At 44.6% G+C, this 70,920-nt stretch overlaps 3 protein-coding genes across 4 annotated transcripts; 2 read left to right on the top strand and 1 right to left on the bottom strand.

Annotated features, from left to right (window-relative positions):
- Positions 1-16,434: 16,434 nt before the first annotated feature.
- Positions 16,435-31,306, bottom strand: ZNF12 (zinc finger protein 12). The gene is made up of 5 exons (XM_047779477.1): positions 30,809-31,306; positions 29,784-29,848; positions 24,577-24,703; positions 24,231-24,326; positions 16,435-21,389 (listed from the first exon to the last, which is right to left on the bottom strand). Exons 2-5 carry the CDS (start codon positions 29,820-29,822, stop codon positions 19,543-19,545), a joined length of 2,109 nt encoding a protein of 702 aa, XP_047635433.1. The 5' UTR covers positions 29,823-29,848; positions 30,809-31,306; the 3' UTR covers positions 16,435-19,542.
- A 6,467-nt stretch (positions 31,307-37,773) lies between these two features.
- On the top strand, positions 37,774-43,912 carry LOC125126918 (speedy protein E4-like). Its single transcript, XM_047779255.1, has 7 exons — positions 37,774-37,882; positions 38,374-38,586; positions 39,188-39,246; positions 39,729-39,814; positions 42,027-42,195; positions 42,342-42,446; positions 43,747-43,912. The coding sequence occupies exons 1-6, from the start codon at positions 37,774-37,776 to the stop codon at positions 42,399-42,401; spliced, it is 696 nt and encodes a 231-aa protein (XP_047635211.1). The 3' UTR covers positions 42,402-42,446; positions 43,747-43,912.
- A 2,679-nt stretch (positions 43,913-46,591) lies between these two features.
- On the top strand, positions 46,592-64,904 carry RBAK (RB associated KRAB zinc finger). 2 transcript variants are annotated; one of them, XM_047779475.1, is made up of 5 exons: positions 46,592-46,729; positions 48,081-48,136; positions 57,339-57,465; positions 57,733-57,828; positions 60,598-64,904. In XM_047779475.1, exons 2-5 carry the CDS (start codon positions 48,098-48,100, stop codon positions 62,502-62,504), a joined length of 2,169 nt encoding a protein of 722 aa, XP_047635431.1. In that variant the 5' UTR covers positions 46,592-46,729; positions 48,081-48,097; the 3' UTR covers positions 62,505-64,904. The 2 variants fall into 2 exon arrangements, with proteins under 2 accessions (XP_047635431.1, XP_047635432.1); XM_047779476.1 differs by lacking the exons at positions 46,592-46,729; positions 48,081-48,136; positions 57,339-57,465; positions 57,733-57,828 and adding an exon at positions 60,268-60,326.
- Positions 64,905-70,920: the final 6,016 nt, after the last annotated feature.

Here is a 70,920-nt window from a genome sequence, read left to right as displayed (position 1 = left end):
TGAAAACAAATGTACCAGTCCACATTCAGCTCTTTTGTTGCTGTTGCTCAAAGACTCCTGATAAGTTCCATTTGACTGTGCCTTCTAAACACTGCTCACACACCCTCCCACATCTGTACCTCTTCTCGAGGTCCCCCGTCCAGATCCGAAGAAAGGGTGTAGGACTGTGCCTGCCATGTGATTAATGCTCGTTGTGCTTCTTTTATACTTAGTTTGAATTTGAGCTAAATTTCTCACCTCTCTTTTTGAAGGGCTTCTTAATTAATCTCTCCCCTCTTAGATTCCCATTTCACTCAGTGGCTGAGCCAGAAGGAACTCAGACTTCATTGTGGTGCCTGAGAGCATCTGGTTATCGCTTGAGGCTTTTGTCCCCATCTGACGGGTCTCTTTTTTATTCTTCCTTAATTTGATGTGTAATGTGTAATAGTATGCTTCTCTCTTAATACAGATAGATATGTTTATTCAGAAAGCATTTCTTAAGTATATAGGCCTACATCACTTACCTGTACATTCTGATTCAAGGGGGTCTATAGATTGACATGACAGGCTGTACTTCACGTTTTGAATAAAAATTTCCAAGTAATTCTGGTTCTTCTGTTTGAGGGCCGCCACTGTACATCTCATCAGAGGGACTCAAAGGCAACTGGCGATGCATTAAAACCTGCCAGGAGTATAGGCTGTAGTTGGAAGAGATAAACAAATTGTATGATACGTTTTTAACTTGTGTTTTTGAGTGCTAGTAGATAAAATCAGTCCTTTCCATAGTGTGTAAATAAAAAGTATAGGTAGTGACTATTTCACTGTTGGAGAAAATTGAGTTTAAGAGGTATTATTTGCGAGTTTCCGTCGTGGCGCAGTGGTTAACGAATCCGACTGGGAACCATGAGGTTGTGGGTTCGGTCCCTGCCCTTGCTCAGTGGGTTAACGATCCGGCGTTGCCGTGAGCTGTGGTGTAGGTTGCAGACGCGGCTCGGATCTCGCGTTGCTGTGGCTCTGGTGTAGGCCGGCAGCTACAGCTCCGATTAGACCCCTAGCCTGGGAACCTCCATATGCCACGGGAGCGGCCCAAAGAAAGCAAAAAAAGACCAAAAAAAAAAAAAGAGGTATTATTTGAAAAAAGTGTGTGAGGAAGGGAAGGAGAGAGAAGATAAGGGGGAGGAAAGGGGAGAGATACATTTTCTGGAGGCGAACTAAGTCTTTAGTAGAACCAAAGCTGATAAGCAGATTTGTGGCTTGTGAATGGGAATTAATATTTTTTAAAGTATTTATTGTATATTTTTGTAAGGATGTCTTAAACAACTAATATGGATCTTATTTTGTCCATTGCTTTAATAGATAATGTGTTATATCTGTATACATAAAATCTTTTTAAATCCCACACTCAAGACTTTTTCTGATGTATTTCCTGAAATCCATGTATACTAATATTTCTCACTCTACTTCCTGTTCATAGTTTTCATTGGGATAATAACCCAATTTTCTGTGAGTTTCTCTGTCACACTGTTTCTCTTTCCTCCTTCTTTCCTTCCTGTCTTTTTAGTGCTGCACCCGTGGAATATGGAGGTTCCCAGGCTAGGGGTCCAATTGGAGCTGTAGCCATTGGCCTACTCCAGAACCACAGCAATGCAGCCTACACCACAGCTCACGGCAACGCCAGATCCTTAACCCACTGAGTGAGGCCAGGCATCGAACCTGTATCTTCATGGATGCTAGTCAGGTTTGTTAACCACTGAGCCATGGCAGGAACTCCTCTACCATACTTTTTCCTCAATTGTACTGTTCCTTCTATTTAGTTCTCTTTTTAATTCTGAAGTTCTTATTTTTCAAACAGTAAATATATTTGTTCATTCTCTGTTTTCTTTTTTTCTTTTCTTTTTTTGCTTTTTAGGGCTGCACTCGTGGCATACGGAGGTTCCCAGGCTAGGGGTCAAATTGGAGCTACAGCTGCCGGCCTATGCCACAGCCAGCAGGATCCAACCTGCGTCTGTGACCTACACCATAGCTTACAGCAACACTGGATCCTTAACTCACTGAGCTAGGCCAGGGATAGAACCCATAACCTCATGGTTCCTAGTTGGATTTGTTTCTGCTGCGCCATGATGGGAATTCCTCCTTTTTCCACTATAGCAGGTATTTTCTCTTATTCTTTTTCCTGGCCTAAGGAGAAATACATGCCTCGGATTTCATCACAGAAGCTTAGGACTAAAAAATGAGAATTACTGATATACTAAATTGTATTTACATAGGAAACTGTTAGCATTTTAAAAGCACACTAATTTTTCTTATTTATGACCTTATAGACAGAAGAAAGGAAAACCAAGATAAACATTTGTGGCAAGTTTCACTTATCAGCAAAAAAAATACTAAGAAGAGAGATATTTTCAGAAAAATACCTTGTCAATATGACTTAGGTGGAATGAGTTTGAAAAAATGTTTCAGAATCAGTTATTAGCGATAAAAATCACCCAAGTAAAAATTCTCATGAAGTTAATCCATGTGGGAAGTTGCTTCCTGATAATAATCAAGGCAGTACTCATACTGGAAAGAAATATGATGAACATAACCAAGATGGGAAAAAAAGACCTTATTGGACAACAGGAAATTCAGCCTTCAGGGCCACCTCTTGAAGATCATGAATGCAGAGCAGCTGTCAGTGAGGCAGCCACCATCCCACCTCAGAGGGCCCCAAAAGAGGGCAAATTCCAGGATCCTAAGGAATAGGGGGGAAATATCAGCAACCAGTCAGCCCTCAAAGTCCGGCACAAAGCTCCCACAAGGAAGAATCACTTTGAAGTTCATGAGTGTGAGAAGTCAACTCTGTTTAAACATGAGAAAATTAACATGGAGGAAAAAAACCCATGAATCTAATGAAAATGGGAATAATTTCAGGCCGAAGACCCACCTCGCTCAACTTCATAAAACTCCCACGGGAAAGAAAACGTTTGAATGCCATCATTGCAGTAATTCTTTTTACCAGGAATCACACCTCACTCAACATGAGAAGACACACGCAAAAGAGGAACTATATGACAGTAACAAATGTGGAAAAAACTTCCACAAATCATAGGCTACTGACCCTCAAAGAACTCAAACAGGAGAGAAACCCAGTGAATGTGATAGTGCCTCTGGGAAGCCAGCCATCACTGATCAGCAGAGAACATAGGAAAACTTGAGGTATGTAGTGAATGTAAGAAAACTTTTTGTCATAGCTCAGCCCTAAAAGTCCATCAGAGAATTCACACAGGAGAGAAGCCCTATCAATGTAAGGCTTGTGGGAAATTCTTCTATGCAAAATCCAAATTCAGTCATCATCAGAGAACTCACACAGGGGAGAAACCGTATGAATGTAAGGACTGTGGGAAATCATTTGTGTGAAATCAAACTTAACATCAGAAAATGCATTCAGGGGAGAAACCTTTCAAATGCAATGACTGTGGAAAATCCTACTGCAAGTCAGCCCTACATGTACATCAAGGGAAGCATACAGAAGAGAAATCCTATAAATGTACTGAGTGTGGGAAATCCTTTTGCTACAAGTCAGCCCTAATTATACAAGTATCTCACACACAGAAGAAACCCTGTGACTGTAATGAATGTGGGAAAACCTTGTGTGTGAAGTAAAATCTCACTAAACACCAGGAAATTCACAGAGGCTTAAACCCCTATGAATGTAATGAATGTTGCAAATCATCCGCCATGAATTCTATCCTCACTGCATCAAAGAATTTATACAGGGGAGAAAACCCTATGGGTGAGAAGTCCTTCTGCAAAAAATCATCCCTCACTAAACATCAGAAAATTCACACAGGGGAGAAACCACATAAATGTGGGAATGCCTTCCATGTGAAGTCAACTCTGATTATATACCAAAGAACTCACACAGGAGAGAAACCCTTTAAATGCAATGAATGTGAAAAGTCATTCTATATAAAATCGCTTCTTAATATTCATCAGAGAAATCACACAGGGAAGAAGCCCCACGTATATAAAGAATGTGGGAAAGGCTTTTCTATGAAGTCAAGCCTCACTGATCATCAGAGGACACATTCAGAAGAGAAACCCTATGAATGTAATGACCATCAGAAGACCTTTCACCCTAAGTCAACCTTAATTGTACACGAGAGAGCTCACACAGGGGACAGACCTTACAAATGTAATGACTATGGGAAAACCTTCTATATGAAGTCAGCCTTCAGTCAGCACCAGAGGATACACACAGGTGAGAAACCTTATGAATGTAAAGAATGGGAAACCTTTTTTCCAGAAGTCACGCCTCACTAAACATCAGTGAACACACACACGGGAGAAACTTTATGAATGTAAAGAATGTGGGAAAAACTTCTTTCAGATATCACCTCATTGAACATCAGAGAATACACACTGGGGAGAAGCCCCAGGAGTGTAATAAACGTGTGAAATCTTTCTGTTACCATCAGCCCTAATCATCCATCAGAGAACTCACACGGACGAGAAACTATAAATGCAATGAATGTGATAAATCTTTCTGTATGAAATCACCCCTCACTGTACCCCAGCGAACCCATGGAGGAAGGAACCCCTTTGAATGTACAGAATGTGAGAAAACTATGTGAAATCACCTCAGTAATCATCAGAGAACCCACACAGGGGAGAAGTGATGGGGAAAATCCTTCTGTATGAAGTCAACCCTCACAGTGCATCCGCACACACACACCTGGGAGAAGCCCTGTGAGTGTCATGAATGTGGGAGATCCTTCAAGAAGTCAGCTCTCACCAAACATGAGGTGATTCACACCAGGGAGACACCCCAAGTGGCAACAGTGTGGAAAATCCTCCCGTGTGACATCACATTTTGTCACATCTTAGCAAACGCACTGGAGAAACTGAGTTTTCTTCTATCAGAGAACTTGACAGGAGAGAGATCCTTGAGAACATTGCTAGTCTCCACCTATGAATCCGTTGTATGCTTCAGAGAAGGCTCAAGGAAAGGTATCAAGGTCCTGAAGCATTTACAAAATCACAACTTACTGCACATCAGGTAATGGACAGTGGAGTATAATTATATAAATGCTCTACATACAAAAGTGTGAAGAAAAAAAATCGAATTTCATTATATAAGAAAGGAATTAATACTGAGGGGAAATGTATCCATTTAGGAAACATGGATACAATTTTTCCTCCAGAAATAATGTAATACTGGAGGTCGTGATTCCAGTGTGGTACCACCTTTTGAAAATGTGACCCAAGCTGAATCTAATGCTAATGCTGCTCACTGTTGTAATATGAAGCCTTTGAAAACACAGTCTGTAGCAGCAAACTGATAGCATTAGCCACCTGACATGTACCTGGCGTAAGAAGGCTTAGGTGTGTTGGTAAACAACAGAACCTGTGCTATGTATGTTTGACTCACACAGTGGATGCCAGCATAGTTGTTGCTGGGGAATGTCTCCCCATAGCTTAAAAATTATTATGACAGATTTCTTACCCTAAACACTACCAGTGTTTGTATTTTGATAGTACAGTATACAAGTGGTATACGTGCACCACAGCATATTATTGAGAAAAAAGTACAGTACTGTACTATAAACAGCCTGCTACTTTTTGTGTAAGAACTGAGAGTTTTCTCACATGTATACACAATTTCTTATTTTGCAAAGAGAAACTAAGAAGATAAAGCTACAAACTAGTAAAAATGAATGTTTATGGAGGCAGGAATGCACAGGCGGTAGAGGCAGGGGTGGGAGCAAGGTTTCTTTGATTTTTACTTTTTTATGAGATTTTTGATTTTTGAACAAATGTAAATTATTCATATATTCGAAAATAAAAATAAGATTCTGAAACTGAAAACAAACAGATAAACTTAATATCAAATTGGCAACTTAACCATGCCAAAAAATAATTCTTGCAACAAACTTCTGAACTCCATCCTATGACTTTATCTACATCCCTAATGGGATTTGTCTGAGGACAAAGAGACCTGCAAAAAATTATAAAATTATCAGTTTTCTTGTCAGTAGTAGTGGTGTTTTGAGTCTATTTTGTGTATATTGTAGTATAGGACAAAAATAGATCATTAAAGTTACTAGAAATCAAAACAGCTAGTTTGAAACAACCATCAAAAGCAAAGAATTTATGTAAAGCCCACTATAAAGATAAATACAAATTGAAAATACTGTTTTTTAAAATTGTGTGTTTCATAGCTCCATCCACTGAATGGCAACCCCAGGACGGTGAGAAAATTCAGTTCCCAGCTTAGCCTGCACAAGGAAAGGGACTCCCTGGAGAAAGAGCTGAGTCTAGGTCTGGGCCCCGACTGTTCCAGGATAAGACTGGAACCTTTTTTTTTTTTTTTTTTTGTCTTTTTAGGGCTGCACCAGCGGCATACGGAGGTTCCCAGGCTATGGGTCTAATCAGAGCTACAGCTGCTGGCCTACACCACAGCCACAGCAATGCCAGACCCAAGCCACATCTGCAACCTACACCGCAGCTCATAGCAACGCCAGATCCTTAACCCACTAAGCAAGGCTAGGGATGGAACCTGCAACCTCATGGTTCCTAGTCGGATTCGTTAACCACTGAGCCATGACAGGAACTCTGAGCCTGGGACATCTTGGTCAAAAACCAAGGAAGCATGTGAGGTCAAATGTGAGGTAAAGGGGATGTGTCAGAGGTCACATGTGAGGTAACTTGATGGTCAGACAGGATGACTCACCTCTGAATATGAAACAAAAACCTGAGTCTGTAGCCATACACAAAACGAAGGAGCTCAGCTCATTTCCGCCATTGGAGGCGAATCTTAAAACTCCTTATTCTGGAATTAGAAGGCAAGAAACTAGGTTTTCACCCTGTTCTTTTAGTAGGAACAGCTCTTCATCTCTAGGTGTGGGGAGGCTTCTGTTATAGAGAAGTGTCAGCTGACGAAAGTAGAAGGAATGATGGATTTGAAAAACTGCTCATTTGCAATCTCTGGTGCGTCTAGATGGATGCTGAGATCATTAGACACAAAGGAAGCAGGGTATTGTGTAGAGCCGGATAGCACCCACATAACACACACAGTGAAACTGGAGAAAGGCAACCTGTGCTATGGAATGACAGCTCCACTTTAACCAAGTGATTCAGTGAGCATTGTTAGTAGCAATGGCATGTCTTTTGATGAAATGTAATATGAAGTACTTATATTGCACTGTGGAGTGTTCGTACCGCAACATTTAATGTGAATCTAATCAAGTCTTTATTAGCCTTTGGGTTTACAGGAGACGTAGGAGATAGAGGAACAGCTTCAGTGGAGAAAACAGACAAATCTGAAATGTGGAACCCAAGACAACTGGTCTGGTCTCTTCCCAAAGTCAGTGTCATCTTTAAAAAAGAAATGCAGAGAAGACTGTTTTTGGTTCACAGAAACAGAATTAAATACCATGCATGAACCTTGATTGGATCCAAAAGACATCTGGTTCAAAAAGACATCCACAAAGATATTTCGGAGGTAACTGGAGGAAATTGAATGAGAGATGGGAATTACATGATACTAGGGAATTAGAGTTAATTTTTTCTTTTGGTCTTTTTATGGCCACACCCGCGCGCGCGGCATATGGAGGTTCCCAGGCTAGGGGTCCAGTCAGAGCTGCAGCTGCCGGCCATGCACAGCCACAGCCACAGCCACTCAGGATCCAAACCGCGTCTGTGTCCTACACCACAGCTCACAGCAATGCTGGATCCTTAACCCCCTGAGTGAGGCCAGGGATCGACTGTGCATCCTCATGGATACTACCCAGACTTGTTTCTGTTGAGCCAGCACAGGAACTCCTAGAGTTCATTTTCTTCCGTGTGGTAACTGTGGTTATGAAAGTTAGTGTGTGTTTCTAAGGACACACGTGCTGACTGTGAAGACGTGAACTGTCATGTCTGCAGCACTGAAGTGGCACAGAGGAAACATGCGTAGAGAAGTAGATGAAGCAAAAACAGCACTTTTTTGTGTGTGTCTTTATAGGGCCACACCCACAGCGTACAGGGATTCCCAGGCTAGGGGTCTAATCGGAGCTGTAGCCGCCGGCCTACACCACAGCCACAGGATCCGAGCCACATCTGCAACCTACACCACAGCTTATGGCAACGCCAGATCCTTAACCCACTGAGTGAGGCCAGGGATCAAACCTGAAACCTCATGCTTCCTAGTTGGATTGGTTCCCGCTGTGCCACAATGGTAACTCCAAAAAACAGCAGATTTTAGCAAGTGTTGAACTTGGTGGTAGGTACATGGGTATTCAATATATTTTTCTTAAAAGAGCTTTGAAAATTTTTGTAAAAGGTTTTGGAAAACTATCAAATCATTTATTCTCACTGTTTTTTTTGTTTTTTTTTTTTGCTATACGAATACAAATAAAAGTGCCCATTGTTACTGATCTGTTCTTCAATAAAAAAGCTGAGCAATGCCTTCTAAAAAAAAAGTGTCATGAGGCGTTCCCGTGGTGGCTCAGTGGTTAACGAATCCGACTAAGAACCATGAGGTTGTGGGTTCGATCCCTGGCCTTGCTCAGTGGGTTAAGGATCCGGCGTTGCCATGAGCTGTGGTGTGGGTCGCAGATGTGGCTCGGATCCCGCGTTGCTGTGGCTGTGGTGTAGGCCAGTGGCTACAGCTCTGATTTGACCCCTAGCCTGGGAACCTCCATATGCCTCAGGAGCAGCTCAAGAAAAGGCAAAAAGACAAAACACAACAACACTGGGTTTAGCTGATTTAATGAAGACAATTCATGAAATATGCATAGGCAGGTACAGCAGTTCGCAGCACAGTGTCAAACAGCAGTGCTTGTTATGTCAAGGATTGTGCTGGGCATAGAAAATTCCCTTATTTTTTCTGTGCCTGATGGGTTAACAAGGTGCTACCGAGATAGAGTGCATGCAGCCCAAGTGTTAGGCACCGAGGAGCCAACTGCCTGACACAGTGGCAGGTACAGTGCCCTGATTCTTGCTCCTGTTTCACCTGTTTCCTGGCAGCAGTCATCAAGCTGCTTTCTACTTTGTCCTTGTGGGAGAGCCTCGCTGTAGCCTGTTTTTCTCCCTCAGGGATTGTTTTGGGTGATAGTTCATAGCATGTCTTGGGAAAATTTTCTGCGTGATTTGGGGTTAAGATTTTGTCACTGGTGAGTCATAAGCAGTATGGCATTTGCTGGGAGTTCCCGTTGTGGAACAGGAAGTTAAGAACCAGGCTAGTATCCATGAGGATGTGGGTTTGATCCCTGGCCTTGCTTGGTGGATTAAGGATCTGGCACTGCTGTGAGCTGTGGTGTAGGTTGCAGCTGCAGCTCGGATTCAGCCCCTAGGCTGGGAACCTCCCTATGCTGTGGGTGCAGCCCTAAGAAGGTTGCATCTTGTGACTCTTGGAGGTGGCTAGGTGGGTGGGGAACAGGGAGAAGGAAGGCAGGTGTGCAGCGATGATGCAGTGGTGACAGTCAGCTTCGGGGATGCCCTGCATCAGGAAGCCCTCCGGTCATTAGTTTTCCTTCTGTGTGAGCCTCTTGGAGTTGAGATTTCTTGGTCACTTGGGGCTGTGCGGCATCCTGACATTGCAGAGGTACACATTTTAAAAATTCACAAGTACTCAATACAAAAATTGAGGGCAAGAGTGATTTCTTTTAAGAAAATGATTCCATGGCTACTTTCTGCTCTGCAAATTTCCATGTAATGAGGAAATGACGTTATTCCTTGTGTGAGAGAAATAGAGTGCAAGCAGTTTCCTCTTGGAACTGATTAACATATTAAGTATTTTTCCTCTGTATGACATGTTTTAAAAATTAAAGGGATCATTCATTGATCTTTAACCACTTTTTCCTGGACAAGATGTGGCTTGATTTTTATCTAATGAGTTGCTAGTTGTCCTTATACCATTGAATGTATCTTTGTCCCTGATTTGAAATACTATCTTTATCATGGATTAAATTATCATCCATAGTGGCTTTGCTTCTTGTCTGCTCAGTACACTTCTCCGTATCCTCCCAGAAGAAAGCTGAGAGCCAAGAGCTGGCACGTTCCCTGGTGAGCCAGTAATAGCACCATCCTTTGGGCCCAGTTTAGTTGTGGAAGGGATGGATACTTAAGCTGAGAGGGCAAGGGAGTCCATGGGCATTGTTGGTTTTTGTTTTTGTTTGCTTTTTAGGGCTGCACCCCCAGCATATGGAGATTCCCAGGCTAGGGGTAGAATCTGAGCTACAGCTGCCAGCCTACGTCACAGCTACAGCAATGCAGGATCCAAGCCTCGTCTGTGACGTACACCACAGCTCACAGCAATGCCAGATCCTCAACCCACTGAGCGAGATCCGTCGAACCCGAAACCTCGTGGTTCCTAGTCGGATTCGCCTCCACTGTGCCACGACGGGAATTCCTGTTGTTGGGGGCTTTTTAACAGCAGGTGATCTCAGACCAGTGTTTGGTTGATTTCGAGCGTGGGGCTGCCAGCTGCTGGGTTGTATTAAGTTTTCTGTTATTTGCGGTCTCAGTCCTGACTCATAGCTTGTAAGTTCTCCAGTTCTTTCTGGATTTTATTAATATTGCACACATTTTGTAATTGTGCTAAGATGGTGTTTTAATTGCTTTTGCTTTGCAACACTTTTCCAAGTCCCTCTTCTTTTCTGTCTTTCAAAACTTTCTTGGTTTTACCATCATTAGTTCTTAGAAGTGACCTTTAGATTGACTCAAAAGCCTTTTAGGATTCTGATTGAATTTGTTTAAATTTAGTCTCAGGAGTTCCCGTTGTGGCGCAGTGGTTAACGAATCCGACTAGGAACCATGAGGTTGCGGGTTCGGTCCCTGCCCTTGCTCAGTGGGTTAACAGTCCGGCGTTGCCGTGAGCTGTGGTGTAGGTTGCAGACGCGGCTCGGATCCCACGTTGCTGTGGCTCTGGCGTAGGCCGGTGGCTACAGCTCCGATTCAACCCCTAGCCTGGGAACCTCCATATGCGGCGGGAGCGGCCCAAGAAATAGCAACAGCAACAACAAAAGACAAAAAAAAAACCTTTAGTCTCCAGTAACTGATTGGGAATGTTGGTAATCCCACTGGCTGGACCACTCCCCACCCCCACCCCCTCAGAGGCAGGGTTTGTGGATAGGACTCGAGTTAGTCTTCTTCCTGTGAGTGGCCATACTGTATTTCTTTGCATGTTTTGTAATTTTCTGCCAAAACTGGACATTTAAATAAAAATTATTTTTGGCCACATCCGCAGCACATGGAAGTTTCCAGGCCAGGAATTGAATCCGAGCTGCAGCTGCAACCTACACCACAGGTAAGTAACGCTGGCTCCTTAACCCAACGTGCCAGGCCGAGGATCAAACCTGCACCTCTGCAGCAACCTGACCATTACAGTCAGATTCTTAGCCCAGTATGCCACAGTGGGAACTCTAGGACGTTTTATTTTATTTTATTTTTTATTTTTTTTGTCTTTTTGTCTTTTTTTGTTGTTGTTGCTATTTCTTGGGCCGCTCCTGCGGCATATGGAGGTTCCCACGCTAGGGGTCCAATCGGAGCTGTAGCCACTGGCCTACGCCAGAGCCACAGCAACGCGGGATCTGAGCCACGTCTGCAACCTACGCCACAGCTCACGACAACGCCGGATCGTTAACCCACTGAGCAAGGGCAGGGACCGAACCCGCAACCTCATGGTTCCTAGTCGGATTCGTTAACCACTGCGCCACGACAGGAACTCCCTCTAGGAACATTTTAGATATGATGTAGCATATCTGGAAATCAGATTTTATCCCCTGCCTTAGGGGTTGTTTGTTGTGGGTTCTTATTTTTGCTTTCTTACTGACTTTACTAAACCATTTTTGAAGTCTGTATTCTTTGTCATGGGTGGTCACTAAAGTATTTCTCCAATTAGCTTCATAGGTCAGCTGTGTATTGTCAATTTCCTGAAATACCTGGAGCCAAAAAAATTGAGAAAAGAGGGAGTTCCTTGGTGGTCCAGCAGTTAAGGATTCAGCACTATCGGTGCTTTGGCTCAGGTTAGATCCCTGGGCTGGGAACTTCTGCATGCTATGGGCACACCGCCTCCCACCCCCACCCCAGCCCTGCAAAAAACAAAACAAAACAAAACAAAAAAACAGTGGGGAGGGCATACCCTTGAGTCTCGAAGGCTGGCTCTGTTTTGGGCACTCCTTCAGGGCTCAGCAGGCTGGTTGCACTCTGCCTTAGCCTTTACTCCCAGATAAGAGGGAGCCTACAGACCAGTCCAGGTGAGGGTGTAGTGGCTTTTCAGGTCCCTGGGCACATGTGGTTCCTTTGTACAGGTGGAAGCTTTTAAAAGCCCTCATTCCCACACACACCTTTCCCCAACCCTTTCCTTCCCAGGCTTCTCAGTATGCCTGCTGCTCCCTCGACTGTCATCCTGCCCTTGGCTGCTGCCACGAGTACTGGTGCCTTTGGCACCAGCCCTCAAGGAAGACTGCTCCAAGTCAAGGAAACAACAAAGGGAAGCCCTGCCACCTTACCATGACCCCCAGGTGAAAGCCACAGGCACAGTCCCAGGTGAGCACTAAGGTCTAGTTCTCACCCTGCCCCACCACCGGTAGCTGGAGCACAGGCTCTTGTCCCTTTGGTGGCTGATCTGAGCTGTGGGAGGGGCAGTGGGCAGCTCTTCACCTTGAGGCTGCTGCTCTCCACACCTCCCTGGTGGTTGTTAAGTCCTGCCCTGGACACTCAAGTTCTGCCAAAATTGCCAGCTCAGTAGTCGCTCATGTTGGGGGTATGGAGCCATCGATTTCCCTACTCTTCCATTTTTAGTGGAATCACCTCCCATTAGTTCTCGAGCACTTCCTGATTGTTAGAACAAATGAATGTTCTACACTTGATTTTCCAAATCAGTGTTGGAATAAGCTGTTACTCTAAAGAGCTCAGGTTCCATTTAGTGGGGGAAAATACTTAGAAACCAAGATCGGGGCACACGTTTTTCTAAACGTCATACACTGCATATTTCATTAGGAATTTAACATTTTATACTGTGCTGGTAGTTATTAGATTCTACTGATTCAACTAATAATCTCGTTTTGATTGATATTATAAAGATTTTGAGTGGGCTGCCCTTAACTCTACTTCCTTCTTCTTAACTCTAAATTCACTTTTTTTTTTTTTTTTTTTTTTTTTTGCCATTTCTTGGGCCTCTCCCGTAGCATATGGAGGTTTCCGGGCTAGGGGTCCAATCAGAGCTGTAGCTGCCGGCCTACACCACAGCCACAACAATGCAGGATCCAAGCTGCATCTGCGACCTACACCCCAGCTCATGGCAACGCCGGATCCTTAACCCACTGAGCAAGGCCAGGGATGGAACCCGAAACCTCATGGTTCCTAGTCGGATTTGTTAACCACTGCGCCACGACGGGAACTCCTCTAAATTCACTCTTATATTTAGTCAGTTCACTAGATTTGGTTTTGTTTGCTTTTTAGAGCCGAACCTGCAGCATATGGAGGCTCCCAGGCTAGGGGTTGAATTGGAGCTACAGCTGCCAGCCTACAGCAACACATGATCCAGAGCCACATCTGTGACCTCTCCACAGCTCATGGCAATGCCAGATCCGTAACCCACTGAGCAAGGCCAGGGATCAAACCTGCATCCTCATGGATACTAGTTGGGGTCGGGTTCGTTACTGCTGAACCACAATGGGAACTCCAGTTCACTAGGTTTTGGAGGAAGACCTATGTTGGTTGCATTTTGAAAGGAATGAGTGTTAATTTTTTGTTGGCTAATTCTGTGTCACTGTCAGATTGGCTGCCAAGTTAAGTGGCTGAATCAAGAGAGAAGACTGAAATCTCGGGTACAATTCTAAACAGGGGGTCCAGGGACATAGGACACCCCTGTTCCATGGTCTTGTCCAGAGAAAAGCTTCCCTTTGTCACTTTTCCATCCCCTAAAGCAGGGGTCAGCAGATATGGTTCACAGGTCAAATCTGGCCCACTGCCTTTTTTTTCTAGTTTGTAAGCCAAAAATGGGTTTTAGATTTTTAGGTAGTTTTTTTTTCTTAAAAAAATCAAAAGAATAATAAGTTCTATCACAGCCCAAGGGAAGGAAGAGGCAGCAAAGAACAAACCTTTAAGAATATGACTCACAAGATGACACAGTTCCTGCCCTCTGGGCCCCAAGGTAATTTACCTGGCCATGGCTCCCTGAAAGGTAAGTTGGGAAGTCAGATCTCCAGTGATGTGTCCTTTGAAACTGGAAGAGGGGGAATCTCTTCTGTAAGTAAACAGGGCAAGACTGCAGTTCAAGCAGCCGCCCAGTCTGCCACTCAGTTCTGTGCAGTGAGGCAGATGCTCCCAGGTGGGGCTCTTCCCGCAGGAAGGACGGTTATAAGGACAGTAACCAGCAGACAGACATTTTACTGAGAGCTGGCTTGGGATGGACTTGCCAGAAAAGGTACAGGCATCGTTCAGGTACCTGAGCCGTAAGATTCTGGCTAAAACTGAACAGAATAAAACAGCATTAAGGATTTAATTTGGGGGCCTTTAAGTTTTCTGTGTTTTCAAGTTTTAGGAGGCATCCTGGGCACAGTGCTGACTGTACTGCTAGTTCAAAACATCATCAGCACTGGTTTCCGGGCAGATCCCCTTCTTTCTTCACGCCAACCCCAGTGCCGTCCCTTCCCCCACAGGCATGATAAAGGTATGACCTGAAGCACCACTGTAACCTAGGTAGTGGGGGGGGGGGTGTCCTTTTAATGATGTAAACACTGTTCAGTTACATGCAGTGTTATTCCATCCATTGACTTCATATCTGAGAGTGCTCATCAGATGTGCTCCGTGCAACTATAGCCGACACTCCTAAGTGCTGGACAGCACCCTGCTGCCTGACCCCCCTTTTACTCACCTTTTCTAGTGCTGGTCTCCTAGGAGATCCCGAAATTCCCGTGGTGCAATTCCCTGTGTACAGAATTTCTGTGGGACCTGTGGCCAGATAAGGGGACCACTGCATCATAGAGCATTCCCATGAATAAATGTGACAGCTGTTTCCAGGTCAGTTTCCCAGAGGGCCGGATCATTTTATTCACTGCCGCAGTGTACACACACCACCCGCCGCCATTCACATCCTCACGGAGATTTATACTTTGGCGTAATGCCATTCTGATGGTACCAAGGGATATTTTACTGTTTTAACTTGCACTTTCTAGTTACTAAGGATTTCAGGTAACTGTCACATCCCTTCTTTTGGACTGCCCGTCTCTTTCTTCGCTGGATACATTCTTACGTATTTCACTTATTGGTCTTATCTAGATTAAACAAATTCTCCTTCAGAGACTGATGAGATTGTCTGTATCTTTCCATTAGATACCACAGTGGCCCTTTTCAGTTTCATTAATTCTGAGAAATTTTCAGTTCATCTATTTTCTCCCCATTTTGTCTCCTTGAGGAGCCTAGGATACAAATGTTATCTCTACTCTGTTATACATTTTTTATTTTTCACACGCATTCTTTTTTCTTCATAATGTCCTGCAGGAATTAATATCATCGTCATATACTGTACTGATTTGGGGGGGGTTGGCTGTATCAATTCTATCATCTAATTATTTACTCATGCCAATTATTCATGGCCATTCCCCCCCCCCCACATCTTTTTTGGGGACTGGGTAACTATCTGTTCCTGCTTCATGTTACCAATCTACTTTTTTTTTTTTTTTTTTTTTTTGCACGCAGAAGTTCCTGGACCAGAGATTGAACCTGCACCACAGCAGTGACAGTGCTGGATCCCTAACCCACGGAGGCACAGGGAACTCCACCAATCCACTTTTCCTCAGTGATGTCTATTAGAAAAACTTTGAAATCTTGATGTCTACCTCCCCTCAAGCTGGCTTGCTGTGCAGAAGGTATGGTGTGCTGTCTCAGTAAACTCAGGCCTCCAACCACTTTTTTCAGAATTGTCACTGGAGTATCTGCAGATCTCAGCTCCAGTTGAAGGAGGGTGTGTGTTACAAAAAAGAAAGGCCCACCCCCAACTGGGATGTGCCCCTGCCTCCTGACATAGTGAGCAGTAGTACCTCCTCCACCCAGAAAACTGTGTCCATTTACTGTGATGACTTGGCTTTGGAGAGAGAGGAGGTTGGTTCTCCAGGCTGGTTCTCCTGCATCAGCTGGACCAGGGGTCAGTGGAGCCTGAGCTGCCACTGCAGTGCCAAGCAGATCAGCCTGCATCCATCTCACAGAGGCACCCCAGGGCTGGGGGTGGGAGGGCAGGGTGCTGGGACATGCAGGTTACAGAAGTTTACAATATGGAAGTTTTCATAAGCACCTGCCTCTCTCCTGCCAATACCTCTCTCACAAGAGCCACATCTATGCATCTTCCCACCCGAAGTTGCCCCGACAGTTTAGCTCCCTGGACCCAAGAACTGCTCTTACGTCTGTGGCATCTGCAGCGTCAGGCTGTGGGAACAAGTCAGCAGCCTATGCTGGTTCATTAACATGGCAGGAATCATAGACTTTAAATTCAAGGAAGGGAAAAGCAGTTTATTTGTGATGTAGTTATCTCTGTAATAATAATAATTAAAAAAGCAACAACTTTTAAAATGTATGTCCTTGTTTTGTTTAATTGTTTCTATAAATCTGGCAATTATTTGGGCTGCAGTCATGTGGCTTCTTTACAAATTGTGAGGAGTGTGACTGGACAGCCCAGCCAGCCACACTGAGATGGAATAAAGAGAGGTGCCTCTCTGGCCTCAGACAGAAAAAGCCCTGGTGTTAAGACACTGTGTGTCTTAACTTTGACCTGTTTGAGAGGCCACAGAAGCAGCAAATGAGCCACTGTTTCTCTAACAAGAGGATTATTTAAAAAAAAAAATTTGAGGGAATCTCACCTTTGTGTGCCAGGAAGGGCTGACCTCTTGCTCAGCCCTTGGAAATCCCTCTGGGAGTTCCTAATCTGCTCATACTCCGGAGTATGAGGCCACTTGTGTATAAGAACAAGTACTTGTGCTCTGCTCCAATTCCACATTCAGTCCTTGCTGCCGATGCGTAAACTGAGTCAGCCCCTATAGTGCTTTCTTTCTTGAGCTCAGGCCTTGCCAGCAACAGTTTAAAACTTTTCAAATAGTGCATTCCATCAAATCTAAGACAAACCATTAGTTTAAGTACTTCTAAGGAAGAAAAAAAAAATGCCAGTTAAATTCGAGTATGTTATTGATCCTAATTTCAGAGATGTAAAAATAAGAAAACATTGACATCTCTGAAACAAACCAACCGCACAACCACATTATGGAAGAGGCAGTTTGGGACCACTTAAACATACAGGGCCCTTTTGTTTCAGCCACTCTATGAGAAAAAAATGTGGTAAACCCTTTAAACTTTTCAAATATTTACTTAAAAATGCGTACTGTGTAGTTAGAGATTTACCACACTAGTGGGAAGTAGCTTAAGTATTTCAACAAATATACTATGAATATATAGTTCCTACTCAAAACTATACACTCTACCAAATTTTAATTCCTGTTACGTAGCATATTCACGATTATCCAGACAAATATGGAGGCAAAGTGATGATTAACAAACAACAGGCTCCACGAGTGATGGAAATACAGGAAAAACATGGTACTTCATCTCTGTGGTAAGGGGTGAATTACTCAAGATAGCTAATCACTGGAAAACAAAGTATATTCTTACTTCACACCATATATTGTCAACAACATTGTAGCAATGACCCATGAATAATATAAATTAATCTAAACAAAATTTATGTCATGCATTATCAAGAAAGAACTACCTGACACTGTATCAGATTCTAGAGATTCTTAGGGTAGTTGTATAACATTTCAAGAAAACATATACATTTAATTGTTTCAGATTGATTTCTAAGACTCAAACTATTTACACCAAAACTTACAGAAAATAAGAATCTCTATATCAACAGCTCAAAATAAATGATTTGCCTGAAGTCCACTTCTCAATTGCATAACTCCTACAAAAGTGTGACTCTGTATCTTCAGTTATCACTAAGAATGACCTAAATCAGCTTAAAATGTAGTCTTTCACGAAAGAAACAGCCCAGAGGTGGAGTGGCTACACAGCTGGCTGGTTCAGTGGCTCAAGAGCATGGTCGGGGTCCCAAGTTCTTCCAGTTTTTCTGCTTTGCTGTGCACAAAGTGTAATTCATTGCTGAAGGAGAGCCAGGCATCACATCCAGACAAGGAGACGTTCAACAAGATTTCACTTTTCCCTGCTTGATTCCTTGAATTTTGAGGAAAGCTTTTCCAGAAATAACCTGCCAGATATTTCCTTTATCTGTCTAGAATTGGGTCCTTGACCCTCTAAACCAACTGCTGGCAATGAAAACAGGATTATCATTATTCATTGAAACAAATCAGGATTTATGCCCTGTTCTGTGAGGAGGAATGGATATCCAAACTCAGCCAGCCAACAAGTAAGGAGCAAGTGAGCAGGGATTCTAGTTTCAACAATGCCAGCTACAAACCCGTACAAATGTGCTCTTAATCCATTCAGGAAGGAGTGAAGCATGGTGTTTAAAAACATCATCATATTAAATAAGAATAAAGCTAATTCCTAGGTTACACAGTATGTGTGCTCTGTACAGACTTATACAGGCATTTAAATAAAAATAGGTGGAAAAAAGACTAAAATTGGACTTTTTAAAAAAACTATCAAGTGCAGTGAGTCCTACAGTGTTTCTCACTACTGGAGACTTCTGGCATTAACAATTTAAAATTCATCTATGCATTTTTCTACTTTATGCATAGGTTTCTATCTCTTCCTGACTCAGAGTTGAAAACATTACTTAAAACATTGCCTTCTTTATGGAAGACTTAGTTAATAAACAATGATAAAATACATTATAAATGCCAAGGAAGAATACAAAAAGAAGCATACTTTATACTTTTCAAATATTAGTTAAGTAATAATGTATATTAAGATACTAACATTGGGGTGCTACCTAAAATGTTACCATGTCTTACAAATTATTCTAGTAAGGATAGAATGCATTTTTAAACATGATTGAGACATGAACATATGGTTCCTGTAATGTAGCATGCTATAAAACAAACAGACCAAAATGCCCCTCAAAAGCATTAGTCCTACACCCTCAAGAACCACTCATATATGAATTTAATGTTGCCATGTCGCTGCCTTGATTAGCTACCTGTGACTTTACAGCTTCTATTTACAAAAGGAGCATGTTTATTCATGACAGCCATCTTGTGTTTTTTTTTTTACAAAGAGCTTGATATTTTATCAGAAACATAATTTTTAGTATTAATAATTCCAACAGAATGTTTTCCACTTCCTTAAATTAAGAGGTTTCCCTTGATATAAATTCCCTGATATGTAAAACAGTTCGAATCCATGGTGAAAACTATGTACATTCTAAATAAAATTTATAAAATCTTATTCTTACCTAGTCTGGTATCCCACATGTGATGTGGCCTAGTTACAACTGTGGTTTTTAACCCTGCAAACTTTCAAATTCCAAGTCTGACTCATGCTCAAAGGCTGGTCCACATATACCTGGGTAAAATCTCTGACTTATGATGAGAGAAGTTTTTTATTCATTATATTGAGGGGGTTCTGTGACATTAAACTGTGACTTCAGAGAAGCCTTCCCACATCAATTACATTTACATTCCCTCTCCTGTGAATTCTCTGATGGCTATTGAAGGCTGATTTGTGGTAGAATTTCTTCCCACATTCGTTACATTCATAGGGTTTCTCTCCTGAATGAGTTCTATAATGTACAGTAAGGTATGACATCCGAGAGAAGGCTTTCCCACATTCATTACATTCAAAAGGTTTCTCTCCTGAATGAATTCTATGATGAATAGTGAGATATGACATCTGAGAGAAGAATTTGCCACATTCATAACACTCGTAGGCTTTCTCTCCTGTGTGTGTTCTCTGATGCCTATTAAGGGCTGAATTCTGGCAGAAGGTTTTTCCACATTCATTACATTCATAGGGCTTCTCTCCTGAATGAATTCTATGATGTATAGTGAGGTATGACATCTGAGAGAAGAACTTCCCACATATGTAACATTCATAGGGCTTCTCGCCTTTATGTATTCTCCGATGTCTACAAAGGGCTGAATTCTGGTAGAAAGTTTTCCCACATTCATTACATTCATAGGGTTTCACTCCTGAGTGTGTTCTATGATGAATAGTGAGGTATGACAACTGGGAGAATAATTTTCCACACTCATTACATTCATAGGGTTTCTCACCTGTGTGTACTCTCTGGTGTCTCATGAGGGCTGAGTTCAGATAGAAAGTTTTCCCACATTCATTACATTCATAGGGTTTCTCTCCTGAATGAGTTCTATAATGTACAGTGAGATATGAAAGCCTAGAGAAGAACTTCCCACATTCATTACATTCATAGGGTTTCTCCCCTGTGTGTGTCCTCTGATGTGTAGTCAGAGTAGACTTTCGGCAGAAGCATTTCCCACACTCGTTACACTTATAGAGTTTCACGCCTGTGTGAATTTTCTGATGGTCATTCAGTGCTGACTTCTGGGAAAAGGTTTTTCCACAGTCATGACAGACATAGGGTCTCTCTCCTGAATGTGTTCTCTGGTGTTGTGTGAGGTGTGTCTTCTGGCAAAAGGATTTTCCACAATAACTACATTCATAGGGCTTCTCTCCTGAGTGAGTTCTTTGATGCTGAATGAGGTGTAACTTCTGGTAGAAAGTTTTCCCACATTCATTACATTCATAGGGCTTCTCCCCTGTGTGTGTTCGCTGATGGACAGTGAGGGTTCCCTTCTGGCAGAAGGATTTCCCACATTGGTTACATTCATAAGGCTTCTCTCCTGTATGAGTCCTCTGATGTATAATAAATTTTGACTTTTTACAGAAGGATTTCCCACATGCGTTGCATTCATAGGGCTTCATTTCCATATGAGCCCCCTGGTGCACACTGAGGTTTGACATTTGGAGAAAGGCTATTTCAGATTCATTCCACTTATAGGGCTTCTCCTCCATATGATTAACAAACACTGTATCCTTTTGAAAGGCTTTCTGGCATTCAATATATTCAAAGGGTTTCTCCAAAATTTGTATGTTCTGATAAATACTTTCCTCATTTAGAGCATAAGCCTCCCCATTTTGATTAAATTCATTGGGTTTATCTCTTTGATGAGTTTTCTCCAGCTTAACATGGAGAAGTGATTTCCCACATGCACTACATTCATCAGGCTTCATTCTTGCATAGCTTCCATCACTACTAATATATTCTGAAACAGATCTTAAACTCTTTTCACAGGAGTCACATTTATAGGATATTTGTCTTGAAGGAACAGGGTTTGTTTCCACAGTAAAAGTCTTACCAAGAACATTACCTCTCTCTTCAATCAGGGTTCTGTTGATAGATAGAGTCTGCCTTGGATGTTTGTCTTCATTTTCTGGGGCTCCCTCTATCAAAGCATGGACTTTCCAGACTTCTAAAAAGAGGCCAAATTAACCAAATTTTACACATCTTCCTAATAAAATATGAAACGTGACTTATACACAAGCATTTCATTGTGACATAGATGCTAGCTTTATGGAAAGATAAATATGTAATTCCAAGAGTACTTTTTCCCCTTCTGGGTTAGAATAAACATGCACTTGCACACACACAACCTCCACAATCTCCAGTGAAGAAGAAAGACGAGATTGAGAATAAGCTAGTAAAAACAAAAGCACCTTTGAGCTTTTCTACTTTTTAAGATGTTGTTCAAAACTAGATACAAAAGGTTAAAATATAAATGTGGAGTGATGACCACAAGACAAAGGATGCTGGATGAACAACTAACTCAGTAGATATGAAAAGACTCACAGCAAGCAGGTAAGCTGATGGGGCAATAGGAACATCAGGAGACACGTCCAAGGAGGAGTCAGTTTGCAGGATATAGGGTCAGCACTTTACACCCTATTACTTCATATCAAGTGGAGAGACGGATTACAATCTAAGGAACTATCTCCTACAGAGATTATCTGCTACCAACAATGCCCCAGCTTATGTTCAGCCTGTCTCTGCTACTACTGTTTTACTAAGTCTGCTTGACTTCTAGCCTTGGTCTACTCAAAACTTATCTTTTATGGGGAGTTCCATGCTTTAAAAATAAAAAACAGGAGTTCCCGTCGTGGTGCAGTGGTTAACGAATCCGACTAGGAACCATGAGGTTGCGGGTTCGGTCCCTGCCCTTGCTCAGGGGGTTAACGATCCGGCGTTGCCGTGAGCTGTGGTGTAGGTTGCAGACGTGGCTCGGATCCCGCGTTGCTGTGGCTCTGGCGTAGGCCAGTGGCTACAGCTCCGATTGGACTCCTAGCCTGGGAACCTCCATATGCCGCGGGAGCAGCCCAAGAAATAGCAAAAAGACAAAAAAATAAAAAAATAAAAAAAAAATAAAATAAATAAAAAAATAAAAAACAGTAAAAGACCTTTCTCAACTTTATTAGTTGCATTTCCCCTTAAAATTGAAAATACTCTCCATACAATCATCTTAGCACAGGTGATTCAGCCTTGCACTTGAACTTTAATATTACATGTGCAATGCTGAGTTTTAAATTATCCATGCATCTCTGTTCTTTTCTCATAACCAAAACCTCTTAGTAAGTATGGTTTTATTTCCTTTGAACCCCTCAAAAGAAATCAGAGAAACTGTTCTTAATCACATGGCCATCTTTCAAGTACCAGAATATATAGGGATGTGACCTATGCACACATATTTAGAAATAACTGTCTATATCTGAATCACTTTGCTGTACACTTGAAACTAACACAGCACTGTAAATTAACTATACTCCAATAAAATATAAAAACAGTAAAATAAAAAGAAAGAACTGCTATAAATTATTTGTAAACAAATGCACAAGAAGGTTTTCTCACCTACCTGCCTCCTCAGATAAATAAGTAAATGTGCATTGTATGTTACATACTACAGTGGTGGGGGGGAGAACATGCCCTTTATAGGATTATGGGAGAAGGAGGGGTAATAGAGAAGCTCAAGCAAAAAATAACACAATCAAGTAACAGATTCCTTGATGAAACCTAACTTTTTTTTAAAGCATCATCAAGAGGTAGAGTCAAAGTTGAGAGGAGGAAGAAACTGGAGGGATAAGAGCTGGAATGAAAAACTTTAAGGAGAGGCTGAATATTTGAGTCCAGACTTAAAAGAATGTTGGGACAAATAACCCAGGCCCCAGGGAAATGTTAAGATGTAGGGATAAAAAAAATCATGTAAACAGAAGACACTTAAGAGTGGACCAAATGGAGTTTAGCCAGTTTGGGCAAACAACAGAAAATTAATTTTTCCAGGCAACATAGGGCCAATGCTGTGTGATTCTTAAAGGAGGAGGAACTAAATCTCCCTTTGGGAAACAGTGTAGCCTTATCCTGTGAGATCAGTGATAAGATGGATTAGAAACAGTCAAACACATCTTGCAAATCCAATCAGAATGAGGCTACTGCTATCATGTGAAATACCGAACCAGAGAACAGGGTGGACAATGCAGCACTTAACAGACAAAAACCCTAAAGTCTTGAGATGGAGAAGCCCCTTGAAGAACTCAGAAAACAGCAACCACCAAAGGGTGAAGGAGATCCTTGAGAGACATCTCTGGAGTGGATGGGAGGATAAACAATCACGATTTACTGCTGTTTCTCCTACTTGCTGAGCGCTGTTCTGACAGGACATTATTCAAGGCACTGGGAACAGAACAGTAAATAAAAAAGAGATGAAAATGAACACTTGGGGAAAGAGGGAAACCCTGCTGAGCTGTCACAAAACAGGCAGTGCTGGTCTTAGGAATGACGACTAGCGCCAGTGCTCACAACAGCACAGGTCAACAGAGTTTACTGGTTTAAGCACAGAACTCAGGTTTGACATCAAAAAGATGTGAAACTCAAAGAGAAGTGAAAAGTGAAACCAGGCACAGAAATAAGTCTGTGAGAAAGAATAAAAAAGGAAAGTAATAAGAACATGGAGAGTCACATGAGTTATTCTCTAATAACAGACTATGAATAATTCTCTATTGTTTTGAACTATGAATGCCTGAAAACAAAAAGAACGTACAATAATGGGTTATGGAAAATGCTGTAAGAATGAGAAGACCTGAGGTTTAAGAGGAAGAAGGAAGTGAGTGGGTTTTGGTTATGGGTAGAAGCAAGTGTGGAAATCCCTAGTAGCGTAAGTATTTGTGGGGAAGGAAGACATCTTCAGGAGTGAGATTCAAGCACATGAAGCACAAGATAACTTTAAGTCACTTCTAAAGGCTTGGCACATCACCACCTAACACACCTGGGTAGGTCTGAAGAAGGAATTCTCCTTCCACTATCCATGGATCCTCTCCTTGTTCCAACTTGGTGATAACTTCTGGTTTGATGATGTGACATCCTGTTAACAGAAACAAAAGAGAGAACCTGAACCTGGCTGCTGGGCTTCTGGATCTGTCATGTGAGGGAAGGGCTGCCTTACAAGCTACACAAGTGCTGTACCAAAATTAGAACCCATGTGGAGTTAAAGACCAAATGACCTGCCTGGTATCCCAGATAACACATTTGTCTCATCAAATTCAAAGTTAAAGTTGGTAAGTTAGAGATAAACCCTGGATACATCAGCAAGTCAGAAAGCAGGCTCCCCTCACCCACAGAGACCAGGTGGCTGTAGTTCTCCAGCATCACATCCCTGTAGGTTGTCTTCTGCTCAGCGTCCAGCTGCCGCCACTCCTCCTGCGTGAAGTCCACAGCCACGTCCTTGAATGATACCGGTTCCTGTAATGGCACAGTGATTGGATTGGGTCTGTGGGGCAGACACACGGGGACAAGAGCTTACCCAGCTCACTGGTGAAGCTAACACTATACACCTTCTTTCTGTTACAGATCTTGTGGGAGGAAAATAAACAGTACACTGCCATGAGTTTGTTCAGTATGCGGGGAAAAAAAAAATGTCTTGCACTGTGAGCCAGGAATAATCCTGGCTATTGGGGACTTAGACCAGGAAACAAGCCCCTGCCCTGGAAGAGCTCAGGCATGAGGCCACTGCTGGAAACCCAAGATACACTGTGCTCCTTCGTTTTGCTTCTAGAACATTAACAACATTGCTTTACCTCCACCACCACCCCTGCCCCCTCCTCGGTCTCCTCTACTAGCCCCTGATCTCCTCCGAGTCATCCTCAAGTTAGAGGGTCCCAGGGCTCAGGTTTTTTCCTTTACTCATTGCTTTGATGATAATCCCATCTGGCCTCATGACTTTATTAAGCCTTCAGGTACCATTTTTATTAAGCATTATACTAAATATCCTAGCTTTTGAAATAGGGCAAAAACAAGAAATTAAAGACATAAAGAATAGAAGATGATATAAAGAGTAGAAGATCCTAAAGATGACATGTTTATATAATAAATGTACAAACAACTACTGGAGCTAAAAAAGTGGATTCAGAATGGTCTCAGATTCAAGATAAATATACAAAATCAAATGTATTTCTGTATACCAGCAAGAAACAATTTAAACTATCTAAAACATAAAACATTTAGAAAAATTAAAAAGGTGTGTAAGTCATTTACACTGAAAACAATAAATTATTGCTGAGGGATATTAAAGATAACCTAAATGGGAGTTCCCACTGCCTCATGGCTCTGAATACCATCTACAATCTCAACATTTGCCAAATTTCTATCACCAGCCTAAGCTTCTCAGCTCCAGATTCACATGTCCTGTTCTGCCCTGCAGCTCCTCCTACAGCTCAGAGAAGGAGCCAGGCTGCAGGATTAGCCAGTTACGAGGAGAGCAACAAGCCAGACAACACGTCCTAGGTCTGTATTTTGTTACAAGGATATTGGCCTCAGGGATGGTTAAGGGGATCGATCCCTTCTTCCTACCAACCCTCCCAGGGAAGGAGCACAGTCTTGAAGAGGGGAAGGGGGCTCACAGGAGACCCGGATATTGCTGCACCCAGACCTTTTAGTGTGGGCTTTTTGGAATAAATCCACACATTCTCACTGTCTCTTCTGAATCATCAACTCTAATACTACATAACGACACACACAAGTATCAATAGGCTCATCTATGGAGAACACTTAACATAAGTTCTTTGGACTTAACACATCTCTCAATGATATGTACTATTACTTTTCATTATCTACCGTGTATCTCACCACTCTTTCCAGATAAGGACAGAAATTCACCAAAAATACATTAATAAGTTTAAGTAACTAAAGGTAACATGGCTGTGAAGTTTATGTAATCACCAAGAAAGGACTCTAAGATAGTCTCGGCATGTTAAAAAACAAAAAGACTCAGATGATTTCCACAGAACGAGGAGGAAGGAGTGGTGTGCAGGTTAGAGGAAAGACCATGTCAAGCTCAGGGCCCACTTGGGTTCCCACTGTGGCTCAACAGGATCAGCAGTGTCTAGGAGGGCTGGGACACAGGTTCGATCCCTGCCCTGGCACAGTGGGTTAAGGATCTGGCATTGCCATAGCTGCAGCTTAGGTCACAACTGTGGCTCAGATCTGTTCTCTGGCCTGGGAACTCCATACGCTGCAGGGCAACCAAAAAAGAAAAAAAGCTCAGGGGCCATTGGAGACTACAAGCTCCTGACACTGACTGAAAATCTCAGTTCTCTCTGCGGAACAAAGAGTGTGGGATGGGTCCTGTTAGCAAGGTTCCCTCAGATGCCAGGTCACCTGATAGCCAGCTGCTGACAGGACACACTGGTAGAAGTGGCTGCCACCCAAACATGCAGATGAATGTTTGAGGAGAACTGCCCGCCTCCCCCCAAGCCCAGCTTCAAGAAGACTGGCTCAGAGAGTAACAGCAAGTTTTCCAGAAGCTCTGCCCATACTTCAGACATCATCAGCCATGCCTATGGCCACTCAGACGAAGGCTAGGAGTCCACTCATGCACAAATTAGAAGTCATTACCAAATGCAAGAATGAGGGATGAGAGTAGCGAGCAGGTTAATCTCTTCATAAATAGAATAATGCACACTTTATCTTACTTCTGGTTTTGCATTTGTAATTTGTGGGGATTTTTAATTGCTTGCACCTTTGCCTTATGAGGAAAAACAGCACAATAAGAAAAAAATGAGGGTTGTTTTTTTTTTTTTTTTGCAATGTGCATGAAATACATGCACTGTTGCTGCTTGAAAAAAGTGTTATTGTGAATGTTCCAACTGATTTTTATTTGGGGATTTTTTTTTTAATGGGCTAAGTGGCTTGCCCAAGTTCATTTTTATACAAAAGAAAGGGAAGAAAATTGCACTGTTCTTCTGGCTTAAAATAATATTTACAAGCATTTTATATTTTAAGAAAAAAGATTTCAGAAAACCTGGATACAAATTAAGAAAGCAATCAGAACTGCGGATACTTAGGGGTTTTAGGTTACTTTCAAAGGACAAGGGAACAACCCATGACGTGTGTGTCTTAAAAGGCCACTTAGTGTAGTAACATTTCAGATGTGAAGGGTCACCAAAGCAAAGGGCCATGACAAGCAGGACGCTTCTGCTGGGCATCTTTCCATCAGCGGAGCAGACATCTCCATGGGCAGAACCATTCACTTTGAGCCGAGAAGCACCCATGTAATTACATGAAGTCCCCAAAGAGTAACTGCACCCCCAGTTAAGAAGAGAGGAACGGGAGTTCCCATCGTGGCGCAGTGGTGAACGAATCTGACTAGGAACCATGAGGTTGCAGGTTCGATCCCTGGCCTTGCTCAGTGGGTTAACAATCTGGTGTTGCCGTGAGCTGTGGTGTAGGTTGCAGACACGGCACAAAAAAAAAAGAGAGAGAGAGAGGAATGGGGAACAGACCAGTCTTCCCAACCAGCTGAGCTGTGTGCTGATGAGCAGGATGGAGCTGGGCCCAGAGTTCGGCTCTCCTTTCAAACCCCCAACCTCAGCCTCACCCTCAGTCAGCGGAGGAGCTGCTTCCCAGAGGAGCTGCCTCCCCACCTCCAACCCAGCTCTGCTATTTTTCACTGTCTACTGGGTCCTTCCCACTATTCTTTCTCCCATTAAAGAAAACATCCTCCTCAGTTCCCACTCCAACTACTGTCCAATTACTCTGTTCATCATGAGAGCAAAAACGTCTTGAAAACATTAGGAACAGACCAAACCCAGTTCTCCGCCCTTCTCTCTCAAACCTCTCCGATCAGGACTTTGCCCCACAAATCATCCAAACTAATCATCAGGAAGGGAGTCATGACCTCCCCAGGGCTGAGCTCAGTGGTTAATGGTTCAGTGTAATGGGAACCTCAAAAGAGCTTTCCAAGCAGAAGCAAAATGCTGTGATTAACATTTTTGGAGAAATACTCAAAATGGAAAATATACCTGAGCTAGTAAAAAGATAGCAGCATAGAAGTATCTGGAATATCTTAGAAATAAAAAAATAAGGACTAAAACCCATGTAGAATATAACATTAACAAACCTAATAATACAATGTGATAAAAGAAGATGGAGGAGGAGTTTAAAATGAGCCCCATTTTTCTGGATAGGATGACAGGCTGGATGACCCAACAATGAACTGCTAGGGACAAGAGGAGAAGGCATAAGTGGGGGGCTGTAAATAGTTAGTTTGGGATCCACTGGATCTATTGATTTGAGGTGTCCTTTGGGCAAACATCATGGAGATGCTGACAAGTGACTGAACACAGGAGAACTGACAGAGCTGGAGGGTAAAAGCACTGGAGGGTGAAGTCATACAGATTTAAGAGTCATAAACAAAGAGTGGAAAAACAGAAAGAGGGTGGGACAAAGAAACAGTCAGGAAGGGAGCAAAGAGAGACCTGTCACAGGAACCAACAGAGGATACTTTGCAGATGGGAAGGCGACAGTGGTCCAAGGCAAGGAGGGCGCATCTGCACTGGATCTGTCTGATGAATGACAGGTCACCTCTACCGGATCACGTTCAGGGGAGGGACAGGGGCAGAACCAAGACTGCGGGCCCGCAGGATAAAATGTGGGTGGAAAATAAGAAATCCGTGCCAGAGACGGCGATACATGGTCCACAACTCCGCTCCATCACATGGTGAGAGAGAAACGGAATTTTACTTGAAGGGTGAGAAGCCCATTCCTCCAGATAATCTTCATTTTATCCCTGGATTGAGCCATGAAAGCATTTCTATTTATGTGACGACAATGTTCTAGTGCCCCAAAATGCTGCATGCATTGAGTGCTCCCTGGACAGCATGCCCTCAGCTAACAGGAGGCACAAGTATGGCAGCAATGGCAACAGTTTAAGGGCTGTCATTTAAAAAAGCTAGGTGCAGCCACAGCAGGCACATCAAAAAAAAAAATTTTTTTTTCTGTTTTTTTGCCATTTCTGGGGCCACTCCCGCGGCATATGGAGGTTCCCAGGCTAGGGGTCAAATCGGAGCTGTAGCCACCAGCCTACGCCAGAGCCACAGAAACTCGGGATCCGAGCCAAGTCTGCGACCTACACCACAGCTCACGGCAACGCCGGATTCTTAACCCACTGAGCGAGGCCAGGGATCGAACCTGCAACCTCATGGTTCCTAGTTGGATTTGTTAACCAATGAGCCACAATGAGTTTTTTAACAAGGAAAAACCAAAGCATTCTGGCAGGACAATGCAAGTCAAGAAGTGGATGGTAATTTTTTTTTTTTTGCGGGGGGGGGGGGGGGAATGGACGTCAAGAACACAGGCTTATACAGTGGCTTTAAGAGTGATGGAAAATCGTGGGCTCTACAGGGAACCTGACCTGCTCCTTTATGCTCCGACTAACCACGTATTTTCTCTATGTTTACTTTCCTGTCTTAAATTCTCAACTATTTGCCTCCTAAGGTACTGTTACAAAAAGTAAAGTGTACAAAACATAAACAGGAAAACTCACCAGAGATTGATTCATTTTCTGCTGCTCTTGGAAAAACATGCAGGACTGTGAAAGTGGAGGCCCACCTGGTGGAGGAAAACGCAGGCAGTGAAGCTATGGAAGAATTCACCAAGGAAACGCTTTCATACAGGGCACCGGTGCTCAGGCTCCATGAGAGAAATCTGGGGGAGATTGTCTTTACCCTGTAGAAGAGTCAAGAGGGAGCCCTCACCCACACACCTGTAACTCCCACTTGTCGGTGGTGATTGCGGGGATACATTTTCTCATCAGTGAATGACCACAGAACCCTATTACAATAATCCTCCAATATTAAATATAAAACTTAATAAACAGTTATAGATGTCTCTTCTTACTAACCCCCATTAACAACTCAAACTCAGAAAACCCAAAGATGCTCTGAGTAAAGGGATACACGCAGGGGCGGCTCAGACTTTCAATTACCTGGACAAGTATCGTACATCGCACTGTAAGCGCGATGCTCAAAAAAAAACTTTTATTGAGAAACTAACTTTAAGTGGACAGACCACTGGCCTGCGACTTTGAGTCCTGTAAGCAATCCCACCTACAGACCCGGTGACCTGGCACAAGTTCCTCCCTTCTCAGGCCCAATCTCCTCTACCCTCAACCAAGGCAGTAGGACAAATGCCTCGCAGATTCATTCCTCACTCCACTGTGTGGTTCTGCAGGGCAGAACCCGGAGAGGAGTCAGCGGACACTTACGTTAGAGAACCACAAAGTAAAGCGGTGCTGATGGGCCTTTAGAGACCCGTGCGGAATCCCTAGAGAGCGAGGGGCAGGAGTGTAGGGGTGTGGAGGAAGGAGGGGACGCAGCACGTCCGCGGCGGAACCTCTAACCACTGCTCCCCCAGGACTCGCGGAACTCCCAAGTCCCAAGCGAGCGCCCAGCAGGAGCAGCCGGCCCTGCCCTTTGATCTCTGGGAAGCGGTGAAACCCTCCTGGGTGCTCTTTCCTGGGGCTCCGGGTGGGCTTCCTCCAACCCTGCTACCCGCCGATGCACGACTTACCTGTCGGGGCTCGCTGACCCGCCCGGGGCTCCCGAAGCTCCAGGCCGGGGGTGGCTCCTCCAGCGAGTGCCTCTCCCGAGGTCCCTCCTCTCCGCCTCTCGAGGTCGCTGGGCTCGAGGAGCCGACTCTGGGCCTAGGGGACAAGCTCCCTTCAGGAGAACTTCCCTTCCTGAGGCCTAAGTCGACCTCCTGGTACCTCACCGTCCCGCGCGCTACAGACGGTCGGGCCCGGGCCCGGCCGCCCCTGCCCGCCTGGCCTCTCAGCCCCTCCTGCCCAGGCCGGGGGCTCCGGGGCTCGAGCTCGGAAGTCCCCGCTCGAGCCTCCACCCGGCCCGCGCGAACCCTCGCCCGCACAGCCCGCACCCGCTGGGTGCCGGCCCCGCCGGACGGCGCCCAGCCCCGCAGGCCCCAGAACCCTCGCCAGCCGGAGGCCAGAGCCTGGGAACGAAGGCCAGCGGCGACCGGGGCACCGACAGGAAACGGCTGCGGCGAGGCGGCAGTGCGCAGGCGCGAACACGCGCCCAGGGCGAGGCGCACAAACACTGGAGGGCGCCGGAAGTCCGCCTGCCAGGGCTCACAGTGGGGAGCCAGACAAGCCGCCGGACTCTACTGCCCATAAGTCTCTGCGCCGTCAAGTTAGGGAACGTCGTAAATGTATCCACTTCATCTGGCGGTTAAGAGGTGCTGTGCTGAGAGGACTGGCTGCCTGGAGCGGGAACTCAAGTCGCATTTGTCTTCGTTCCTGTTAAGGATCAAGGAAAGGTGTGACCTCAAGCAGGGCTGTTTGATGGCCTCCTGGAGCCCTGATGCTTAGCATGCCTGAGATATTTCCGGTTAGAACTGAGATTTCCCCACAACCAGGAGAGAAGGAGTTTATCTTGTTCACGTAACTGAAATACTGGAAGTTTTAATGAAAACTAAAAGTTTGGAATAAAATAAATGCCCAGACGTGATATAAAATAATATTCCCAAGGGCATATGGTTTCTTCAAGGAAGGAAAAGAAAATAGATATTGTAGCTTATCTAGATTACACAACTAACGCATTAAAAACTGCAGAAAAATCGGAAGTTCCCGTCGTGGCTCAGGGGTTTACGAATCCGACTAGGAACCATGAAGTTGAGGGTTCGATCCCTGGCCTCGCTCAGTGAAGGATCCGGCATTGCTGTGGTGTGGGTCGCAGACACGGCTCGGACCCCGAGTTGCTGTGGCTGTGGTGTAGGCTGGCGGCTACAGCTCCCATTGGACCCTAGCCTGTGCTATAGTCTGGTAGCTACAGCTCCGATTCGACCCCTAGCCTGGGAACCTCCATATGAGGGTGCGGCCCTCAAAAACCGTAGAAAAATCAAATAGAGGAAAAAAAACAACAGGAGTTCCTTCATGGCTCAGTGGTTAGAGACCCAACTAGCATCCATGAGGACACAGGTTCCATCCCTGGCCTCACTCAGTGGGTTAAGGATCCAGCGTTGCCATGAACTGTGGTGTAGGTCTCAAACACAGCTCAGATCCCCAGGTTGCAGTGGCTGTGGTATAGGCTGGTGGCTACAGCTCCCATTGGACCCCTAGCCTGGGAACCTCACTATGCCATGGGTGCGGCCCTAAAAAGACAAAAAGACCAAAAAAGAAAAAAAAAAAACCCCACAGATACTGGGGATCTTAGCAGTCAAAGAGGATAGTATAAAATCACAAGGACAATGATTTATCACTTTTTTGGGGAAATAATGTAACTGTGTTCTTGGCCAACTTTTTCTTCAAAGCTGGTATGGAAAAAATTAAAATAAAATTTCCCGCCCACTTCTAGAAAATCCTCTCCACAAATGTAGAAATAAAACTTCTATTGTTAAGTAACCATTAAACCAGACTGTGTTGCACATCACAGGCAAACTACTAATGAGAGTGCAAATAAAATGATCTTCATTTTTTTTTTTTTGGCCGCGCCCACGGCATGAGGACTTTCCACGGGCCAGGGATGGAACCCTGCACCACAGCAGTGACCTGTGCCACAGCAGTGACACTACCAGGTCCTTAACTACTAGGCCACTAGGGAACTCCTAAACCTCATCTTTTTATATAGCTCAGCAGATAATATCCAATGCATACATGTTCTCAAGATAAATGGTAACTTGTCTCATGTGAAAGGACTTGACAGCACCCTAACTTGCAGAGATCGTACTAAATTTATCCCATAACCAGAGTGGCTCTTCCCTGCTAGTTAATACACTTTATCCAAAAGAAAAAGAAAAAAAACCGTCTATCTCTATGACAAGCAGATTGTTACAGCTCTAAGTGTCTGGCATGAAGCCTAAACTCCCCTGGCAACATAGAAAGAGATAAAGAGATAGTTCTGGGTTCTTAACAAAAGCATCTCTGGTTGTAATGCTGGCAAGGGAGTGATTTAGCTTAGATACACGTGAAAGGGACAGAGAAAGTATTTATACTACAAGTTTCTGGAGGAAGTGCTCTAGAAACGGAAGTAAGCACTGATGCATCTAAATGAATGAGCACGAAACCCATTTTCCTGATTCCCCCAGCCGAACTGCTGCATTAAATTGCTCCAGCACCAAATGTGCACTTCTCCAAAACTGCTCTTCAAAGAGGTTGCTTAAAGCCAGGAGCGGACTTTTCCTGGTTCTTGCTGCTGCTGAGTGTGGCCTGTGCCGGAATTCTCACCGAGGAAACGACAGCGACCACACCTTGTCTGTGCCTGAGCCTGGAAAACCTCCAGGGGCGTTTCTCTGTGAGCTTTTTCCATTTTCACCAGGTGGAGTATGTCAGCAGCCCTGAGCAGCTTGGAAATGCCGCGCATGAGCAGTGATGAGCAGTGCCGCCCTCAGTCTACATCCGGCCGCCAGTTCTCACCTCCTCTACGTGAGCTGCCCGGGTCTCAGCGGAAGACTGGGGTGCCCTCTGTACCTCACTCCTCTCTGCCGGGTGAACCCCAGCAGCTGCTGTGACCACCTCAACACCCAACTCTGTCCCTTCAGCCCGGAGACACACTGGGGTCCTCAGGCCCCTTGCCCTGAACTGTGGCCTGGATTCTCTTTGGAAGTATGGTACAAGTTTTGTTGAGGAAATCCTCTAAAAAAGGGAATAAATATTGATTTATTCAGATGAGTGGGATGTCCAGCCCTCTCCCTCTCTCCAAATGGCTAAAACTGTCATTTCATGTATGTTTTAAACTTGTTTGAGCTGGGATGATAAACCTAGATCCTGTGATTCCACTTTGACCAGAAGCAGCGAACGTCCGCCTTTGACTTTGGCTTCATTGCGATCTTTTCATATATGGGTACTTAGACTATAAAGACTTTAGACTACTTAGACTTTAAAATAAAAATGTAGGAGTCCCATCATGACTCAGCAGAAACGAATCTGACTAGCATCCATGAAGATGGTTCCATCCATCGCTGGCCTCGATCAGTGGGTTAAGGATCCAGCATTACGGTGAGCGGTGGTGTAGGTCACAGACGTGGCTCAGAACCCACATGGCTGTGGCTGGGGCATAGGCTTAGCTGCAGCTCTGATTCAACCCCTAGCCTGGGAACTTCCATATGGCCTGCAGGTGCAACGCTTAAAAAGCAAAAAACCAAAACCAAAAAAAAAATGCCAAGAAATAGAATATAAAGCTTTTTGTTTTGCATTTGGATTTGCATTAAATACAAATATTTTCCCTATTTTGTCAGTTATTTTGTTTTTGTTATTGAAGTAGAGTTGATTTACAATGTTTCAGGTGTACGGCAGTGTGATTCATTTTTATCCTGAATCACCACTGACTCTGGGTTGTGGTGAAGGAGAGTGCAGAGTTTACTGCAGGTGCCAAGCAAGCCGTCCAGGCTGCTAGTGCTCAAAAGGCCAGGACTCCCTGATGGCTTTCAGGGAACAGTTTTCAAAGACAAGGTGAGGGAGGCGGGGGTTGGGGTACATGATCAGTGATGTGGCCATTCTTCTGATTGGTTTATTGTGAGGTAATCAGGGGTTAATATCATCAGCCTTCTGATTGTAACCGGTCTGGGGACTACATGTTTGTGATCAATGTACACTTAAGTTCTTCTGCCTGGTAGGGTTTCAGTCTCTGCAAAACAGCCCAAAGGATGGGGCTCAGAATATTATCTACAGCCCTTTGAGGAGGAGCTAAAGGTCGTTGACTTTCTTTAATGACTAAATTATTATTCTGTTGTCTGGTTTCACTGTTTTCCTTTCCTTCTACATTTGCTCACTTCTCTGATTAAATTTATTCTTTGGACGTCAGAGAAAGCCTAGCAGGTTAGTTTTCTACAAAACAACAGGCAGGCAAAGGACTTGGCAGGAGTGGGGTGGGGTTCTATCCTGGGAAGGCTCCACAGGGTCCTGCTCAGTTGCATCAGATTGAATCTGGACTGTTTACTCCATTTTTGCACAACATACCACCACAACTTTTATTTTCTGTTTCTGCCACACTCTGGGTACATGGAAGTTCCCGGGCCAGGGATGGACCCTGAAGTGCCGCAGAAACAGTGCCAGATCTTTAACCTGCTGCACCGCAGTGACGACTCCCCAACATTCTTTAAGATGGGCCTCGCCCAACCGTAGAACCGTTTGGACAAGGTGCTGGGTGGATGGGGGTTGGTGGGAGGTGGGGGATTATGCAAATCCCTGAAGATTAGATTAAAGCACTCAGGGCTATTTAATGGGGACGGTAAACCAATCTACTAATATTTGAAACCCTGTTACCCAGGAGGGAGAGTGAACTTCTGTTTGGTCATGGAAGGACCCAACCGGCAGTGGTGGTTCAAAGCAGGATGGATGCAAATGTGAATTCATTTGCTTCCTAACACTTAAACTTTTACAGCGGTGGGACCTGGGTCCTCCAGCAGCACTGCCTTTCCCAGGAGCATGGACACCTCAGCACTGGTTGCTTGGCCTCAGAGACCCAGTCCAACTCAGAAAGTCGACGACTGCAAACCAAAGAGACAGACCCTGTACCTTGGATGAACTGACTGGACTTTACATGTGCATGATTGGACCAATTAGCATGTAAGTGATCAAAATACAAACTAAAACTTTAGGCACAACCTGGAGTTCTCTTGTGGTACAGCCAGTTAAGGATCTGGTTTGTCACTGGAGGAGCTTGGGTCGCTGCTGTGGAGCAGGTGCCACCCTGGCCCAGGAACCTCCATCTGCCATGGGTGTGCGCGTGCCCGCACACGCACACGCATGCACACACACATACACACACTCAAAACCCTCAAAAAACAAAACAAAACAAAAAAACTTTAGGCACATCCTGAATAACACAAATGCTTCACATCAAAGTTCAAATGCTAAGTCAAAAGCAAGATTTGGAGCCAAAATGTGGGTACGACCGAAATGTCCATTGACAGAACAATGGATAAACAAAATATAATGTGTATATTCATATAATCAGTATTAGTCATTCATAAAGCGGGAGGAAATTTTGACACAGGTTACCACATGGATAAACCTCAAAGGCGTTATGCTAAGTGAATAAGCCAGACACAAAGGGACACATATGATTCTGCTTCTAGGCGATCCCTAGAAGAGTCAAATTCGTAGAGACAGAAAGTAGAAGGGTGGGTGCCAGGGGCTGGGGGAGGGGATGAGGAGTTAGGGTTTCACGGGGACGGAGTTTCAGTTTGGGAAGATGAAAATGTTCTGGAAATGGACAGTGTAATGGCTGCACAACAATGTGAATGCTTGACACCCCTCAATTGTACCCTTAAAATTTTATGTAATGTATATTTTATCACAAGAAAGAAAAGGAGGGAGGGAGGGAAGGAGGAGGCGCGGGCAAGATTCAGACACCCAGGTAAAAAGCAGGGGTATCAGGAATTCCTCTGTGGCTCAGCGAGGTTAAGGATCTGGCACTGTCACTGCTGTGGCTCAGGTGGATGCTGCGGCTCAGGCTGCCTTTCCTCGGGTAGAGCCAAAAAAAAAAAAAAAGGCCGGAGTATGAGTTAGAAGGATCAGAAAAAGCTTCCTCAGATCCTGTATGACAGACGTTGGTTGTCTTCTTTTCTGCATCTGTACTCCCACTAACTTCCTACCCTCATAGGCAATAACATAATCTGTCCTGAGTTGGAGATTTTTCCATTTAGTCTTTTTGTGCGTGTGATGACTTTATTCATAGACGCACAAGTGGTGGTGAAATTTCTGGGTCGAGTGATACGCATTCTCAGAATTTTGATAAGTAGAATAGACTTCCTTAATGGGAATCCAGGGGCAGGCTTTGGACAATCCACAGACTTTGTGAACTTTCAGATGCCCACTGAAGCGTGTGTGAGCACATAGGGTGTTCTATGATTTTAGGTTCTCAAAATATCTCTTGGACTCAGAAGTCCTTGAGGGGAGTGGACAGGTGTTCCCCCAGACAATCCTGAACACAGTCGATACTGAGCGGAAGAGCTCTGCCCAATTGAGTGTTTTCAAGGAACTTCTTAATCCCCTGAGTCAGTGTACCTGGGATCTTTTTACATAGATACCTCACTCTTGTAAGGTTCTACCATTTCTGCTTACCCTAAATTTCCTAGTCTCTCTCCTGTCTCTCCCACTAGACTGTGCTCTGAAACGAGACTGGGGAGAAGAGAGAGTGTCCAACATGGGGAGAACAGCACATCCGCTGCGGGGAGGGTAAGGGGTGGTCCAGACACTTGGAGGATGGTTTTGGAGGAAAGTGTGAGGTTGGGCCACTGGCAGGATGTCCCACTTACGTCCCATCTCTAGGGGAGGTGTACACATGGTTCTGGCAGTTACACGTGTTTTCTTCAAACCAGTTGTCAGGTTGGAAGGACCGATGACATCAGAGGCTTCCGAACTTCCTGATTGGAAGGACCAAACTCCGCGGCGGCCGGCAGAAGACGTGGACAACAGCTCAGTTTGGAGAAGGGCTGACACGCTTGTGTTCAGCCAGAGTCCAGAAGAGCTGAGACAGAACAATCTAGGTTTACTGGAAGGGGAGAGTTTAGAAGAAATCATGGCCAATTGTCCACCAAGTTCCCAGTTTGAGGACCAGAGCCCCAAGCCCAGCTCCCCAGGGTACCCCCTGGAGGTGACTGTGAATGAAGAAAGCCCAGGACCCTCAGGTGAGGGAGCTGGACGGAGAACAGACTTGAGAGGGTTGACCAGTAAGGAGGAAAGGGTACAGAGGTAGGGAAGGAACACCTGCATAGGTGTGTGTGAAAGGAAAGAGAGATTCGGAATGCCAGGGATTGGAGAAGAGTATGGGAGCTGGGGTCACGGAAAACCTGGAAAGCCAGGAAAAAGGACTTGAGATCAAAGGAAGAGAGGAAACAGGGGGAGGGTTGTGGGGGTTTTGTTTGTTTGTTTGTTTTTCCTAGTGGGAGAGATTATCTACAAGAAGGAAGAGTTTTGAGGACAGGTAGCTGCAACAATGACAAGATGAGTGTGGGGGGGGATATGAGGAGAAAGATGGAAAGACGACGTGGGAAAAGGCCACGAGTCTGGACTAGCGAGGCTAGGGGGTGCAGAGGCGGAGTGGGGGTGGGGTTTGGGAAACCCGTGGCTGAATTCCAAAGACCAAAGCTTCTGACTGTAACCTGTTTCCTTTACTCAGCTCCCTGGGCCGGCTCCGGCCCCCTGCCTCGGTGCCCCTGCTGGAAGAGGAAGTTGGCGGCGGCTTTCCCAGAGGACGTGGAGGACCAGCCCGCCGCTGAGGCCCAGGACGTCTGGGTCGTGGAGTCGGTGTGCGAGCTCAAGATGACGTTGAAGAGACAGCGGGTGTCTTCGGTGCTACCTGAGCACCACGAGGTCTTCAACAGGATGCTTGGTGAGGAGCCCCCACCCCCCACCCCCAGCATCCTCCAACCCTATGCTTAAAAAACACAAAAAAATTTCCAATGACAACACTTCTCCAATGGAAAAGAATTTCCGACTAGTTGTTGGGCTGTCGGTCCCTGGAGGACTGCTCATCACTCCTCGGGGACACTTAGAAATGATACAGGATTGGGTTCGCTTGGTTTCAACTGCACCGCTGAAGCTCCTTAGCTCTGACTGGCCTTTTGAATCAAAATGCCTTCAAGGCGGGGGGGTGGGGGGGGGTGGGCATCAAGCCCTCCTGGCCCCCTGATTGGCCATCGAGGAACTGCGATTCGGTGGTTCCGCAGTGGTACCCGCCAGCACGTGGAGGGGTAGCGCTGGCGGTCGCTCGGCGCCCACCCCCCCCAAAAGGGGAGTCACCTCCTTTGCTGCACAGGGCATGGTATTGCCCCCCCACCCCGACCCCGCGCGCCGTTCCCATCAGCCTCACCATCCACCACATCCCGGAATTTCCCCACGGGAGGGAGGCATGCTTCTCCCTCTTTGCTCTGGAATGTTCTCAGGGCAGCCCTGTCCCCGGTGTCAACCTAACGTATGTTCTCTTTTCGCAGAGGACCCGGTCGTTAAGAGATTCCTGGCCTGGGACAAAAAAATGAAGGTATCTGACAAGGTAACGTCATCCTGAGACGGTCCTGGGGGGGAAATGCTTTGTAGACCCACCTTGCCACGTCCCTCTCTGACCCGACGCCCTGTCAGCACTTCCCAGGTGGGGGTGGAAGGGGTTGAGGTCTCTTGAAGATCCTCTGGGGTCCGAGCCGCAGGTGTGCCCCTTTGGTGGTTGCCACCTAAGTCCCCTCTCCCTCCGGCTCCTGGGGACCCGCTTTGCTCTAGCTTATCAAAGACGGCTCTGTGCGCGCTGCCCTAAATACATGCCGTCGAACCCGCGGCGCCTCGCATCCTGGGAGCATCGCAAACTCCCACCTGCTGTCCCCTCCCCAAATCATCAGGTTCACCCAACACGGGGGTCTCCTCTCCCAGGGACACCACCCCTACCGGCCCTACCGGCCTCCTGCTCCCTTATCCCGCTGTTCTTCCTGTTCCAAATGTGACCTCTCTCTCTTCTCTTTTTTCTTTTTTTCTTTTTCCCATCAGTATCTTCTGTCGATGGTGATCGCTTACTTCAGCCGGGCTGGCCTCTTCCCCTGGCAGTACCAGAGAATTCATTTCTTCATTGCTCTGTGAGTCTTTTGTTCCTTCCCAACCCTCAGTATCCAACACCCTGGGAGGGTGGAGGGAGGGAGAGATGTGGGGTTCTTACCATCCATCTGTTTTGTTTTGTTTTTTTTTAGTACTGTTTACACGGTGTGTGAAAACGATAGCATTATGGTAAAGTGGGTTCTTTTTAAATTGAAGTATGTTTTTTATATTGGTTATGGTTAAAAGAACCAACCCTAATGTCCATTAGAACACCCAGCAGAACAAAACATGAAACCCTCCTAAGAGGAGAGGAAGAAGAAATTGACACCTCCTCCCCCCACCCCGTGGACGGGCTGGAGACATTTCCTGTGTGTCACTGCTTCCCACCTAAGTACCAAGTATGATGAGCTTCCTCTTGTGCTTTCCCATGGCAGATGCCCAAATGCCCTCATTGTACAGCCTGGCTTTATTTGCCTGAATACCCTTCCAAAACACGGGTCAAACCCTTCACACCAGCTCATTGGCTAATTACATGTCAAATCAAGGCCAGAGCTCTCGGTTGGAATTCACCCCCCTCTACAATCCCCATCACACTTGCTCACTGCCCTGATGCTTTATTATTTTTTCTTTTTGGCCGAGCCCATGGCATGCGGAAGTTCCCTAGCCAGGGAGTGAACCTGCATCCCTGCAGCAACCAGAGCCACAGCAAGGACAGCACCGGATCCTTAAGCTGCTGAACCACCAGGGAAGTCCCCAACCCCAATACTGTGTACCTTTATTTCACTGTTCCTTCCCACTACTCTTCCCTCGATTTTTATATTGTGCTTTCTGTCCAGGTATCTTTTCTACACATTTATCTGAAGAAAATGACCCCATCCTTAAAATGGGTTCATACACCAAAACCTTCCAGATTCCTGATCTCCCTCACTTCTGCATCCCAGTGGCACTTTTTAAAGTAGTATACTGGAATCCATGAGGATACTGGTTCAATTACTGGCCTCACTCATTGGGTTAAGGATCCATCATTGCCATGAGCTGTGATGTAGGTCACAGATGTGGCTCAGATCTGGCATTGCTGTGGCGGTGGTGTAGGCCGGCAGCTCTAGCTCTGATTCAACCCCTAGCCTGGGCACTTCCATATGCCACAGGCGCTGCCCTAAAAAGAAAGAAAAAAAAATCCTATACTGGAGTTTTTGCTGTGGCGCAGCAGGTTAAGGATCCAGCATTGCCACAGTTGTGGCATAGGTCACAACTGCAGCTCAGATTTAACCCCTGGTCCGGGGAACTTCCATATGCCACAGATGCAACACCCCCCCCCAAAAAAATCTTCTATTAATGTGATTATTTGGATTATAGTTATTTCTTATCTCTCCTCCCTCCCCCTTCACCAATCCCATTAGACTAGAACCTGCAGAAGGCAGGTCTTATCAAAATATCAATGCATCCCCAAAACACCGCACAATTTTTCATGTTGCAGATTTTGAAGTTATAGCGAGTCTTATGCAATAAGTAATCAGTATTGCATTTGACTATGAGATAAAGCCGTCATTCACCCATTCAATGAAACCATTTAAAGCATACCCTACATGCTTGGGAATATGAGGTGATGGGAAGAGAGATTCAGGAAATGCTGTTGGATTAATCCATCAATATGAACCAAGGCCAGAGTTCCTGTTGTGGCTCAACAGATTAAGACTCCAACTAGGGTCCATGAGGACATGGGTTTGATCCCTGACCTTGCTCAGTAGGTTAAGGATCCGGTATTGCCATGAACTGTGGTGCAGGTCACAGATGCAGCTTGGATCCCCACATTGCTGTGGGTGTGGTGTAGGCTGGCAGCTGCAGCTTCAATTCAACCCCTAGTCTGGGAACTTCCACATGTCGCAGGTGTGGCCCTAGAAAGCAGTAAATAAATAAATAAATAATCATCATTTGGTAGGAGAGGGATGAATGCAGAAATGGACCAATCAGCTCCTGCCTTCAGGAACTGCCCCTGTTCCTACAACATAGGGAGGCAGATGAAACAAGTTGAAGGGAACGGGGGTTTTGGGATTTTGTCCTTCTTCATCAAGGTGGGAGAGGTGCCCTTCTGCCCAGAAGTGGCTCCTTGATGACTGTGTGGCTCTCTGGAATGCTGAGTGGGGCTGGGTACGTCCTGTGACGATGCTCAGCCTGCAACCTTTCTGGGAAGCCACCCTCACATAGAGGTCCTTCCTGACCTGCTCCTGACAGCTAACTGATGTCTTTCCCCAGCTACCTGGCCAATGACATGGAAGAGGACAACCAGGCCCCCAAACAGGCCATCTTTTCATTCCTCTATGGAAAGAACCGCTCCCAGCGTCCCTTGTTCCACAAATTGCGTTTCCAGTTCCTCCGTTCCATGGGCTGGAAGACGAGGGTCACGCTGGAAGAGTGTGAAAAGGTGGGTGGGGGGGGCTGGAAGGGAGAGGGGCTGGGTCTTGGGGGGGTTGAGGTTTGGGGATGAGAAAAAAATGGAGGCTGGGCAAGAGGAGAGAGGGGGTCCGCCTAGAGAGTCATCATCATTTCATGGAATGTTTGTCTTTCCAGATCCAGGCTTTTGATCCGGAGCTCTGGGTGTGGGGGCGAGATCGTGCCCTCTTTTCCTAGAGGAACCAGGACCATGCAGGCCTGAGGTCATCGGCCTGAGGAAAGGTAGGTCTCTGTCCTCCCAGGTGCCAATTGAATGATTTGCTATTTATTGAGGAAATCTGAGGAATCCAACTGCTGGACCCATGCAAGCCCACACTGTGAAATCATTTCACCAAAAGTCATGGGTCCAAATAAGAGCTTTAACGGAAGGTTGATTTTTGTGAAAAGTGAATATGTTTCCAATTTTTTCCATATATTATGTTTTGAGCTTCTGTTTTTTATTTCATTTGTGGTCTTACCTCCCTCAGGGATATCGAATCCAGGGGTTTATCTCAACAGGGTACATGTCTCCCAACAGGATCTTAGGTGAACAGCCTACATGTTCAGTAATAAAAGATACATTAGGACTGGCTTTCTTTTCATCCCAATTTACTTTTAAATTGCTTATGGCCACATCACCTGTGACTCTTTATTTCCCCTGACCTACCACTTCTGACCAACCACTCCCTTGTCCAGTTAGATCTTTCTCCACCTTCCAAGTTTATGGTCAAGTGAGTTTGTCAGAAGGAATGAAGGTTAAGAAATGCTGTCTTTATCATGGCTTATTACAATCAACACATTAGAGTTATAGATTTGGGCAGAAGATAAAGCAAAGTTTTGATTGAACTCTTGTGAACTAGCTGTCTTAGTCCATTTGAGCTTCAATAACAAAATACTACTGCTTATAATCAGCAGGCAACAGTCTCTTTTATACGGGTACTCAGCCCATTCATGAGGGCTCCCCCCATGACCTAATTGCCTCCCAAACGCCCCACCTCCTAATGCCATCACCTTAGGTGTTAGGATTCCAGCACCTGAATTTGGGGCACACAAACACTCAGACCATAACACCAACCAGGTTTAGTACTAAGTATCATGGTTAAAGTATTAGGATCAAGGGTTAGCTATCAGGCATCAGGTCTCATGGTTCATCATGTTAACTCATTGGTGATGTTTGTAGCATGGTTAGAAGTTCAGATTTTAAGTGGTACTAAAGACCCAGAGTGAGTTAAGACTAGAGCAGCGTTCTCTAAGTGCTAACTCCCTGAGCAGAATTAGCTAGAGTTTTTGCTCTAAAGTAGATTACCAGCACTGACCTCAGGTATATTCAGACATCCTTGAACTCGGGGTCGGCAAAGTCCAAGAATCACACTTGAGAACCATGCTTCAGGATTGGGTTTTAGAATGGAGATGTTGAGATAAAATTGGCATTATGAGTTAATCTAAACTGTGCTTAGACTTGACTGAGAACGTGAATAATCTTTGTATCTGGAGTGCTGCCCCTTTGAAATCTGACATCCTCGCTCTTTTCTCTTAATTCCAGATCACAGAGCCCAGGGGAGATACCAATGTTCAGAGGAAGTCAATCCAGATGGGGAAGACCGCCACGAGGAAGGAGGATAGATGCCCCTTGTGCAGATAACAGGAAGGAACCCAGCATCTCCTAGAATGATCTGGATGGCGCTGTTGTTTTGTACTCCTAGAAGAAGGGCGTGCTTCCAGGAGTCTGTGGTGGGACAATAATAAATCAGGGTTTTTTTTTTCCCCCAGGTTCTATCCTTTCCTAAGGCACTGCCGCAATTTTCCAAATCACTTCATTCAAATCTTCCCTGAGATAGACATTGAAAGTCCCAGTTTTTTGGTTTGTTTATTTGTTTTTGCCAGTTTTTTTTATATATACTTGATTGCCCCAGCCTGGAACCATTTGAAAGTGGAGTGTGGGAGGTCAGGATGGGAGGGAATTACTTTAAAATATAAAATTAGAGCCCTAGGACTGTGATAGATGACTTAATGTATGTCATAATTTTTATTGGCTTATCTCGAAAAGGCTGCCTATAAAATTATTATATTTACTTTTATGTTTATGTATTTTAAATAGCTTTGAAATAGTCATTATTTTGAAAACATGTTATTCCTACAAAGTTCTGTGATGAGTATCATAGCTGTTATATATGTGTCAATACAATCTTGTTTACATTTTCAAGAGAGGTTTTTGTGTTTTCATCTATTATATTTACATAATATATCCATTCTACTTATAGCTAGAATAAATATATTCCAGTATTTATTTCCAGTTCTTGTAAATAAATTTTTATTTTTTAGTCTTCATTATTGAATTGTGGGAATTTACCTATAATTTTTAAAAACTTATCTCAGTATGTTTGCATGTAGTCTTTGGTTATTAAAGAGGACTGTGCAATGTAGGTTTTGAAGAAATATAATAAAGATGGACATCTTCTCACATTCGTGATGTGTGTGGTGGTTATCAGTCTGCTTTGCCTGTTTGCTGTCAAATGAGATATTGCTTAATGGGGTTGTGATTATTCTACTATATTCCTTAACTCTGAAAAATAATCCTGAGTTACTTTCCACATAGAAAAAAAGATAGAAGATTAGGTGGATCCTGGCTAGAGTCTTAGAGTAGGAAACAAGGAGAAGATACTGAAGGAGAGAAATAAGAGTAGAAAAAAAAAATGGAAGAAAGTGCTATGGGTACCTAAATAATAAACCAAAATTCAAAATGAAGGAAAGGTGACTGTCACCAACCCCAGGTTTAGCTGCTCATCGTTAAAGAATCCAATACTGAGAAACAAGTGTTGGGTAAAAGGAAAGAGCTTTATTGCAGAAGCTGGCAATCCTGGGGAGAAGGTTGACTCATGTCCCAAAGAACCAAATCCCCCATCCCCAGGTTTTGTTAAGAAGTTATGTAGGGAACAGAGGAAGGGGCTACATGCTGAGGAGAGTGTTGGGGGGGGGGGGGTGCATGATCAGCCCATGGACATTCTTCTGACTGGTTGGTGGTGAGGTAACTGGAAGTCAGCATCATCAACTTTCTGGTTCCAATTGGTCTGGGGTCTACATGCTTATGGGCAGCATACAGTTGGCTTCTTCCACCTGGTGGGGACTTCAGTATCTGCAAAATAGCTCAAATGATACGGCTCAGAATATTATCTACAGCCTTTGAGGAGGAATTAAAAGTCCTTGACTTTGTTTAATGGCTAAAGTATTATTATTTTGTCTTACATGACTGTTTTCCTTTGTTTTTGTATTTTCTCACTTCTAGGTTTAAAATTATTCTTTGCAACTCGGGGAAGGCCAAGGAGGCTAAAGGTTTTCTACAAACAACTACAAAGCAGGCAGAGGACATTGGGGTGGGGTGGGGTGGGGTGGGGAAGAGGGGCTGTTGAGGAAAGACCCCACAGGATCCTGCTCAGACACAACTAACTGAGATGTACTTTCCTGGAACTGATCCCTTGCAAGTGAACACACATGCACAAAAGAACACACAGAATTACTGTTTATGTTTTTCCTTGGGCGGCTCCCGAGGCATACTGAGGTTCCCAGGCTAGGGGTCGAATCAGAGCTGTAGCTGCTGGCCTACACCACAGCCACAGCAATGTGGGATCCGAGCCGAGTCTGCAACCTACACCACAGCTCATGGCAATGCCGGATCCTCAACCCACTGAGCAAGGCCAGGGATCGAACCCACAACCTCACGGTCCCTAGTGGGATTCGTTAACCACTGAGCCACGACGGGAACTCCCCTTTTTTCCTTATTTATCATATTTGTATGTAGCTACTGATTTTAAGCCTTAAATACTCAAGGTATGGAAAAGATTAGAGCACCAGGTCCCAATCAGGCAAGACACCTAGAGAAGCGGTGACATTACAGACGTTCCCTTAAATTAAAGGGACCCTGATTCCCTGGTCCAGGCGGCAAATGCTCTCAGCACAGCATCGCTTACCCTCCAGTTGAGGTGAAGACATTTACGACGTTCCCTATCTTGACGGAGCGGAGACTTATGGGCAATAGAGTCCTGGAGCTTGTCTGGCTCCCCGCTGCGGGCCCTGCCAGGCGGACTTCCGGCGCCCTGCTGTGTTTGTGCGCCTCGCCCTGGGTGCGTGTTCGCGCACGCGCACTAGCGCCGCGCCGCGCCGCGCCGCAGTCGCTTCCTGTCGGTGCACAGGTCACAGCTGTCCCTCGTTCCCAGTCTCTGGCCTCTGGCGGGCGAGGATTCCCGGCCTGCGGCCTGGGCCGGAGGAGTCTGGAGGGCGGCGGTGCAGGGGCGGCGGAGCCCGGGCAGACCGGCTTCAGCACGCGGGACACTGAGGCCCCCGAAGGCCGATTTGGGCTCCGGGAGGGAGTTCGCCTGAAGGGAGCCTGTGCTGTAGGCCCAGAACCGGCCCTTCGGGCCCAGCGGCCTCCAGAGGCGGAGAGAAGGAACCCAGGGAAAGGAGCTCGCCGGAGGAGCAGCCCCTGGCCCGGAGCCTCGGGAGCCCGGGGCGGGTCAGCGAGTCCCAGCGGAGTGAGTCGTGCGTCTGGGGGCCTCCGGGCGTTGGTCGACCCTGACACCAAAGCGGTGTTGAGGGGCGCTCTCCCCGGGCCACCCAAGAGAGCGAGCGAGAGAGTTTGACCGCTACCCGGAGATGGAGGGGGTGGCTGTCCCAGATGGGCGCTCCCTTGGGACTTGGGAGTTCTGGGTGTCCTGGGGGATTTGGGGCTACACACCCCTCCTCCTCTCGCCCTCTCGGGATTCCGCCGGGTCTCCAAAGGCCCATAGCACCTTGGTTTTCTAACCTAAGTGTCCGCTGACTCCCCTGGGTTCTGCCCTGTAGAACCCCACAGTGGGGTGCAGGATGAGTCTGCGAGGCGTCTGTCCTGCCTCCTCGGTTGAGGGTGGAGGAGATTGAGCATGAGAAGGGAGATACTTGTGCCAGGTCACCGGGTCTGTAGGTGGGATTGGTAACAGGACTCAAACTTCCAGGCCAGTGTTCTGTCCACTGTATTAGAGTTTTCTTAATTAAAAACTTTTAAAGTGCCGAGGTAGCCAAGTTCAGTCAGATAATGTACAGAACAATACTGTGCTTTGGTGCACAGTTATCCCACTTTTGAGCGCTCACATTCTGTTTCTGTGGAATCTTTGATTTTAAGCGATTTTTTTTTTTTTTTTGGTCTTTTTGCCATTTCTTGGGCCGCTCCTGCGGCATATGGAGGTTCCCAGGCTAGGGGTCCAATCGGAGATGTAGCCACCAGCCTACGCCAGAGCCACAGCAACGTGGCATCCGAGCCGCGTCTGCAACCCACACCACAGCTCACGGCAACGCCAGATCCTTTAACCCACTGAGCAAGGGCAGGGACCGAACCCGCAACCTCATGGTTCCTAGTCGGATTCGTTAACCACTGCGCCACGACGGGAACTCCCCTAGCGATTTTTTTTTTTTTTTTTAATTTTTATTTTTTGGGTTCTTGTGCCCAGGGCATGCGGAAGTTCCAGGGTCAGGGCTTGAACCCACACCACAGCAGTGACTGGAGCCACAGCAGTGACAACACCAGATCTTTAACCATTAGGGCACCAGCGAACTCCTTGATTTTAAGCAATTTAAAGAAACAGTAAGGAAATAGTTAAGCAGTGTTACAGGGGGATTTTTTTTTTTTTTTTTTTTGGCGCTTTCTATTTAATGGAGTCATCGTTTGTATTCAGTAATGGTAGTGACCTGATTGTGTTGTGTATTTCTCCTGTATGACCCTTTTAGCCTCTGTTCATATTCATAGGGTGTCATTTTATTGAGCTTTCTTGGGTGGTTTTCTTGTAGGATGTTACTGCTTAGTCAGGCCAGGTCACTCATAATTACAGTCACTTACTTCCTTTTCTCTAGGTCCACCTTGATAGCCTATGCTTTGCCAAGAGCAGCAGAAAATGAATGAACCCCAGGTGAGTTTTCCTGTCTGTGTATTTATTACCCCACTTTGTTTCGTAATGCATTTTAGGAGGTTTAGAAAGGTCCATGCTTTAAGAGGGAAAGGTAGAAATAGAGAAACTATGACAATCATGTAAAATACAGTTGTTAAAGGGTAGGTGGGCACTTAGACTTGATTGAATACAAGTCCGATTTATAGGGAGTAGGATACTTCAGGGCTATTCAAGTTGAGCTGCAAATAGCACTGATGTTCTTGGCAGTTAGAGATAAAGGAAAATGCTATCCATTATGTGATTTGTGTTGACTAATAAGAACCCATTTTTGTCGCTCATGGGTTTTAAAGATTTCCTAGGAAAGAACGTTTTTTGAAGTTGGTGTAATTGTGGCTAGCTCTCCCAATAACAGCCATGAAGTCATTGCAGTATATGGCTTATACTACTGCTTATCTAAGCAGAGGGCCAGCTGCCCAAGGGGAACTTGGTATGTGTGATTTTTCCAGGCTCCAGAGTATGTTGATCCTAGTAGACCCATTTCCATTTTTACTGTTCAGTCCAGGGACAAAATGTAAATCATGGAAAGGCCTGCTCATCCTTCACATGTTTCTGTCAGTGTGGTTTTGGGGTTGCACAGCCAACAATGCAGTAAAGGTGTCCTCACTCTCCATTCCCATTTCAGCTCTTCATGCCTGGGTTTTTTTCCTTCCATTCTCCGGAATCTGTTGGTAAAGATTAGCAGTGACTAACGATAGTCAAGTCCAGTGGGCATCTTCCACTCCTTAGCTCACGTGGCCCTTCATCTGCTTTTGACATCTGTTACCTCCAAACTCATGGAATCTCCTTTTTCTTGGCTTTTAACAAAGTTTGTATTTTTGTGCATATCTTTAAATGAGAAGAGGTCTTTTTTTTTTTTTTTTTTGGCATGTGGAAGTTTCCAGGCGAGGAATCAAACCTGAGCCATAGCAGCGTCCAAGCTGCTGCAGTGACAATGCCAGATCCTTAACCTGCTGGGCTATGAGAGAACTCCAATAAGGAGTCTTAAAAAGTGAGTGGAGGGGTTCATGTTGTGGCTCAGCAGGTTAAAAACCTGAGTAGTATCCACGAGGATGCAGGTTTGATTCCTGGCCTTGCTCAGTGGGTTAAGGATCTGGTGTTACCCTGAGCTGTTGTGTAGGTCAAAGATGCAGCTTGGATACAATGTGTCTATGGTACAGGCCAGCAAGCTGCAGCTCCTTTTCAACCCCTAGCCCGGGAACTTCCATATGCCGAAGGTGCAGCCCTAAAAAGAAAAAATAAAAAGCATTAAAAAAATTAAAAAATAAAAAGTGGGAGTTCCTGTCGTGGCTCAGCAGAATCTAATCTGACTACCATCCATAAGGACGCAGGTTTGATCCCTGGCCTCGCTCAGTGGGTTAAGGATCCAGCATTGCCGTGAGCTGTTGTGTAGGTCACAAACATGACTCAGATCCCACATTGCTGTGGCTGCGGTGTAGACCAACAGCTGCAGCTCCAGTTTGACCCGTAGCCTGGGAACCTCCATATGCCACGGGTGTGGGACCCCCCCCCAAAAAAAGGAAAGAAAAATGAAAAAATGGGTGGGGATAAGCCGCAAGACCATTTTTTTCTTAGTATAAATTATAGTTGATTTATAATGTGCCAGTTTCTGCTGTACAGCAAGGTGACCCAGTCAGACATACATATACATTCCTTTCTTGTTTTATCTTCTATCATGGTCTTTCCCAAGAGACTGTATTAATATATAATATTGATGTTCAAAATTTCACAACTTATAGAAATGTTTTTTGTTTTTTTCTTTTCAATGAAGATACAAATAGAATCCATACATTGCAGTTGGTTGATGAATCTGAGACTGTGTTGATTGCATTGCCATTGTTTTAACTTTCACATAATTTTTTCTGAACCACTTGAGAGAGGATATATGGTATGTCATGCTCCTTTGCCTGGTCATGTTTCAGTTATATTTCCTAAGATCAAGGGTATTTTCTTACATATGCTTGGCACATTTACTCAATTCAGGAAAGTTAACATTGATATAATACCATAATCTACAGTTCATCTTCCAGTTTTGCTGGTTTCCCCAGTAATTTCCTTTATAGCAATTTTTTTAAAATTTCTGATAGAGGATCAAGTCCAGGATTATGAATCGCATTTAGTTTTCATGCTTTTTGAGTCTGTTTAACATGGAGACGTTTCTCAATGCTACCATAATCATTGAAGAACATAGGCCAGTTCTTTTGTAGAATTCTTTGAATTTAGGTTTCCTTGATGTTTTTCCATGATTAGATTTGAATTGTGAATTTTTGACGGGAACACTACATGAACAGTGACTTTTCAAATTTATGAGCCAGCGTAGAGTCTCTTCTGGAGAAGTTCTCTGTGCACTTGAGAAGCATTGCCTGTTGCTCCCGGTGGATGGAGAGTTCTGTAAATGTCAGCCAGGTCAAGTTGGTAGAGAGAGCTGGGCAGGTGTGCTGTGCTGTCCTTGCTGACCTGCCTTCTTGTCCTCTGTCAGTCATGAGTCAGGGGAATTGAAATCTCCTGCAGTTGTGATTTGTCTGTTTCTCCTTGTAATTGTGTCAGGGTTTGCTTCATGAATTTCATTAAAAGATCCTTAAACATTTAAGATCACTATGTCCTCTTGATTAATTAACCACTTTGTCATTGTGAATTGGCTTCCCTTATCCTGGTACTAGTCTGTGCTGTGAAACAGAATGTCTGATATTTGTAAAGTCACTCCAACTTTCTTTGGAACATTGGCGGTGTGCAGTATCCAATTCTGTCCTTTTACTTTTTTTTGTCTTTTTTTTTTTTTGCTATTTCTTTGGGTCGCTCTCGCAGCATATGGAGGTTCCCAGGCTAAGGGTGGAATCGGAGCTGTAGCCACTGGCCTACGCCAGAGCCACAGCAACGCGGGATCCGAGCCGAGTCTGCAACCTACACCACAGCTCACGGCAACGCCGGATCCTTAACCCACGGAGCAAGGGCAGGGACCGAACCCGCAACCTCATTGTTCCTAGTCGGATTTGTTAACCTCTGCGCCACGACGGGAACTCCTGTCCTTTTACTTTTAAACCTATTCACTTCTTTTTCTATAAAGTACACCTCTTAGACACAACATATAGTTGGATCTTTTTTAAAAAATCCAATTTGACAATTTCTACCTATTATCTGCGGCGTTTAGACTATTTACATGTAATGTGATGATTGATATAACTGGTTAGGTTATAGTCTGTTGTCCTTATTTTCTATTTGTCCCATCTTTTTTCTCTTCCTTCCTTTCGATTGACTGTTTTTATGATTCCATTCTGTACCTTTTGTTAGGTTATTAGCTCTAACACTTGTTAATTACTTCATTGTTGCCTTAGGGTTTAGAGTATGTAAGTTTAGTTGATCATAGTTTATCTTCAAGTAATACACCATTTCACTTAGAGTAGGAGAAGCCACAGTTCCATTTCTCTCATCTTGGTCTTTACATTATTGTTGCATTTTATTTTCATAGGTAATACCAATCCCACAATACATTGTTATTTTTAATTAAACAGTTACTTTTCGAAGAGATTTAAGCAATGAGAGAAAATATGTAGTTTCCACTACTGGGGTTTCATTCCTTTGTGTACATCCACATTTTTATCTGTTGTCATTCTTCTTCTGCCCAAAGGACATTCTTTAACATTTCTTCTAGTTGGTAATGAGTTCTTTCAGCTCTTTCATGTCTGAAAAATGCCTTTATTTTGACCTCACTTTTTGGGGGGGCGGGGGGGGGGGGAAGGGGCTTGCTTCTGAGGCGTGTGGAAGTTCCCAGGCCAGGGACCAAAGCCTTGCCACCGCAGTGACAATGCCAGATCTTTAACTTGCTAAGCCACACAGGAACTCCATATTTTGTCTTCACTTTTAAAGGCATTATTGCTATTTTTTTCCCTCCATTACTTTAAATGTGCTCCTCCACCGTCTTCTTGCTTACGTTGTTTCTAAGAGCAATCTGATGTCATCCTCATCTTTGTTTCTCTGTGTATTACACATCTTTTTTTTTTTTCCTCGTGCTGCTTTTAAACTTTTCTCTCTCTTTTTTTTTTTAATCTTTTTTTTAGGGCTGCAGCCGAAGCATATGGAAGTTCCCAGGCTAGGGGTTGAGTCGGAGCTGTAGCTCCTGGCCTACACCACAGCCACAGCAACGCAGGATCCTTAACCCACTGAGCGAGGCCAGGGATGGAACCTGTGTCCTCATGGATGCTAGTCAGATTGTTTCCATTAAGCCATGACGGGAGCTCCTAAACTTTTCTCTTTATCACTGATGGTTAGCCATTTGAATGTGATAGGCCTTGGTGAGGGCAGGCCTCATTTTATTGTGCTCCACGAGCATTTCTTTTTTACAAACTGAAGTTCCGTGGCAGCCCTGCATCAAGCAAGTCTGATGGCGCCATTTTTCCGACAGCATTTGCTCACTCTGTGCCTCTGTTACATTTTGGTAATTCTCACAATATTTCAAACTTTTTCATTATTGTTATGTTTGTTATGATAATCTGTGATCAGTGATCTTGGTGTTATTATTGTAATTGTTTTGGCATTTTTTAGCAATAACGGGTTTTTTTTGTCTTTTTTTTGTCTTTTTAGGGCTGCATCTGTGGCATATGGAGGTTCCCAGGCTAGAGGTCCAGCTGGAGCTGTAGCCACCAGCCTATGCCAGAGCCACAGCAACACCAGATCCAAGCCGCGTCTGCGACCTACACCACAGTTCACAGCAACTCCAGATGCTTAACCCACTGAGCAAGTTCGGGGATGGAACCCATGACTTCATGGTTCCTAGTCAGATTCGTTTCCTCTCCGCTATGACGGGAATTCCAATAAAGTATTTTTTAGTTAAGGTATCTACTTTTTTGTTAAATACAAACTTAATAGAATATTACAAACTTAGTAGACTACAGTGTAGTGTAAACGTAACTTTCATATGCACTGGGAAATCAAAAAATTCATGTGACATGCCTTATTACGATATTTGCTTTATTGTGGTGGTCTGGAACCCAACCCGTAATATCTCCCAGGTCTGATTGTATTGCTTTCTCTATATTTCTGTGCTGGGAAATCATGAACTTCTTGAATCTGTGTTGTTCATGATTTTCATCATCCTTGGGAAAATTTTGACCATTATTTCTTCAGATATTTCTTTTCTCCCCCCACCTCTTCCTTCAGTGATTTCTGTTCCCTATATATTAGGTTACTTTAAATTATCCTACAACTCCCTGATGTTCTTTATTTTCTATTCTTGCTTCTCTGTGTTTCATTTTATGTAGCTTCTATTGCTATGTCTTCTTCTTATTTATTTATTTATTTTTTTAATGGCTGCACCCTTGGCATATGGAAATTCCCAGATCAAGGATTGAATCTGAACCATAGCTGCAACCTACACTGCAGCACAGCAACACTAGATCCTTTAGCCCACTGTGAGAGGCTGGGGATTGAACTCCAGCTCTGTCTTCCCATTCACTTGTTCCTTTCCTGCAGTGCTGCTAATCTAGTCCACTGTAAATTTCACCTCAAGAAAATATTGTAAGTTTTTTTCTGTAGAAGTTCAATTTGAGTCTGTTTAAGTATCTTCCCTGTCTCTATTGAAATATTTTGAATGTACAGAATACAGTTATAAACCATTTTAATGTTTTCTGCTAATTGTAACATCTACGTCATGTCTAGGCCCATTTCAGCTGATTGATTTTTTTTTTTTTAAATGAGTTGTACTTTCCTATCCATTTACCCCAATTTGTCAATTCTTTCTCCTAAACTCTGTCTCAGTTTCACCTCCCTGCTCCATGGGTGGAAACTCTCAGGGCAGTAGCTGTTGGGCTCACTTTGTTTATTTCCTGTCTCTCATGAATTACTGCCCTTCACTGCCTTATGATCAGTGTCTTGAAAACCATAGTTTTGTGTATTTTGAGTCACAGTTAGAAAGCCTTTCCCCACATTGAAGTTATGGAGAAATTCACCCATGGGTTGTTGGGGTTTTTTTTGTTTGTTTGTTTGTTTTCCTGTGTAGTGTCATTTTTTACTTTTAGATCACTGATCCATTTGGAGTTTATTTTTTTGTGGTATAAGAAATGGATGCAGTCTTATCCATATTCATAAAGCTATCAATTGTTCTAACATCATTTATTGAGTCAGTTCTGCTGATTATTATGATTTTTTTTTTTTTTTTTGCTTTTTAGGGCTGCACCCGTGGCATATGGAGGTTCCCAGGCTAGGGGTTCAATCGGAGCTACAGCTGCCAGCCTACACCACAGCCACAGCAATGCAGGATCCAAGCCACTTCTGCGACCTACACCACAGCTTATGGCAACGCTGGATCCTTAACTCACTGAGCGAGGCCAGGGATCCAACCCGTAACCTCGTGGTTCCTAGTCGGATTCGTTTCTGCTGCACCACTGTGGGAACCCCATGATTATTATGATTTTATAAATCATATATCTTACTAATACATAATCCTCAAGTCTGTTTCAGTAGACTTTGTGCTCTATTCCATTGGTCTCTCTCCATTGATGTATCGGAACCAAACTGTATCTACTAACTGTAGAGTCTCTGTATAAAATCTGGTGGTATTAGGCCCACTTCATTGTTTCTTTTTGGAGATTTTCCTAGCTGTTCTTGATTTTTGTCCCCCCTCATTGGAACTTTAGTGTCAGCTTGTCTAGTTCCAGGAAAAAGCTTTTTGCTGTTTTTGTTGTGATTGCATATTTATGAAGTAGTTTAGGGTAACCGACATCTTTGTGTTAAGTTGACTTGTCCAAGAACAAGGAGAATCATTGCATTTGTTCAGGTCTACTTCTCTGTTTCTCAGGAGTGTTTTAAATTTTTTCTAGTATAGATTCTGTACATTTCTTGTTAAGTAATGCTATTGTTACTTTCTGTCTCTACGTTTCTGACAGCTCTAAGTGCCTCATGTAGATGGAATCCTACAGTTTTTGTCCTTTTGTAACTGGCTTATTTCACTCAGCATAATGTTCTTAAAGTTCATCCATGTGGCAGTATGTGACAGAACTTCTTGCATTTTTAAGGCAGAATCATATTCCATTGTGAATAAATCTTTTTTAAAAAATCTCTTTGTCTTTTTTAGGGCTGCACCTGTGGCATATGGAGGTTCCCAAGCCAGGGATCAAATCAGAGCTCTAGCTGCTGGCTTACTCCACAGCCACAGCAACGCAGGATCTAAGCCATGTCTGTGACCTACACCACAGCTCACAGCAATGCCGGATCCTTAACCCACTGAGCGAGGCCAGGGATCGAACCCACATCCTCATGGATGCTAGTCGGGTTAATTAACCACTGAGCCACGACAGGACCTCCCCATTGTGTATATATCACATTTCGCTTGCTCAACCATTCATCCATAGTTGGACACTTGGGTTATTTCCACGTTTTAGCTATTGTTAATAATGCCACTATGAACCTAGGTGTGCAGATATAGATATCTCTTCTGATATGCAATACCTATGGTCACCACTGCCTTTTGAACCTCATACCTCACTGCAGTGGGTTGGTGGACAAGGTTAAGCTGCTCAGGTTGATTTATGGCGAGAGTAGTTTTCTAAGAGTTGCTTTAAGAAAAATGTCCATGTCCAACATGGGGAGAATTGACTCTTTGTCTGCTTTTGCCTGAAGTGGACTTGGATTGGTGTCCTCTCTGGTTTATCCTCCGTCCCCATCAGCAGTTTTCTGTTTGGACAGTGACTGTGTGGTCACCCTGATTGCCGGGGTCTGGAGTGTGTGGGCCCCAGTGCCCATGGCCAGAGGGTTCTTGGCAGAGTCAGTGTGCACCTGGCCACTATGTACTGAGAACAGGAAACCTCTCAACCTGAGCATTTGGTCCTGGGGTTAATGTCTCTGTCAGCTGGTCACTCTGATGCTGTGGGAACTCAGGTTCTCCTGATGGGCCTGGAGATCTCCCAGGGCTCTGGTGGCGAGTCTGCTGTTCACTTTTGCTGCCGCCCAACATCTGCCTGTGCGTGAAGTATGCTCCATGGTCCTGGTTTTTCATCTGCTCGATTCCTTGAACCAGGAATCTCCTCAAAGAAATTGCTGTTCTTGATAACTTATGTGTTCCAGTGCTTTTATGAGAATTACTTTTATGTTTCTTTTGAATTGGGCTTTTTGGGGTTTTGTCTTGTTTGTGAGGCAGAAAAGTAATTTGTATGTTCTTTTACTCTCTTGAATTAGAAGCAACTCTTCCTGTGAAAAAGCTGTCCCGAAGAAATTGCCTTGTGGACTTCCCTGGGGAAGGTTAAGGATATGGTGGTGTCACTGCTGTAGCTCGGGTCACTGCTGTGTGTGGGTTTGATCCCTGTCCTGGGAACTTCCAAATGCCATGAGTGTGCCTCCTTCCCCCCTCAAAAAGAAAGTATCTTCTTGGTCTCTGCCCTTTGCCAACCTCTTAAATGTTGATACTGTTTCAGTGTTTACTGTGGGTACTTTTTACTCTGCATCACCTTCTTTCCCCCTGAATCATGTAGGATACCCACCTGCGCCTGTGAAGCCTAATCTGCTGACATAAAATTAAACTGGTTTGTCTCTGTCTTGTTAGACTGCTCACTACCTTGTATATGTCACTCTAGTAATACCTCAGGCATTCATTCCAGCAACACATTTTCATTGCTCCAAGAATGAGGTGTAAGAGTTAATACTTGAAGGAAGAAGAAAACCTAGCCATGCAGATAGCTCCTGGTAGCTGGCTGTGAGAGTGGAGGGGTCAGAGGATGAAAGAGCTCAGATGGGATGGCCTGAGTCCCAGGGTGCACCAGTGTGAATAGGTCCGGGGGTGGGAGACCCAGCCAGCAGAGGCGAGTGAAGAGAATGACAATGAACGAAATGCATGTGTTCATTTACCCAGTGTGTCTTCACCAGGCTGTAAGCTTTTTGAGAGCAGGAATGTGATTTCATTATCATATATACCCCAGAACTCATATACTTCAGTCACAAAATTGCAACTTTTTTGATTTGAAGTTTTGGGAGAGGGGTTGTTTCTTTTATTTTCTTTTCTTTTGGACACATTAAGGAACCCAAGGACAATGTGTTTCCAATATGATTTCTTCTCCTTCCACAGTCTGTAACAAAAATGAAGTTTTCAGTGTTTATAGATAACTTTCCCGGTGAGCTGGATAAGCTTTTGGCCCCGTGTGTCTGCTCCACCTCACTCAATCCAGTCATGGTGCCGTTATAGGAGCCAGTGTCATTCAAGGATGTGGCTGTGGATTTCACCCAGGAGGAGTGGCGGCAGCTGGATGCTGATGAGAAGACCACCTACCGGGACGTGATGCTAGAGAACTACAGCCACCTGGTCTCTGTGGGTGAGGAGAGCCTGCCTTCTGAGTTGCTGCTCTGTGGGGGCTTCCAGTTTAAGGACTTTATGCTCACCTTTGAAGAAATCAATCATAAGACCATTTAATTCCTTTTGAGCACTAGATCAAGTATTTGTATCTTTGCTTATTTATCAAAAGGTTCTAATTTTGATAAGTTGCAAAATAGGCACTCTCTGTGCAGTTTCTGAGGCAGCACCTTCTACTCAGAGATGTGAAGCCCAGCAGCCGGTCCAATCTGCTCTTTCTCATCCACAGGGTACGACAGCACCAAACCCAATGTGATCATCAGGTTGGAGCAGGGGGAGGAGCCTTGGGTAGCAGACAGTGAACTCCCTCAGCAATGTCATCCAGGTGAGGTAGTGGAGTAGGACATTTGTGAATGGTCACAGTGGTCCTTTGGAGTGACCTCAGATGCCTTAAGGTATACTTCCCAGTGCCCAGATATTACTTGCCTCTACCATGTGTACACAAGCTCCCTTCCTGATTTTACACCAGGCTTTCATTTTAAGACTCCTGTTTTCCACGACGGAGAATGCTTTCTTTCTCTCTTTCTCTCATATTGTCTGTAACTTACCTTCTCCCTGTTATTACAGAATTCCTTTGATTTCAGCACTCAAAGTCTGACAGAAAAGTTAACTGGAGATTTTCCTAGTCATTCTTTTTATTGCATCAAATCTGTAGATTACCTTGGATAGTATGGCCATTGTTAAAGCTATTTTAAAATTTAAGAGAAGGTGGAGTTCCCGTCGTGGCTCAGCGGTTAACAAATTCAACTAGGAACCATGAGGTTGCAGGTTCGATCCCTGGGCTTGCTCAGTGGGTTAACAATCTGGCATTGCCGTGAGCTGTGGTGTAGGTTGCAGACGCAGCTCTGATCCTGCATTGCTGTGGCTCTGGCGTAGGCTGACAGCTATAGCTCCAATTGGACCCCTAGCCTGGGAACCTCCATATGCCATGGGAGTGGCCCAAGAAATGGCAATAAGACCAAAAAAAAAAAAAAAAATTTAAGAGGAGAGCTTCAACAAGCTGGGAATAAATATGATAAATACTTAAAGCTTCTGCCCAAAATAGATAGGTTATGAGAACAGCCCATACTGGAAATCAGATTGAGTGAATAACAGTGTGTTCACACTTTTGGTTAGAGTGAGCAGGGCAGAGCCTAGGCTTCCTGGAGTAGAAGGTGTTTTTGGAAGATGAATACAATGCTAGTTTGAATATATATTGTGAATCTAGGTAATGAAAAATCTTACTGATAAATGATAAGTTTGCCTTTTTTCTATTGATGTTTGGGTTTTTGTTTTTGTTTTTTGTCTTTTTGCCTTTTCTAGGGCCGCTCGCGCAGTATATGGATGTTCCCAAGCTTGGGGTCGAAGTGGAGCTGTTGCCACCAGCCTATACCAGGGCCACAGCAATGCGGGATCTGAGCCAAGTCTGCGAACTACACCACAGCTCACGGCATTGCTGGATCCTTAACCCACTGAGTAAGGCCAGGGATCGAACCTGCAACCTCCTGGTTCCCAGTCGGATTCATTAACCACTGTGCCATGACGGGAGCTCCTGTTTGGGGGTTTAAGCACAGGGATGTTGTAGATTTCTGAGCACAGAGTTGTCACTGTTGCATTGAATATGGATGACAGCAACTAAAAATAGTTCAGAGGATCCAAAAACTTGTGTTACATAGAAATAAAAGTTGATACTGTATGAGTCTACTTTAAGAATCTGGTATCGAAGATTTTATATCACATGAAATTGAGGGGGGTGGGAATTCTTTGTTTGTATTCAGAATTAAGTTATAGTATTATGTCAGGAACTTGATGAGTTTTCAGTAAATTTAAGTCAGCAGATTGAAAGAAAATTCACAGAGAACTTAAATGAACATTAGTTTTGTGTCACTGTTCTAAGCATTTAACACATAAGAACTAATGTGGTCTTTGCCCAGCCCTGCATTTTAGGAACTATTGTCCACATTTCAGGTGAGTGATACTGCATCACAGTTAAGTGTTATGCCAGGGACCCCCATCCTGTGATGTGTTGGAGTTGGGGTTGGAGTGGGGAGTTGCAGTGCTCATAACCACTCTGCTTTGTTGTGCAGGCAAGTCACTTAGTGTTAAGTGAGACCACAGAACATTCCAGAGGGCTGAACTTAGTGGAGAGATTGGTCTGCCTTACATTTCTTTCAGACATTTATATGCCTAGGTCTTTCCCTCCAGGTCAGTGTGAGTCAGGGTTGAGGGAGTTGGGTCCCTGGTTCTGGCACTATCTCTAATCTTGAGGACATTATTTAGAATGGTTTCTGGATTTATGTGCAGAATAGAAATTATAAGTTGCAATCTGTTTCTCCCACGTGTGATCCACTCTTGAATATTTCCTTTGAATGTACACCTAGTCATTGTTTTGTTCTCTCACTAATCCTATTTGCTCTAAGTCCTCCCATTGCTTTCTGGTGCCAGCACTCTTTCAAGACTGTGTTCTCTTCTCATCATTCTTGGATTTTATTTCACCTTTTCTACCAAAGTTTTGAATATATATATGTAAATATGTGTATATATGTATGTGTGTATATATATATATTTATTTATTTATTTTTTTTTTTTTTTGTCTTCTTAGGGCTGCTCCCATGGCTTATGAAAGTTCCCAGACTCGAATCAGAGCTGCAGCTGCTGGCCTATGCCACAGCCACAGCAACATGGGGTCCGAGCCACATTTGTGACTTACATCACAGCTCACAGCAGTGCCAGATCCTTAACCCACTGGAGCAAGGCCAGGAATTGAACCCAAGTCCTCATGAATACTGGTTTGCTACTGCTGAACCATGATGGGAACTCCTTAACATATTTTTAAAGTAACAGGTACTTGTGTTCAGTTTGAATTACTCTCCCTTTTTCTTCTACCTCTTTTCCACTCTCACCCCTTTCTCATTCCCCCCCCACCCCATGTGTCTTATCTGTCCTGTGTGACAAACCAAGAGGGAAAGAAGACTATACACTTGTAATTATTTTTATTTCTGGAGATTGTCCCTAAAGCCAGAGTTAAACCTACCACAGTTCCTTGAGTACTGTTCTCATTATGTAACTGGTATGTTGAGATTCATAAGGTTTGTTTAATTTTATCCCCTTTTAGAAGAAGTCTGGAAAGTTGATGACCTGATAGAGATAATCCAAGAACATGAAGACGAATGTTCAAACCAAGCTGTTTCTATCAACAGCAGAACCCCGATTGAAGAAAAAGAGAATGCATTTGATAAAATGTATAGCATGGAAACAAGCCTTGTTCCTTCAAGCGTACTCTCTCATAATTGTGTCTCATGTGGAAAGACTTTGGAATCTGCTTCAGAATTAATTATTAGTGATGGAAGCTATGCAAGAAAAAAACCTAATGAGTGTAGTGAATGTGGGAAAACATATGATGGAGGGAAACTCTATGAATTTCATCAAAACAGGGAAACCTGTTCTCAGAATGAAGAAAGTATTCAGAAAATTAATATTTTGGAGAAACCCTTTGAATATAATGAATGCACAGAAGCCTTAGGCAAAGAAGCCGTTTTCATTACTCATAAGAGAGCTTATATAGGGGAAAAGCCCTATGAGTGGAGTGATTCTGGCCCAGACTTCATCCAGATGTCAAATTTTAGTGTATACCAGAGATCACAAATGGAATTGAAGCCCTTTGAATGCAGCGAATGTGGAAAATCCTTCTGTAAAAAGTCAAAATTCATTATACATCAGAGGGCTCACACAGGAGAGAAACCTTATGAATGTAATGTATGTGGGAAATCCTTCAGCCAAAAAGGGACCCTCACTGTTCATCGGAGATCACACTTAGAGGAGAAGCCCTATAAATGTAATGAGTGTGGGAAAACGTTCTGTCAGAAGTTACATCTCACTCAACACCTGAGGACTCATTCAGGCGAGAAACCCTATGAATGTAATGAATGTGGGAAAACCTTCTGCCAAAAGACACATCTCACCTTACACCAGAGAAATCATTCAGGAGAGAGGCCCTATCCATGTAACGAGTGTGGGAAATCCTTTTCACGCAAGTCAGCCCTCAGTGACCATCAGAGAACGCACACAGGAGAGAAACTTTATAAATGTAATGAGTGTGGGAAATCCTACTACCGAAAATCTACCCTCATTACACATCAGAGAACTCACACAGGAGAGAAACCCTATCAGTGTAGTGAATGTGGGAAATTCTTTTCTCGGGTGTCATACCTCACTATCCATTATAGAAGTCATTTAGAGGAGAAGCCCTATGAATGTAATGAATGTGGCAAGACCTTCAATCTAAATTCGGCCTTCATTAGACATCGGAAAGTTCACACAGATGAGAAACCCCACGAATGTAGTGAGTGTGGAAAGTTGTCATATCTCACTGACCATCACACAGCCCATTTAGGAGAGAAACCCTATGAATGTAGTGAGTGTGGAAAAACCTTCCTTGAAAATTCAGCCTTCAGTGGGCTCCAGTCACTTCCCAAAGGAGAGAAATCCTATGAGTGTAATATATGTGGAAAATTGTTTTCTGAGTTGTCGTACTATACAATACATTATAGGAGTCATTCAGAAGAGAAGCCCTATGGATGTAATGAATGTGGGAAAACCTTCTCCCACAACTCATCCCTCTTTAGACATCAAAGAGTACATACAGGAGAGAAACCCTACGAGTGTTATGAATGTGGGAAGTTTTTCTCTCAGAAGTCTTATCTCACTATACATCATAGAATTCATTCAGGAGAGAAGCCCTACGAGTGCAGTAAGTGTGGAAAAGTTTTCTCTCGGATGTCAAACCTCACCGTACACTATAGAAGCCATTCAGGAGAGAAGCCCTATGAATGTAACGAATGTGGGAAAGTCTTTTCTCAGAAGTCATACCTCACTGTACATTATAGGACTCATTCAGGAGAGAAGCCCTATGAATGTAATGAATGTGGGAAAAAATTCCACCACAGATCAGCTTTCAATAGCCATCAAAGAATTCACAGGAGAGGGAATATGAACGTACTTGACGTGGGAAGTCTCCTCTGACGTCAAATCTCATTTTAGAAAACCCTCTGCACATAATGAGTATGGGAAATCCAGTTGGGAGTCACATATCACTGAGAGTTCATGTGAGGCAAAGCATTTAGGCATTAGATTGAGTTTAATCTGATTTTTCACAGAGGAGTATCCCTAAAAGTGCAGCAAGAAGCAAAGCCTTTAGGAAGACCCTACAACTTGTTGGACACTAGGCAATTTATACAAGAGTGAAACTATATAAATATTTAATATTTATTTTGGATTCCAATTATATTTACATATCAGGGAATCATGCCAAGTCAAAATCTATCAAGGTGATGAATGTGGAAACATGTTGTTTTGAAAATTATTATACCAAAAGCCATATTTCTGATATAAAATCAAATGTTTATAAGAAAGGTATCAGAAGCTCTTAGCTCTGAAATAAACCCTCATTGCAGACAATGAAGTTTTAAAATCTTTGGGAGTCCATAATGAGGACAGTAGCATTAAGTACATATATGGCAATTTCTTTCATGTTTCAAAATGTGGTTGATAGTACTTCTATGCAATTCTATGCAATTTGGATTTGAATGATTTTTGAAAAGGCAGTATTCTTGAGTATTAAGATGGCAAAACATTAAGGTAGAATATATTGTTGGTGAGTTGTTTGATAAGTACAAAATAGTACATAATTTTATATTTAGAGGCATTTACAAATGAGTTTTTAGTGAGTGCTTCATCAGTAGAGGAGCCAGTGACCTTTGTGAAGTTTCCAACTGCATTTGAGCAAAAATATTTTTAAAATGCTATTTTCATAAACTATGCATAGATCATAGTCGGTTCAGTGAAGGACAGCTCTACTGCTCATACTCTGTAAGATATGTCCAGCTCTCCTGCCACTCATTTTTAACCCATAGGTTTAAGTGTGCACTCTGCCACTGTCATGTAATTCAGAAATCTTATTTGTGCTTTTATTTGATTTGAATACAGTGTCATCATTTTGTACACTGCCTCTTATTCCCAATATTTTGGAACAAATTGTAAATACAAGTTTCTAGCAGACATTTTCAGTTGATTAGCTCCGATGTCCTTTCTCCCTGATTACTTGCTGTAAGAGTTCAGGTATCTACCATTTCTTCACATGACACAGAGGGTAAATCCTGAGTAATCTAAAACCAATCATGATAATTTCATTCTAATTGCCAGAAACCCATTTATAGTGGTTACACGACCAGTTCCCTGAGCCGAAAAAAACAAATGTGTTCTGGATTCTGGAAAAAAGATAGATAAAAACAGTGATCAAATGGATCTTACTCCAGGAATGTGAGAGTATTTTAATAATAAAATGCCAATCATTGTAATATATCACTCTGAAGAAGAGTATTCTAGTATGCGGGGTCCATTTGTGTTCTTAGTTCTATGGGTAGAAAGGAACGTACCCTTTTTTTTGGGTAAAGAATATCTTAAACTACAACAGCATATCAGAAGGTGAAGATGAAAATTTCTCCCAAGATCAAAAAACTAGATGATGGTACCTGCTGTCACTAGTTTTTATTCAGTATTGTGCTGAAGAACCTAGCCAGAAGAGTAAGGGGGGAAGAAGAGAATGAAAAGGCTTATGGATTAGAAAAAAATAAAACTTTTACTTTCAGATAACATGATTTTGGTACATAGAAAATCCTGGGGAATATACAGATAACTGGAACTGAGTAAATTTAGCAGAATCCCTGCACACAAGGTCCTTGTGCAAAACTTGGTTTTTAATATACCAGCAGTGAACACAAAATGAGTAGTTTTAAAGCAATACCACTTAGAGTAGTATCAGAAATCCTTAAGTGCCTGGGGGGGGGGGAAATGACCTAACACTGTATTTTCAAGAATTGTATCCAGAAAAAAAATTACAGAACAATGAGCTGTATATATCCTGTTCATTGATTCCAGGACAGTCTTAAAAGGTGTCTGTTTTCCCCAAATTAATTTGCATATTTGATGTAACCTTAAAATCCAACAAGTTTTTTTTTACTGGAAATTCTGAATTTCATATAAAAATTCTAAAGACCAAGAGTCAAAGCTATCTTCTAGAATAGAACTAGAGGGAGTTCCCATCATGGTGCAGTGGTTAACAAATCCGACTAGAATAGAACTAGAGAACTTCTAGTGCCAGACATCAAGAGTTGTAGTAAAGCCCAAATGTGGTATTGATACAAAGATAAGTTGACCAGTGGAACAAAATAAAGGTTCCAGAAACAGCCACACATAATTCACTCACTTTTGGGAAAGGTGATAATAAAATGTGGGAAAGGCTGTTCTCTCCAGTAAGTGCTTTGTCAAGTTTTGTGATTTAATAGAAAATGGAAAAATCAAATTGAGATGGAATGCAGTTTTGAGTATGAAATGTGAAATAAAGCTTTGAAGTTCTCTTTGTGGCACAGCAGTTTAAGATTCCAGCATTGTCACTGCAGTGGCTTGGGTCTGCTGCTGCTGTAGAGTGGGTTCAGTCCCTGGCCTGGGAACTTCCCCATGCCTCGGGCATAGGCAAATAAATAAATACAGCTTTAAGAAGGAAATTTAGACCATAACTTTACAGTTAGCAAAGTTTTCTTACCCAAGAAGCATAAAATAAGTCATAAAATAAAACTTGTTCATTTGAATATATTACTTTTAGGAGCGTCAGTTTCTCAAAAAGACACCATTGAGAAAGTGAACAAGCAGGCCACGGGGAGAAGATATCCAGAATACTTGGCTGCAGAGTTGAGTGTAGAAGAGGGATTGGTGAACTTGTTTGGTAAGGGGCTGGATAGTAAGTATTTGGGACTTTGTGGGTTCCCCTCATGACCCCTCAGCTTTGCAGTGTAATGTGAAAGCCACATAAAGGACAAAAACTTGCACAGGGCTATGTCCCTATAATGCTGTTCAAAGACACTGGCAGAGGTCTGGACTTTGCTGACCGCTAATTTAAAATAAAAAGAACACTTAAAAATCAACAAGAAAAAAAGTAGAAAATGCACAAAAGACTTGGACATCCACTTCACAAGAGAGCCTATCCAGGTGGCCAGTAAACATATGAAAAGGTATGTTAATCTTATTAGTAATCTGGAAAATACAGATTTCAAACACCATGTGCACTGTGTGCACCCACCCTCTGAAGTGATTGCAATGAAAAGCATGAGAAAGTGTCAAATTTTGGCAAGGATTGTAATAGCTAGTCTACCCTTGCTGGTGGTATTGCCTGTTGATGGAACTGTTCTGGAAAGCCAGTGCTTAAAGCCAAACCTGTGTGTGTACCTTTTTATCCAATACATATCCATTGAGCATATGTATGTCCACCACAGGACATGTCCTAGGGTTTTCATGGTATAGAACTGCCACCAAAAGCCCCTGATGGCACCAGTGCAATAGAACTTTGAATGTAAGTGGTGTGGTTCCACCCCAGAATGCCATAGAGTAAGGAGAATGAACGGGCAGTGAGCACAGGCAATAGCAGCTCAGGTTCACAGAAAGTGCCGAGTGAAGGGTCCAGGTGCAGAAGCAAGCAGACTGTATGATCCCGTCTATATAAGGTATAGGAGTTCCCATTGTGGCGCAGCAGTAACGAACCCGACTAGGAGCCATGAGGACGCGGGTTCGATCCCTGGCCTAGCTCAGTGGATTCAGAATCCAGCATTGCCAAGATCTGTGGTGTAGGCCAACAGCTGTGGCTCCAATTCTACCCCTAGCCGGGGAACCTCCATATGCTGCAGGTGCAGCCCTAAAAAGAAAAAGAAAAAGGTATAAGAACTGGAGTTCCTGTCGTGGCTCAGTGGTTAACGAGCCTGACTAGTATCCATAAGGACGTGGGTTCGATCCCTGGCCTCGTTCAGTGGGTTAAGAATCCGGCGTTGCCATAAACTGTGATGTAGGTTGCAGACGTGGCTTGGGTCCCTCGTTGCTGTGGCTGTGGTGTAGGCCGGTGGCTGTAGCTCCGATTCAACCCCTCGCCTGGAAACCTCCATATGCTGTGGGTTTGGCCCTAAAAAGACTATATATATGTATTAGAACAGGAGGCAGAACTTGTCTGTGCAGTTAGGAATCAGGAGAGTGGCTATCCCCAGCAAGGGCTGACAGTTTTATCTGGTGCTGGTGACAACTGGTTTCTAAATTGGTGCTGAATATCTGAGTGTTCTGTGCACTTAAGAGATGTCTGTTTTTCTGCATGTATATTACACTTCCATAAAAGGTTTTTAAAAAACAAATGTCTTGCCATTTTTGTTGCTCAGCACTTTTGACCTATTTTTTGAGATGTATGCAAATATGCTGCGTAATCAGAATTCAGTGGCAGATTTTGCATAATTTTGTGTAGGAAAATACTCCTAGTTTTAAAGGCAACTACTAAAACTTCCTACACTTTGACCTTAAAACTTAATGTTATGTTTTCAGTAAATAGTTCAAAGGGTGACAGAGCCATTACGTGGGTTGTCCTCCTACCCTTTTGCATATTTAAGTGGCACAAGTAGGTCTGGACTGCCTCTCAATAAAGAACGGATGTGTGTAAACCTTTCCCATTTTCTCAGGCAAGGTGTTCTTTATATTTCTGAATTTGGGGTGCATCTTCATCACCCTAGCATAGAAGTGACCTTTCTTTGAGGTCAGTATAACAGTGAGTTTGACTTGATGAAAAATGTTCTCACATTTTCAGGTTATCTTCTCAGCAAATGTAAGATGCACGGTTAACAGCACAAGTGGGAGCAAGCGAAGGAACCAGTTACCTAAGACCTCACCCCACGAAAAAGTAAAAGCACTCAGCATGGGAGGGGAGTGGCTGGCTGGGTTATGGCACAGCAGCGGGATTTTGATGTTTGGCGGCGTGGACTCGGTACTTGTCTTGATTGGACCTTCGTCCTACTAGGTTGTGGGTGTGAGGTGTTAGCAGACAACAGCGCCGTGCTTGCTGGTGGCGGGAGAGCTGAGGGCTTGGGTGGGATTTGGAGGTGTGATCCCCGCGTTGGCTCACTGTTCCCTCAGCCCACTGGGCGGAGGCACTAGGCTCGTGGTCAGCCAGTGCTGCCACTCCCCCCTCTCTCACCAGCCACGGCCTGCTCCTTGCATCACGAGCCCCCACCCCCACCCCCATACTTGCTGCTGCTCAGCTTGGGGCAGTTAACTTCGGGACTCTCTCTAAAATGTCGTCAGTACGTCAAAAGACATGCGTGCCAGACCACTTGTACCCAAGGGCAACAATTCACCAGCTGTTCGTTATTCCCAGATTGTGCCCAGATATGTTGTCCAACCACCGAAGCCCTTTAAGGAGAGGAAACATGCTATGTAGCAATGACAGTGTCACGGTATCCCCACCTTAAATTATAGGAAGGCCACGGAGAAAGAAAAAAGTAACCCAGTTCCCACAGTGGTAATCATGACAAAAAAAAAAAAAATCAATTCCCTTTCACGTTAACGAAATCAAACCCCCTGTCGTGCCTGTCAGACTGGTGAACTGCCCTTGAATGGCTGGCTTGTGGGCCACAGGCATGGAGCGGAAGTAGTGTCAGGAATCCTCTGAGGGAAAGAAGGACAGCTGTGGTCTCAATGGAGGAAGATGTGGAGTTGGGGGAGTGAAGAAACTGGTGCCAACAGCGTGGCACCTGCAGAGCACAACTGCACAGGTGTGTTGTCACCACACTTTAGCCCAGAGGAGTCGGTGCCTGACCGGTGGGTCAGTGGGATGGAAAAGCCAGCACTCCACCCTCAAGCTGGCGGGAGTGGGGAGGAATGGATAAGATATATGTGGGTGTGTGTGTCTGAAGAAATTTGATGTTTTATTGATGATTTTATAAGGGAGTCAAGAGTTCCCGTTGTGGCTCAGCAGATTAAGAACCCGACTAGTTATTGCTGTGGCTGTGGTGTGGTATAGGCCGGCAGCTACAATTCCAATTTGATTCACAGTCTGTGAACCTCCATATGGCACAGGTGCAGCCCTTGGAAGACAGAAAGAAAAAAATAAAAATAAAAAATGTACCCGATTGGTATCCATGAGGATGCAGGTTCGATCCCTGGCCTCGCTCAGTGGGTTGGATCTGGCATTGCCATGAGCTGCAGTGTAGGTCGCAGATGTGGCTCAGATCTGGTGTGGCTGTTGCTGTGGCTGGTAGCTGCAGCTCTGAGTCAGCCCCCAGCCTGGGGACCTCCATATGCTGCAGGTGCAGCTGTAAAAAGACAAAAAGGGGGAGGGTCCTTTTGTAGCATGGTTGTCTGGAAGAGGCTGACAGACTGATAACCCGTCCCTGCTTGGCTGTGCTCCTTCTGAGGCAGCTGTGCCCTGCACAAACCCACGCTGAGAAGCCAGCTGTGACTGGCCTGTCCTCAGCCAAGAGTGCAGAAACTCCCAGAGGAAAATGAGTCCTGGGCAAAAGACCCCTGAGGACTTCAGCCTTGAAATAAAGACAGATGGAGCCACCTATGCTAGATAAACATCCTCCGAGAGGGAGTTCCCATCGTGGCGCAGTGGTTAACGAATCCAACTAGGAACCATGAGGTTGCGGGTTCGGTCCCTGCCCTTGCTCAGTGGGTGAACGATCCGGCGTTGCCGTGAGCTGTGGTGTGGGTTGCAGACGCGGCTCGGATCCCGCATTGCTGTGGCTCTGGCGTAGGCTGGTGGCTACAGCTCCGATTAGACCCCTAGCCTGGGAACCTCCATATGCTGCGGGAGCAGCCCAAGAAATAGCAAAAAGACAAAAACAAACAAACATCCTCCAACATCCTCCGAGAGAAAAGACTGTATTGGTAATTAAAGTAGAGGTAAAGAGTTCAAAAGAAGGCGAGTATTTAGTATTAAGGACAAGTAGCTTAGATGAGCCAGTGGTTAATGGATGGGAAACACTGTGTGGCAAAGAGCTTTTGCAGAAGGCTTCAGAGAGAATAAAGACATGAAAGGGCTGGAAGCAACTGGAAGGGGAGAGCTCCTTGGAGGGGCGGGGAGAGTGACAGTTTCATATATGTGAAAAAACCCAATATGATCTCAAATGAAAAGAGCAGTTGGAGCACCATACAGGAAAGACACGGAAGTAGCCATGCTTCCTTAAAGTGAAATTTAATAACATCAAAGATAAACTTTTGAAAGTTTGTCTAAAGAGGCAGTCCTGCAAAAGATAACACAGATTTCTCATCTTTAGCCATTGTGGAGTAACAGGAAACAGATTTACTCTCCTGACTAAACTAAAAAATTGGACAAAACAGATGAAACCATGGCTTTTGGACAGTGGACGGTGGTTACCAAGAGAAGAGAAACAAAGTGACTGGGGGGGCCTTCCAGGCGCAGTGCGGGGAAGGGCACCCCAAGCAGAGCTGGGGGGGTCTCCCTGAGCTGAGATTCAGAAGCGCCAGGGTGCTGGGGGCCAGCCCCAAATAGAGACGCGGCGGTGGGTGGAGACTCGCCTTGGCCCGGGGTGCGGTTGAAGCATCCAGGCGAGGCCAGTCCTGGGGGCATGGCCTTGGTAGTGTCGGGTGGGCGTGACCGAGGGCGGGGCTCGGGCCAGGGGCGTGGTCAGCAGTGGAGCTTGGCTGGGGCTCAAAGAGGCATCTAAAGCTGCAGAGGCTGCTCCTCAGAAAAGTGTTTGGGTCTAAGAGCCCTTGAGGGGCCAGAGGCCAGTGACCAGACGACAGCAAGCCTGCGGGCAGGTGAGGAGGGGGGCGGGGGGCGCCGGGACACACGGGCGGGGGAGGGAGAGGGGGTGGGCAGAGGGCGGGGCCTCTGACCTCCCACCCCTCGCACCCTCCCCGCTGCCCTCCCCGCCTGGCCATGTGGCGCTCGCTGGTCCTGATGCTGGGCGGATTCCTGCGGGCCCCCTTCCCCACCTACACTGCCGCTCCCATCCCAGACGCCGAAACCCAGGAGAGCCTGCGGAGCCTCCTCCAAGATCGTAACAGCCTGCTGTTGGGGGTTGGGGAGAGGAGAACAGAGAAGAGGGGCGGGCAGACAGCATGAGAGGAAGCCAGAGGGGCAGAGAGGACGGGAGAGACAGGAACAGGGCAGGTGAGGGGCGAGGATAAGGAGAAAATGGGACAGAAGAGCGCCGGGGCAGGGGCAGGGACGGATGAGAGCAGGGGACAAGATGGGGGCGGACTGCTTCAGCCCTGAGGGTCGGAGGATGGACAGGGGCATCCGCCAAGACCCCCTCTCCGCCGGCTCCAAGCCCTGGGAGGACCTTCCGCGGGGCCGGAGCTCTCGGCCCGGTGGCTGCAGGGCCTCCCCAGGAGCTGCGCCACACAGAGACCTGGGCGCCGGCTGGGGAGCCGCCCCCTTGCAGCCGGCACCTGGAGCCGACTGGTTCTTACCCAGGTACCCAAGCTGGAGCCAAGAGAGGGTTGCGGGCGGCCGCAAGGCGTGTCCCTCACTTTGGCTGCCATCTCGCGGTTTGAGGTGGCTGCCCCGACGGTGCAGCCCCGAAGCCTGGGGGACAGACCTGAAGCT

The sequence above is a fragment of the Phacochoerus africanus genome, chromosome 5, assembly GCF_016906955.1.
Source record: "Phacochoerus africanus isolate WHEZ1 chromosome 5, ROS_Pafr_v1, whole genome shotgun sequence".
NCBI classification, from domain to species: domain Eukaryota; kingdom Metazoa; phylum Chordata; class Mammalia; order Artiodactyla; family Suidae; genus Phacochoerus; species Phacochoerus africanus.
Note: the sequence above shows the minus strand (reverse complement) of the source record. Positions and strands in the feature narration are given on the sequence as shown.

Bases quoted from the DNA above. Each gene is read 5' to 3' on its own strand.
- RBAK (XM_047779475.1), top strand. From the start codon at position 48,098: ATGCTTTGCCAAGAGCAGCAGAAAATGAATGAACCCCAG. The intron at 48,137-57,338 runs GTGAGTTTTCCT...GTGCCGTTATAG, and splicing joins AGAAAATGAATGAACCCCAG to GAGCCAGTGTCATTCAAGGA. The intron at 57,829-60,597 runs GTGAGGTAGTGG...ATCCCCTTTTAG, and splicing joins CCCTCAGCAATGTCATCCAG to AAGAAGTCTGGAAAGTTGAT.
- ZNF12 (XM_047779477.1), bottom strand. From the start codon at position 29,822: ATGTTTTTCCAAGAGCAGCAGAAAATGAATCAATCTCTG. The intron at 24,704-29,783 runs GTGAGTTTTCCT...GTGCCATTACAG, and splicing joins AGAAAATGAATCAATCTCTG to GAACCGGTATCATTCAAGGA. The intron at 21,390-24,230 runs GTGTGTTAGGTG...GCCTCTTTTTAG, and splicing joins CCTTCTTCAGACCTACCCAG to AAGTCTGGAAAGTCCATGCT.
- LOC125126918 (XM_047779255.1), top strand. From the start codon at position 37,774: ATGGCCAATTGTCCACCAAGTTCCCAGTTTGAGGACCAGAGCCCCAAG. The intron at 38,587-39,187 runs GTGAGGAGCCCC...CTCTTTTCGCAG, and splicing joins GGTCTTCAACAGGATGCTTG to AGGACCCGGTCGTTAAGAGA. The intron at 39,247-39,728 runs GTAACGTCATCC...TTTTCCCATCAG, and splicing joins AAATGAAGGTATCTGACAAG to TATCTTCTGTCGATGGTGAT.